At 43.5% G+C, this 72,089-nt stretch overlaps 1 pseudogene; it reads right to left on the bottom strand.

The window, feature by feature from the left end:
* Positions 1-18,615: 18,615 nt before the first annotated feature.
* LOC148542061 (intelectin-1-like) lies at positions 18,616-45,781 on the bottom strand (annotated as a pseudogene).
* Between the last annotated feature and the right edge of the window lie 26,308 nt (positions 45,782-72,089).

Here is a 72,089-nt window from a genome sequence, read left to right as displayed (position 1 = left end):
CAGTATCAGCTCCTTTTTTGGTATCAGCTCCTTTTTTTGTTAACTCCACTATGGGCACCACGATAGAGGACTTATTGAACCTCTTGTAGTAGTTGGCGAATCCAATGAACTTTTGAATGACTTTAGGAGTCGATGGACAGACCCAATTCAACACAGCCTATAATTTACTGGGATCCATAGAGAAGCCTCTGGGAGTGATGATTTATCCCAAAATGGAGACTTTGCCAACTTTGAATTCGCATTTCTCAAGCTTCTCATAGAGATGGTTTTCGCAAAGCTTTTGTAGCATCTGTTTGACATGGTGATGATGCTGATCCAGGGACTGGGAGTAGATCAGAATGTTGTCCAGGTAAACTATTGCAATCTTTCCCAGAAAGTCTCAGAGGACATAATTTATTAAGTTCTGGAAAACGGCCGGATCACTGGCAAGACCAATGCAGATATTCATAATGCCCCGACAGAGTATTAAATGCAGTTTTCCATTCAACACCTCCTTTAATGCGGATCAAGTTATATGCTCCCCGGAGACCAATCTTTGAAATATGGTAGCTTCTATTAGCTGGTCAAACAATACTGAGATCAGCGGCAATTAATAGGTATTCTTAATAGTGTCCTTGTGTAACCCCCTATAAACAACAGAAGGCTGCAGTGGGCCTGATTCAGAGCCGCTCGTAAGCGGACGCTATGTTCACACATCTGCGCATGCGTATGGGTTTTAGTACGCATGCGCGAACCAGTCAGTGCGGTTGAAAATCGTTTGCTCGCAAACTAGCGAATGCCTGCTAATTTGAGTGATAGAATGAGGCGTTTGTGGGTGGTAACAGGGGAAGGTGCTTGAAAACGGGGAGTGGAGATCCGAACGCAGGCGTGCCAAACGGGCAAAACGGGCATTTAATGGGAGTGCATAATTAACAAAGCAGCATCATTGACCACGTCATTTGGTTGTATTTTACCTGAACTGCTCGCATGATTGCGGTAGGAAAATCCAACCTCAAGCACTGCGAGCAGTTCATACGCCTTTCGGTGTACTCGATTAATCAAATAAATAGCGGAGATGACGTAGGATGCGAGTGGCCAGGGGGCGTTTTTTCCTAAATAGTGAGCGCATGTTTTGTTCGCTCGTTCAGACATAGAGGCATCAACAGACCGCAAAGAGCGAGCGCTTAATTTAAATAGCCAGCCCCTTTTTCTGAACGAACGTCCGCAAATAGCGTCCGGCTCTGAATCAGGCCCAGTGCTCCATCCTTCTTCTCAACAAAAAAAATTCAGCTCAAACTGGGGATTTTGAAGGTTGGATAAAGCCATTAGTGAGGCTCTCTTGAATATACTCCTCCATCGCTTGGCTTTCCGGAATGCATAGAGTATAAAGTCTTCCATTTGGGAGCTTGGTGCCAGGGATTAGATCAAGGGTCATCTCAGAACCGTAGCCGAGGTCAGGAAATCTACATCCAAAGATGCAAATCCTGGCTTGGCAATACCATATTCGGGAATGCTGCCTGGCCCTGCCCACCTATCCGACCCCAAATGGCCACAGCCTGTTAATTAGGCTTCAGTTTAGGGGGCATTGTGAATGATCTTGCAGGACCTGTTCTGCACTTGTGCAGTCTCCTTGCCATCTGACATGTACAAAAATATTGGATCTCTCCTGTTATCTGCCCGCCATCCTGTTATCTGCCCGCCACTATTCACATCACTATTCACCGCCACTATTCACTGAGTAACATAGTTTTACAAACTGTGTAAGAAATACATGAAAAATAAATGTATACAGTATCAGAGAAACAAATACCTACAAATTAAGGTAGCACTGTCACTTTGGGGCCAATACGCTACAATCTCTTCAAGAATTTTTAGAAATGGGTCGTCATCACTGTTCAACATTTTCCGTCACATAAAGTCACATGGGTAGCACATGTAAAACTCCTTTTCATTACAGAGATGGGTTATAGGGAAAATAATACTACTCTCTGTAGTGTGATTGAGGAATTATCTCCCCAGCAGCGCAGGTTCCACTCTGGCTCTCAGGTACTGTACCTCAGAGACTCTGCCCTGACCAACAACTGCCAGTCACTTCAACTGTCACTGGCCGCAACCCCAGGCACTGCTTATGTGACCTACTCAGGACTAGTCTCAGGCTGATAACAGGAAAGATCCCACATATTGTTGGACTGGGACATGAAGGGCCCACAGGGGGAATGCAATGGTAGGGGCCCACTGAAGGGAGGCGGTGTAAAGCTAAAGGGGTATGGCCAGCCAGGGGTGTGGCTAGCTAGCAGAGGAGCATAAGTAAAATGTAAAACAATGTACAGGTCCAGAGCCAAGGGAAAAACCCATTGTTAGTCCTGTTACATTAAGGTGCCAGCGCTTGCTGCACTTTGTGTCGCATGCAGAAAGTTGTCACATTGCTCATTATATACAGTAATGCAGAGATTGGTGCAGTGTCCGCCATATTCATAATATAGAGTGTCTTAGTGCCCACCATATAATGCAGAGTGCCGCAGTGCCCATCACATACTTCAAAGAGTGTTGAAGTGCCCACCATATAATTAATGCATAGTGTCACAGTGCTCAACATGTAATGCAGTGTTGCAATGCTCACCATATAATGCAGAGTGCCACAGTGCTCAACATATAATGCAGAGGGTGCTGCAGTGCTCACCATATACTTAATGCAGAGTGTCACAGTGCCTACCATAAAATGCAGAGTGTCACAGTGCCCACCATATTATGCAAGGAGTGCCGCAGTGCCCACCATATAATGCAGGGAGTGCCACAGTGCCCACCATATAATGCAGAGTGCCGCAGTGCCTACCATATACTTAATGCAGCGTGTCACAGTGCCCACCATATAATGCAGAGTGTCACAGTGCCCACCATATAATGCAGAGTATCACAGTACCCACCATATAATGCAGAGTGCTGCAGTACCCACCATATAATGCAGAGAGTGCCACAGTGCTCAACATATAATGCAGAGAGTGCCACAGTGCCCACCATATAATGCAGAGCGTGCTGCAATGCCCACCATATACTTAATGCAGAGTGTCACAGTGCCCACCATATAATGCAGGGAGTGCCTCAGTGCCCACCATATACTTAATACAGCATGTCACAGTGCCCACCATATACTGCAGAGTACCACAGTGCCCACTATATAATGCAGAGAGTGCCACAGTGCCCACCATATAATGCAGAGCGTGCTGCAGTGCCCACCAAATACTTAATGCAAAGTGTCACAGTGCCCACCATATAATGCAGAGAGTGCCTCAGTGCCCACCATATAATGCATAGTGCCACAGTGCCCGACATATATTTACAGAGTGCCGCAGTGACCGCCATATAATACAGAGTGCCGCAGTAACCGCCATATATTTATAGAGTGCCACAGTGACTGTCATATAATACAGAGAGTGCCGCAGTTATCGCCATACTAGTAGAGAGTGCCGCAGTACCTACTATATAATGTAGGTAGTGTTGCAGTGCTCACTATATAATAGCAGTGGATGTGATATAATACAGAGAGCAGTGTGTGTGTGTGTGTGTGTGTGTGTGTGTGTGTGTGTGTGTGTGTGTGTGTGTGTGTGTAACACCCTTTACACATACACACACAATATTAATACACCCCACCCCGACACACACATGCAACATTAATACACCACCATAGACAATATTAAAAAACAGCATCCTCCAGACAAAAAAAAAATCCATCCCTCTCCCCCCCATTTACCAACCCCCTTAGATAACACTAAAACATTTTTCATATGACCAGTTACACTTACCTGCCCAGAAGGAGGATATGACTCTCAGAGATGGATGGACCTGGCTCCTCTGCTCTGTGTTGTGTAGTGGCTAGTGATTGCCTGCAGCAGCCTGTGCTCCTCCCTCTGCTGGCTGCGCGTGACATCACAGGGTAAATGGTCGGAACCTACTTTACCCTGGAAGTGGGTGGAGCTTTGGTCGCCCTCAGGTGGGCGGAGCTTATTTGGCAGTGGGCAGGGCTTCCGACGGGCAGGAGTCTGGAACTTCACTTGCCCATTGTTATGGCCCGTACACACAGGTCGATCAGACAACGATCAGATATCATTGTCTGATCGTCTTGCATGTGCTGGATATTCGATATCGAACATCCAGCAACATGCATCAACCTCCTAATGACTTAACGATCCCACGATCGACGATCGCGGGTCCCTAGAACAAACAGGCTAACCTGGTCGATATCAACCAGGTTGGCCTGCATGCACGGGCGATGGTTGATAAGGACCATCCATGCCCGCGCATCGACCATCGTTTGGTCGTTAGAGGGGTTGAAAAAAAGGATATAAATGATCAAACGATAACGATATCGTTAGCGTTTATATCGTTCTTTAAATTGGACCGTGTGTACAGGGCCGGATTAAGGTCTGTGGGGCCCCCTGGGCAACAAACATGTGGGGGCCCCTATTACATGCCCTTTATGCATTGCGCCCAGTAGTAATGCCCCTAGGAGTGTTGCCCCTTATGCAGAGCCCCCTATGCAATGCCCCCTGTAGTTATACCTCCAGTAGTAGTGTTCCCAATAGTAATGCCCCCTGTATAAATACACCCAGTAGTAATACCCCTGTAGTTGTGCCCCCAGTAGTCATGCCCCCTGTGTGTGCCCTATAGTAATGCCCTCAGTAATAATACCCCTGTAGTTGTGCCCCCTGTGGTAGTGGCACCAGTAGTAATGCCCCCTGTGGTAGTGGCACCACTAGTAATGCCCCCCGAGTAATGTCCCCTGTAGTAATGTCCTCCCCGAGTAATGCCCCCAGTAATAATGCCCCCCCGAGTAATGCCCCCAGTAGTAATGCCCCCCCGAGTAATGCCCCCAGTAGTAATGTCCCCCCCCCGAGTAATGCCCCCAGTAGTAATGTCCCCCCCGAGTAATGTCCCCCCCAGCAGTGGAAAAGCTGCTTGCGCTAAAGAGAAATAAAAAATTATACTTACCTTAAGCCCCGCTCCCGCTGCCTTCTGATCCGCTCGGCTGGCGCTGCTCCTCTGCACTATGGGAGAGACGCATGACGTCTCTCCCATAGTTCACTGCCTGAGCCGGAAGCCGGAGCTCACGAGTGAGCTCTAGTCTCCGGCTCTGGCTGCCGCTGCGGAGAGGGAGCCAGGCGCTCGCTGGTTACAATCTCAGTGGGCGCCTGGTGTCTCCGTGCGGCACCGGGGTTAGGTGTCCGGAGGAGGCGGAACTGGTTGCGTCTCCTCCGGTTCACTTTAACCCCGATGGCTGGGTGTGGGGGGCCTTCAGGTGTGGGGGCCCAGGGACGATCGCCCCTGTCACCCCCCCTTTAATCCGGCCCTGCGTGTGTATGCACCATTAGTCCCTGATGGCAGCGTACCCCCGTTCGTGGCCCTCTAAGCCCCGACCCCTCACTGAAAGGGGCATAGCCACAATGCACTGAGGCCCAGTGTGGAATTACCCGGCAGCCCAGTCCAACCCTGATTCCATATATCTTTAATACATAAATATGACCCTTAATTTATTAAAAAGGAAGGATAGGGCTGACTAGCTCTGTAATGTGGATAGTGCCATAGGATGCCATTATCTGTTCTGGAGGCACCAAATGTTTTAACAATTTTGAAAAGTACTGTAGGAAATAACTGACCACAAGATATAACTGGCCTATTTTTCTTTAATATATTCTACATATTTTACTTGTTTAACAAAAATTTTATTGTGATACCATCAAATGTGTATGTCCAAAAGCAACTATTTTGTTAAACCTGCATCAGCTTTTTGGGTGTATTATTCCCTAATTGGGCAGCGCAGATGATGTAATGGTTAGCATTACTGCCTTAGAGCACTGAGGTTGTGGGTTCGATTCCAACTACAGCCCTAACGGAGTGGAGTTTGTATATTCTTCCTGTGCTTGCATGGGTTTCCTCCCGGTGCTCAGGATACTGCATACTCCAAAAATATACTGGTAAGTTATACCCCTTTTCCACCTAAATTCCGGGTCTGACCCGGAGTTGGAACAAAGTTCCTATCCGGATCAGACCCGGAATTTTGCCGGCGCCGACTCTGGATATTCCCGAGTCGGCGCCGCTCACACCGGAGTCGGTTCTGCATAGACCCGGATTTCCGGAGTGAAAGTGGTCGCTTGGAGATGACCTCATCCCAAGCGCCACTGAAGCCGGACCAATTGGCCGGCTAGCAGCGCACTCAAGGTCATCGTGACCTGGAGTGTGCTGTACTCACAGCACGGTTTCACGGGCTACGCCCGTGTTAAACCCTGCTAGTTGCCTGGGTTGGATTGCCGGGTCACACGACCCGGCGATCCAACCCTCTCCCCTTTTACACCAGGGAACTGCCCGGGCTAACACTTCAAAAACCCGGGTTTTAGCTCCGGTGTAAAAGGGGTAGAAATTGGCTCCCAATAAAGAATAAATGTAGGTGTGTGAGCATGTGGTAGGGAACATAGATTGTAAGCTCCAACAGGGCAGGGACTGATGTGAATGGCCAAATAGTCTCTGTAAAGCACTGTGGAATATGTGTGCGCTATATAAATAACTGGCAATAAATAATTCAATTTGTATTTAAATTTGCACTAATTAAATTGCTTTCCTTGTGTTAAATAGTGAATAAAGAGACTGATATTTTTATTCAAAACACATTATTATAATAACAGAAATTATATGGTATTACATAAGCAATAAATAAGCATAATTGCAGTATATCATCATTTAAAAATGTCACCCGCTTTACTTAAGGTTCATGTAGTACTTCCCTTCCACCACAGGATGGTGATAATGATCAAGAAAATAATCCACCAAATGACTAAATACAAACAAATTACATTTATAGTTAAATTACTGTAGCTATAAACATTAACCATTTGAAAAAAATAGTTTTTGTGCATTTAAAGATCTCATTTAAAATAATTTATTGTTAATGTACTAATGTACTATACTATCTGCATTGTAGTGTATTATGGCAGAACATACTTGTTTAATGCTTTTATAAGGTACTAAAGACCTCATTTACAAAGTATGAGTCAAACTTCTTATTGGTGATGTGGTGTCGAAATTTCCACCTGACCATGGGAGGATGTAAGTGGGGCGACAATGTTATTTACAAAGGATGTAAGCATTTGCATTGCATGGCAGTGCACAAATAAGAAATAAGAATTCATTTGGCATAGTTACTAAAACAAGGGGCTGGGTACGGGATTCCGTTGGTCGGGATCCCGGTTGTCAATATCCCGACAGGGTCAGAATACCGACACATATTGGTCAGTATCCTTACCTTACCCCTAACCCTACTCCTAACCCTCCCTCACAACAACCTAAACCTAACCTCCCCTTTAGCTCCTAACCCTCCCCCCTAGTGCCTAACCCTCCCCCCCTAGTGCCTACTCCTAACCCTCCCCCCCTAGTGCCTATTCCTAACCCCCCCTAATACCTAAACCTAACTCCTAACCCTCCTTCTAACCAGTGGCAAACGCAGGATTTCTAGAAGGGGATTTCCAAATGCTTGATTTTAGAGCGAGTGTGGCCAGTCCATATATTATCCAGCTTTAATATATTGTGTTGCATAATTCCAGCATATACAGGACCAGCTATCACAGTAAGCCATTAGATGCGGCAGTAGAGCCATCCTGTCTGAGATAAATGTTTTTTTCAGATGTGGGCACCATTCCAGAGCATTGGAGCAAGTCTGGGAGTCTGGGGGAGCAGCAGAAGAACCTAGCACTTCCCTGGACATATATGTACATATTGGTCTCCTTATGTACTGGATAGTGTATTATTATACAGTATTAATAATTAATCCTATTGATGGTCTATACAGTGCACCTCTAACAGTGCATGTTTTCCACATCTCCTAGTTGGTGCAGAGGTGTATTTATTACTGGCTGGCACATTTTAAAAGATCCACGGGTGGTGCTAATCATTTCATTTGTGATACTGAGAAGAACATGCAGCACTAGTAACATTCTATTATATTACTATTTCTATTGTGGTCATGGTGTGTGCTGGAGAGGGGGGTTTCCAGGCAGACGGAAACCCCCCCTGCATTTGCCTATGCTAAATCCACTACTTACCATCGCAATGCCAGCAGTCAGGATACCGGCGCCAGGATTCTTTCTGAGCGCCGGCATCCCAACAGTTGGGATGTCAATTACCCCCCAAAACAAGATAGGGTGAGCAGTTTGAACTGGATTTTGGAGGGAATAGGAGACCAGTGAAGGGATTTGCAATGTGGTGCAGAGGATTAGGAGTGACAGGAGAGGAAAATTTGTTCCATTTAGGTTGGATAATAGAGGGAAAGGCAAGAAGAGCTACTAATGATGAGTTTGCAATAGTTTAGGCAGAATATGATGAGAAAATAAAACCATGATTTCGGGTTCCATGCAGTAAGAGAAGGACAGCATAAGGCAGGTGCAATCTGACTGATACCCCTTTCAGACATACTGAGATTCCCGGGATTTTGGCCTGCCTCGGCCAAAATTCCCGGGTCTCATGTCTGTGTGAAAGGTACCTACCCGGGAACGTCGCCCCTTGCAATCGACCAGGGTTTTTCCCGGGACTTAAGTCCCGGGAAATTACCCTGCTTCTGTCTGAATGGTGCTACCCGGGAATTTACTACTCCCGGACAGCACCAAGCAGCTTTTGCATGTTGCTGACAGCGCTGCTGCTTTGAGCTGACAGCGCAGAGGGTCCTATAGGACGCTCAGCGCTGCTGCTTTGAGCTGACAGCACAGAGCGTCCTATAGGACGCTCAGCGCTGCTGCTTTGAGCTGACAGCGCAAAGGGTCCTATAGGACGCTCAGCGCTGCTGCTTTGAGCTGACAGAGCAGAGCGTCCTATAGGACGCTCAGCGCTGCTGCTCACCACCCCCAGCACCGGGCGGCCCTGCCACAGCGGGCCGCCCGCACACCCGCAGGACCACCAGGGAATTAAAATAAATGTTAAAAAAATTATAATTAAAAAAAAAAAACTGCATTACGATTGGCCGGCTTTTGGCTGCTGAATGATGACATCATCATCAGCCAGAGAGGGGATAGGCTAGGAGGAGCAGACGGCAGAGAAGAGGCAGGTAAGCAGAAAAACCCTGCTCTTGTCTGACAGGGGTCTACCTGGGAATTTCCCGGGTAGACACTGTAGTGTGAAATGGGGGTCTCGACCAAATACCCGGGAATTTGCACAGGAGAAATTCCCGGGTCTGAGCATGAAATTTCCCGGGTTGTATATCTGAAAGGGGTATGAGCCATTTTAAACCCCGTAGTTGTGGTAGCAATATACCTTTACGACTTTTGATGTTAGTGTCAGTCATTAGCGTTAGCCTATAGGGATCCTTGGGGGTTTGGCCTTGCTGGTATATTAGGTCTATTAGGCAAAGGCTCAGCCTCTTTGTTTCTGGAAATTTCCAGCAGAAGAGTTGGGAAGTGGTCTGTGTATTTGATTTTATCAGTGCATAGTGTTTGTCTTCTCCTACTCTTTATTTCCCACACTTTAATTTCTTCTTACCACCCTCGCCATTTATCTCTTTCTTTTGTCTCCCGAACTTTGCTTTTATTCTCCTTCTTCTGACTTGTACTTGCTGTTTCTTACTCTCTCCCCCCTCCCCCCCATTTTCTGTACCCTCATTCCTTTTCATTACCTAATGGAGCATACACACGGTCAGATTTGTCAGACTTGTCAGATTTGTCAGATGAACGATTGAACGATTAAACGATTTGAACGATTTGAACGATTGAACGATTTTTGACTGCATTAAAGTGAATGGAATCGTCCAAGTCTGACTGCAAACACATCAGATGTCAGAAATCGTTATCTGACCATCGGGAACGCGCATCGTTGATCGTCCATCGTTCAGGCATGTCAGATATGAACGATTTTCCTTCAGATATGAACGACTGAACGATTTTTAAATCGTTATCGTTCATATCTGAAGGAAAAATCTGATCGTGTGTATGCACCATTAATTGTGTTGCCATGTCCCGCCGCTCGATGAAACGTGCTGCCCGCTCGGCGCCTGCTGCCGGAGCGGGGCCAGACGGGAACCGCGCGGCTGCCGGTCACGTTCTCCATCATAACCCCGGGTCGCGGCGTGGGCCACTGCCGGTGATAGTAGCGCCGGGGTCGGAGGCTGCTACACCAGCTCCGTCACCCAGCGGCGTTTTTAACAGTAGTCGGGCCCTATCGCGGCGCATAATTATGAGAGATGCTGCGGCCGCGTCTCTGGAGGCTTTATTGGACACAGCGGGGTCAGCGGTACCTCCGCTGCCCCCGCTTCTGGTGTGGGGATGTTGGATGGGCCCCTAGGCGCTGCTGGCTCCGGACGGGTGGTGGGGCTTTCACGCGCTTCCGCTCCAGCTACCAGGGGCACTAGGGGGGGTCAGGGGTGGCTCCGGGTCTTCCCCAATGCAGGGTGCTGCTGCGCAGGTAGCCATTAAGAAGACCCACAGCTGGCTGTCTAACCATGCACCGCTATTACAGTCAGGTGGTGGCTGCGGGGAGGGCGGTTTTTGGTCCATTTGCACGGGGACCCTCATACACCCCGCCATTGTCGCAACGCCTGAAGCGGGCACGCCTACGTAATTTGCGGGTTTTTCCTTGGCAGCTTTCGCTGGGTGATTCTGCACCTGTAGTGCAGCAGGTCACGTTAGCTTTCCCTACACCAGTAAACCCAATTACTGCTCATGCGTTGGCTCTTCCTGTAATCTCGCCCCCCCCATGTCTGCATTAGCCACAGATGCATTGGTGGCTTTGGCGGGCGCTTTAGCACCTTTGCTGACAGAGCAATCGGCGACGTCCCATTCTGCACCAGCGCAGTCGCCAGCACAATTGCAGGCGGCTTTGGCCCCTCTTGACAGGGCAACTTTTGTGTGCTTTGGGTTTGCAGGGGGGTCCATGCTCGGGTGCTATGCCTTTACCTTCTCCGTCCTCATCTGAGACTGTTGCAATGGATGTGGTGCCTGTTGTTCCTTTTTCTTCCTCTGCAGGTGCAGCAGTGGCTATGTCTTCTGATGGCCGGATTGCTGACGCAGTGACGCAGGCAGGCTGTGATCGGCCTGGATCCTCAAGTGAGTTGGTAGCGGGGGTTACTGCAGCACAAGCTAACAGTTCCTCCTCTTCCTCATCCTCTGACGATGATTCCTCTTCATCAGAGGTGGCCCCTAAACGGACCAAACGAGCGAGATGCAAGTCTCGGCGCAGGTCTCAGCGTAGGTCTCGTCAGTCCAACTCCGACAGGTCCAGCGAGTCCGGTATTCTTGGCGCATGCATATTTGCGCCAGATCCGGAGTGTGAGGAAGCGTTGTTGGTGCATCAGGATGGGGTTCCAGTTATTACATACCAGTTTTGTCAGTTTTCGCAGCGGTGTATTGCAGCTCTTGGTCTCCCTTCGCACGAATATAGCACTCATTCGTTCCGAATTGGGGCTGCCACTTCCTGTTTTTTACAGTCAGAGATTCGTGCTCTGGGTAGGTGAAAACCCAGAACATTCCGTCGTTATGTGCGACCGGGCAGGGTGTTTGTTAGTGGTTATTTGGCATGCTAACCAGGGGTTTAGACTACTCGCTTTCAGGGGTTTGGAGGGATTTTTATTTTTGCTATGGAGGCAACAAATAGTTTCCCCATATAAGTAGAAAATATCCTAGTAGGTTTTGTTTTTACCTCCAGCCTGGTTAGCATGCTTGTGTTTGTCACTAACATTAGTGTTCCCTCTAGCTCCGGCGGCAGGCAGGGCGCCGGAGCTAGAGAGGGCAATCTTGTGCGCGCGCCCGAAAAGGGGGCGTGGTTATGAAAAGGGGGCGTGTCTATAAGACGCGTCCCCTTTTCATCATACTTGGGGGCGTGCCCGGCGCTTACGGACATGCCGGGCAGCCCCCAAGCGCTGCAGAAAGGGAGAATAGATGCCGGGCGCATGCGCCCGGCGTCTATTCTCCGGCGGTGACCGGATCACCGCATGTTTGTCCACCCGCGGGACACTGCGTCCCGCGGGTGAGAACGGCTCCCGCAGGCTGTTAGGGCAGGGTGCTTTTTGCCCTCCAGAAGGAGGGCAGGGCGCCGTGCCCCGCTAAAACAGCCTAGCGGGAACGCTAAACATCATTATTGTTGTTTTGTGTTGTCTTGTCTGTGGATGGGTAGAGGAATGCTGTGGCGTGAATTGAAGGGGCATCTGGTGTCTACGGTGCGAATGTTTGGTTGGCCTAAAGGTGTTGATTGTGCACTTGGATGGAAATGATGTCGGAGTTGTAGGTTTATCATGCACTCACCTTTTTTGTCAGGGGCAGTTTTGCTTCTGTTTTGTGGAGGCATTGTTTAAGGTGCTGGTGGAGTTGGGTTTAGTTTGTTTGGTGGCGGGCTGCGGCTTTGAGTTGCCTCACTTTGGCGGAAAGAACGGTACCGTGCTTTTAGTTATACAAATTAGATGGGTGCGCTCTCCTGGTTCAATGATAGGCCAAAACCGTCCCTTCTGGGAAATGACACAGCTCGTCCGGGCGTGCTTTTTGTGGAGAGTTGAACACCGAGTGATGGTTTGGTCTGCATGTGTCTGTGGGAGTGCCCGTTCTTTGTTGTCCGCCACCATACTAACTTTAAGCTCACAATCAATTTCAATTGGCAACATCTAATTATCTAATTCGATAACCAAAATTCAATATGATTAATAATTAATTATTAATAATCTGATGTCAAATAAATTTGACCTTTAAGTTTAAATCCAACCCCTGTTGTCCGTGTGTTTATATTTAGATAAGTTTTTAGCTGTGTTAAGTCGGTAAGGTATAGTGAGCAATGCATATCAACCATAGGGAGTTTAAAGGGACTATTCTGACTATGATGCAAATGAGGAAGCAACAACTGAATGTGTGGAATGAAGCTGAGTGCTGGGTCCATGGTGAGGAATATGGAAGAGTGTAATGTTGTTACCCGTGAAGGAGACTCTGTGCCACCTATCTAGAATCAGACTTGCCCTTCTTGTCTGTGTTGAATTACACCAGCAGGACCCTCCTTCTACCTGTCTCCTTGTTTGTTCCTGCCTTGTCCACTTGTGCGACACTGTATTTTGCCTCCTGCATTTTCTTTATAACACCTGCTAACTTGTTTTATTAAAAACTATTTTGCATCAATGATTATAAACATCCCAAAAGCAGGTTCTATCAGAATACACAAATTTGTGCATAAAACAATAATCAGTATATATAGTATATGTTAAGTTTGTAAATACCTTTTAATATATTCCTTCCTATAAACCTCTAAGATTCACCTGCCTAGAACCTCTAAGACAAAACCCTGCCTAAAAACCTCTAAGACAACGCTAATTGCGTACGCAGTTTAACCGCAAATAAAGACAGGAGTGGAATCTGTGTTTCCAACGCACAAGTATTATTCAGGTAAAAGTACAGTCAGTTACACGCAATCTATACATACACAAGTTAGGCGTAAAAGGAAATAATACAGACCAGGTACGGTTATACATACACTGCGCCTCTGGATCCAGAGATAGACTTCTGACTAGATATCCTCAGCTCACCCAAAATTCAGCATGAACTCCCAAACCAGTGTTTGGACACATGTATTTATTCCCCCCCCAGACTAAAACAGGACAAAGGGGAAACTTCCTGCTGATCTCATTGGTTCCCAGAGGAGGAGCATATGTAACGACACATTTAACAGGTTGTTTCAAATAGACTTTTCCTGCCTCTAACAGCCGGGGTCTTTCTGGTAACGCCTCCTGTAACATTCCATCAACTAAAACATTTTGTTGCTTATAAGTTCTGCGATCCATAACTTGAGTTTGCATGATGCGATCTCTCCACCGATAACACCGGGATTCTGTAAAAAGCGTAGGCATCAGAACGAGATCAAACATACCTTGCTTATCATATATAATACCTTAGATATCAAAAACCTCTATTTCTTAGCATTTAAACTAACTTAACCAACTTGAATCATACATTTTGATGCTTATGGAACCTTATGTGCGAATATGTAGTGTGTGGGTATTTGGGGTTTGATATAAGGACGCTAGTTATTAATGGGTGAGATTTAAGTGCATAATCTCTCATACATGAAGTGAACCTCCAGCAGTGTGGATGGTTGAGGGTTGTAATTCGACATGCCCTCTGTCAGCAGGCCCCCACCTGCTGTGTTCAAAGGAAAACAAAACCTCTTTTGTTCTCACAGACACTTGTGTGAAGTGCAAATGTATTATCACCTCAAACTATGGGATTAGGAGACATCTTGTCTAGTATTCAGGCAAATGCAATTGTGTAGATATTATATTACAATTGCCACAACTATACTTTATCTGCATCCCGGGATTCCCAATTTGTATGTAAAAATACCCATTGTCTCTCCTTATCTACTTAGAAAGCTGGTTTTTCCCGTTGCCCTTGGTGTTAACAAAAACATTGCCATCTGTTCTTAGTTAATGAGTTATAACTTGAATTAATGCTGACCACACAAAATGGTGTCTTGTGATCTAATTTCCAAAATGGCGTCGCTGCGATTAAATTTTAAACTGAACTTGTCTCACTCAATTATTCAGCTTTGACATATACAGCACTGTATATGCTGGTTTCTACAGATTTCAGTCTTACTGGGCATCATATCCTGGTTATGATTAGCTAAGAACAATAGATATCTAAGTAATCAGACAATGCGCAGGACAGTTTAATATAGCTTGGTTACTCATTGCCACAACACATATGCTTAGCAAAGATTAATAAGGGAGAAAGCAAATTGTCTTTAAAGTATAAATAACAGCAATTCAAATAATCCAACAGTGTGCATGACAAATTTATAGAGCGAAATTGCTAATTAGTGTCACACAATGGCTATAAGATTTAAGATATACCGCCATTAAAGGAGAAGGTAGAGTTGACAAAGGCACACTTTAGAAAATATTTATCTTCTAGGAGTCCAGCATAACCACCACAATATGTATTCTATGTCCCTTAGATCAAAAGGTGGTGGGATTTGTTGAGGTTTTAGGAATAAAAGCATAGGTCTTAGCAAGGCCACATGAAACAATGGATGTATTTTTTAGATGGAGATTGGAAAGTGAATTCAAAAGTACGGACTGGCCCACAGGGGTACAGGGGAAATCCCTGGTGGGCTCCACCTCCTCTTCTAATTTCAGGTTTCAGACAGTGCACTTGTATTATACATTGTTACTCTATAACAGAGTCGGTCACCTGATAAATCAGTAACATGGCTGAACAGACCATGCACTGTAGTATACATGTTGTCCTCATAATGATTGGCCAAGCTCTGCGGTGGCTGTCTACAATCTTTAAGCATGGACCCTTACTACAGCCTTCCCCCGGTGGGCCCTTCATGCCCCAGTCCCACACTGGTTCTACCGTGTTCTTGTTTGTGGCTAAAAAATGCAGACTTAGAACTAGATAAATAATTCTGGCAGCCAATCTTTATTCCTCAATAAACATAATCATCCCTATTTCCTTTCAGAGGGGCCTACATAGAGTTTGGTGTATGTCAAGTTTAAATAGATAATATGGGCGCTGATTATGAGAAAATACTATAATAAAAGTATACCAGACTGTATCGGCTGCCCCCCCACAAGGTATAACTGGAACCCACCCTAGGAACAATACACAATGAAAAACAAAACATGGGAGCATCAAAGAATTATAGCTGTATACAGTAGCTGCTGGTTTGAAAACTTGGCAAAATTTAATAAACATAAAAAATGCAATGAAATAAATAATAAATTAATTTGTAATAACAGCCAAATAGAATAAAAACAATGTAATTAATAGATTATGACCAAAGATGGTATTGCACAGATGCGGATAATGATTACATAAGAATATTTCATAAGAAATTTTCAAAGCCACAAGTCCACTAAGGCGGATATTAATGCCAACAATATACAAGTGCCAGTCCCTTAGTAACCAGTGTAAATGGTAAGAAAGCAGTGGTAACCAGGTTAGTAAGCTGCAAGTTCATAGGCACATTTTTATGTAGTGCTTAGCCTGTATGGCACAGTCGCATATCATCAGCCTCTGAACAAGCCAGTACTGATAATATCTGCAATGGCCCGCATGGTTACCCGACCCACGTGGCTGGTGGGTAAAATAGAATGTGGATGTGGAGACGATTCCCGGGTGGGTGATGCCACATACCAAATAATCATTATCCGGATCTGTGCAATACCACCTGTGGTCACAATATATGAATTAGATTGTATAGTTCTATGTGGTTGTTATTACAAAAGTATTTGTTATTTATTTCATTGCATTTTTTATATGTTTATTAAATATTGTCAAATTTTCAAGCCAGCAGCTACTGTATATAGCTATAATTCTTTGAGCGCTCCCATTTTTTGTTTTTTATAGTGTTGGTGAAGTTGTGTGGCATAACTATACGCATTTGCCATCTGTAAATCTGCACCAAAATGTGTCCATAACTTAAGGTGCGTACAGACGTTTTTTGATTTTTGAAATCAACGATTTTCATTGAGATTGTCCCTTGAAAAATATAACGATTTTTTTTAAGTGTAATGAGCGATTTTATCAACGATTTTAACAACGAACAAAGAACTCCTTTCCTTAATGAAAATCATCATGTTGGACAGTCAGAAGGGATGTTGAACGAAAACTAATTTTCGTTCGTAGTTATAACTCTGAAACTGAACGATTTTTTGAACGACTTAACGATCTCGTTAACGACAAACTGTTCAAAAAATCGTTACATGTGTATGCACCTTTAGACTTGCCGGCCCTTCTGTATGGAGCAGCAAATCAGTGACTAGCGTTAGCTGAGTACAGTGTTGGCATTTTCACGTGGGTGTAGAACACCTGCTGGAAATGTGACAACTGTATGTGTAAACATCCTCACATCTCTTAGTGGGCTTTTCCTTTGCAGACATTAGAGGGCTGATGTGAAGATGCGAAATGAAGAACATCAGCAGCACTATTTAGCCTAGATACAGTAGCTGCTCGCCCAGTGACCGCTCCAGCTGATAGTACTATATTTATTAGAGAGTGGCAAAATTATATCAAGTCACCAGTGCCGTAACTAGACTTTTTGATGCCCTGTGCCAGAGAGAGCATTGGTGACCCCCCCCCCATTTTTTAAGGACATTAGATAGGGCACCTGAAAAAAGAGGAATGGCCTCATGGAGAAGGGCCAGGGAAGAGATAGGGGAGGCCAGGAGATGCTGGGGATATAAGAAGAGGAAGCTACAAGTGAGAATGATAATAAACAGGAAAATTGAGAGGCCCAAACAGCGTCCCCTGCCCTGTGGTGTCCTGTGCCACGGCACTGGTCGCACTACCCTAGTTGCAAGTCACTACTGTCTGTTTATATTATTAGTTTCCATTTGGACTATACAGCAAAGAAGATTTTAAAGCGATAAACAATGGAGGTTTATATTTAATAACATTTTATATGTAATAGTGTGATCCACCAAGCCTGCCGCAGCCTCTTTGGTTTTGTGAAGGAGCTCCATGCTGTTTCTCCCCTTGCAATAGTGGTAAAAGCCCATTCTGGTGCTTAGATCACATTGTGGTGGCACGTCATTTGTTTTTGTTTATTTTATATCTATGTTTAAATGACTGATATCAAGTTGATGATGAAAGCCTAATTATATGCTTAAAGTGTATCATAAAAAGTTTCAACCGTATCTTAGGGTACTTGTTACTAAGCATTTCATGTCCACGTTTTGGATGTAAGTAATGCACCCAATCCTACATTAGGCCGTTAAGATGGATTTGCTCCTATCTCTTAATGAGGTCCCTAATGTCACAGACCAGCGTAAGAGTGCACCACTTCTAGCAGTTTATTCCAAAAGTGTGGTGAATGACTCTTCTACCCAAACATAAACAGAGGAGAACACTATTAATGGCCAATGGGAAGGGGAATCATTAGTGAATATGGAGATACTGTAAAATTTATGAAGATTGAACAGAGTGGCAGATTTTGTAATTTATATCTAGATAGTGAGGACAATGTGTGGTTAGGTTCCCTAGCACAAATAACTGGTCTATTGCACATAAGCAGATCTCTGGGAAAATGTAGAATGTATGTACAGATTTCTGGAAACATGACAAAGAGGTAAGTATTATGATTTGGTGCAGGGTGTGCGGAGTTGGGAACACCCTGCACCCATTTTAGATGTGCCCATGTCTATAGTATCACAACATCCCTTCACATGATTACATTAATGACTACAAAGGAAAGCACATGCATCAGCTCACCATGAGAAGTTAGTATTATTCTCCTGCAAAATAATTGAAGTCAGGTGGGAATGGCAGTTCGGTGTTATACTGATTAGTACGTTCTGTCATAGTCAGTCTGTTCTTATTATCACCAACAAATGGCAGGTACAATAACTGTTGTCTGTTAAGGCTGCTGAGACTGGTTTGTGAAAAATAGACCAGATGGAATCCCGAATTATAACTCAAAAACCATCCCTACAAACAAGACATATATGGACATTTTCTTTATTTCAGAGAAGTAATGAGAATTTGGTTTTCTAACTTGAATTTGTTCTTTTCTCAAAATATTGTTGAAGTATCAATGTTTTTGCCCTTATTCGTGCATCACACACATATATAAAAGCTGGGTAACACATAATTTCATGCATACAAAATGTTATAGTCAGATAGCAGCAAATTAACGATAGAAGAGGAGTACGGCTGCCTCAGTTATCTCTTTGGATGAACTCCATCCTACATGTTTTCCGTACCCATCCCAGTCAAATGCTGCAAAGTCTCCACACTGCCTGGGGTTTCCCTCTGGGATGTAGCCACCTCCACCGACGCAATGCTACAAAAAATGGAAAGTAAATATACAGACAAGTAATTACTCGAATTTTGATAATCAGCCCCTTAGACATTCTATAGCCTTGTATCCCTGCCTTCTCTCCCTGATAGTAGAGCATCTCCCAATTTTCGCTGAGTTCTTCCAGACAAATAGATTGTAGACTAGGCTCCAACAGATGTGACCTCATACACTGAGTGTCTATATAATGTGAGACACCCTGAGCGGCTGAGCCACTGCAAGAGGTTTAGCTTGTTATTTTCTTTCAATTTTGTATCTTTCTTGCATCACAGATGCAGCAAAACACCATTTAAAGTGTCCTAGAGATGTTGGGCTGCAAATTTAACCACACAAGAATTAGTTTTAAACTAGGGGTGAGCGGATTCGGTTCTACTCGGTTCCGTTCGGATTAAAAAAACGAATCTTATTGGCTATCCAAAACTCGTGACAGCTGATACCCAATAAGATTCGGTTTTTTAATCCGAACGGAACCGAGTAGAACCGAATCCACTCACCCCTAGTTTAAACACGTACAAAGTTGCAGATAAAGCACAATGGAACGTGGTGTGAGATAAAGATGCAGCTATTGCATCGTAGCGCTTCGTATACTGATTCAGACTCAATCACACACAAATGTACAAATGTCCTACATCAAATTGATCAGTGCAAGCTAGCAAAGTAGTTTTGTCTCATTCAGTTGTTTTATATATGTGATTAAGATGCACAGTTTGAGTGAGAAAGACGTACGGCATGGCTCATTCGGAACTGGCACGCCGAGAGGGGGCTATTTGGCATGACTGAAGCCACAGTGTATGAGGACACATCTGTAGGTCCCACTCCCAATTCGCCAGTGTAGTGGGCGATACGGTGGCTCAATGACACAACCATAGTAACACACTACCTACCCGTCCCCCCTTGCACCATCAGGAGTATAAATTCAAATAGTCTTCAAGTATGGGTATATTCCTACTGCAAGTGTATTGATTTGTACCTATACTACTTACTGGAGTACTGATACTTACATGTTCTACATTGCAGCCCGTCACCTTCACACCTGGGCACAGAGCCAGAGCTGCTCTTTCTGCGTTTATAGCTCGGAATTGGACAGCCAGGAGAGAACTCTTCTACATAGAAAGAAAGATGTATTATGGTGCGTACACTCGGGACGATTTTTGGAATGATTTGTCATTAACGGCAAATCGTTCACAAAATCGTTCAGTTTCTGAGGCATAGCGATGAACGAAAACTACAAATGCGCGCTCCGGTTTGTAGTTTTCGTTCAATGGCCGAACTTCCTGTCCAACCTGACGATATTGTCAGGTTGGACATGTTCGGCTATGAGGGAGGGAGCCCGGCACTGAACAAAATCGTTCTTGATTTCGTTCAGTGTTATGTGCTCAGTGTCGATAATGACACTGAGCACAAACTGCCGGGGACACACAGGACGATGTTCGTTCAGGGCGCATCGTCCCGTGTGTACACACATTTAGTATGCAGGTCACCTTAATATGGCTATCATTCCCAGCTTACTGTACAATTAAAATGATCATACTTGATCCCTGTGGTGAGTAGTACGATGCTGTCTTCTCAGCGCTTCCAAAGTCATACACAACAGGAACAGCTGGTCCATTGTGTGCCAGACAGGGTCCAACATTGTACACCACAGGATATTTCTGTGGGAGAATCAACAATCACGTGTTCATGAGGTACAAACACCATGTAGTATATACAGATTCTCTGGTAGGTAACTACAAACTGATACCAGATGTCAGTACTAATTATGTAAAAAAATAATTAAATGGTGCTAAACTTGTATAGATTCAATCACATGTACCAGGGGTTTTGCCCAAAAAACTTTACTTTGTTCAAAACATATGCAGCTTGATCACAGCTTGTATCATTATGTAATATCGGGAAGTAGTTGAAATCCCAGATGTTGAGATACCGGTGCTCAGAATACCGAAACCAGTCAGAATCCCAGCGCTGGCATCCTGACTGTCGGAATTCTGATGGTATATACAGGGGTTAGGGAGATCGTTAGGGGTTAGGGTTACGGCACTAGGGGGAGGGTATGGGTAGGGTTAGGATACTTACTGATAGGTGTCATATCCTAACACTGTCCCGTACCCAACGCTGTACTATCCTATACTATTGCTTGCTGCTGTTTACATTATACAACATATCAGGATATAAGAACCCAGACATAACATTTATTAGAGCACTTACTTTTTACAACTTGAAAAGATTACCACCCTCATGAGAAAAGAAGCCGTTACTTGTGCGGTATCTCAGGAGAGATGAATTCCTCCACTGGGACAAGGGTGTCTTGTTGGGAACATGCCATATGCCCAAATCTTTGGTAACAATATCATAATACCCAGGATTCTAGATGCATTTAGGAAATAACAGATCATTGTATAAACTACATTATTCAGAGATTTTAGCTTGTCATCTGTTTTGTGACACACAAATGTACTGTAGACTGCAATAATTTGAAAATAGAAAGTGAAAGCTTAGAATTCATTATCTTCAGGAAATGGAATTATTATTATGGAATTTAGAGAAGATCTAATGAATGTTTTTATGGCTATGATAATAGTCTGCAATACTTTGCCTTGTAGAGTCTAAAATCAGTTATAATGGTAGGTTGTCTTTAGTTACATAACTAGCTTCCATAAAATGTCAAACTTATAAAGTCCATGCTCGGAATGGAACCCTTTAACAACATAAGACTGATTTATATTTATCATAATATAATCAACTCATTACATAAGACTTGCGGTGAATGACGTGGCATCACAATTTTTCATACATTTCATAATTTCATCAAACCTAATAGCAAATATGTATTGGTGTAAATGCATCTGATGTACGCCTGACATAAACATGGCACATCTACTAGTGGATTTACTCCTGCACTTTGCAAAAGCATGAGCCCCTGTTTTTTTTTTTAATTCCCTATTGTGCATTTTGTGAAATTTATTATCTATTAGTAAATTCTCAGCAGCTTGTCTGCACATTGAGCTAAAACATTATATACACTTATACTTGATGAAAAGGTTACTATGTAACAATATTGCAGTATAAAAATTAGAGGTATACAGGCTCGGTTTTCAGAAAACTGAGCTCACCCGTACTTCCCAGATCCAAGTGAATCCAAGCGGTGTTCCTGCCTTGCTCGGATTCCAAATCGAGGCAAAACGTCATCGGAGTCGGATTCTCATTCATTTTGGATTCTATATAAATCCCTCCTGCGGTGATTCGGGCACCATTTCACAGTAAATCCAGTCTAGGCTGACGTGTCCAGTGTCTTCTGTGCTGCTGTGTTCATTCTCTCCACCTCCAGTGGCTGCTGTTGTGTCTACTCCAGTCCCTGTGTCCAGTGGCTGCTGCTATATTCATCCACTCCCTATGTCCAGTATCTGCTGTGCTGCTGTGTCCATCCTCTCCTCCTCCAGTGGCTGATGCTGTGCTGTGTCCATTCCTGTCCCTGTGTCCAGAGGCTGCTGCTGTGTCCAATGGCTGCTGCGTCCAGCCTCTACACCTCCAGTGGCTGCTCCTGTGCTGGATCCAATCCAGTCCCCTTAGTGTTAAACACGGGCTGTAGTGATAATATTTTCCAAAATAATCGCTTATTATTTTTATAGTGCAGGAATTATTATTATAAAAACCAATGAATAAGTAAAAAAAAAAATTATTTATACAACCTGTGTGCGCTGTCCACAGTGCGTTTTTATTCATGTGTATATATAAGCGCTGTGAATGTATGCAGTGTCAACTGAGCTGCGCATTTAAAAAAGTGGAAAAAAATATATAATTTCTATTGTTTGCACTACGTCTGTGCTGTCCCGTAGCGTATTTTGTTCACGTACATATAATTTCTGTGATTGCACGCAGTGTCAACTGAGCATAAAACAAATTGAAAATAATTAATTTATTCTATTTGTACTACGTCTGTGCACTGTCCCCCAGATGCATTTTGTTCATGTACATATAAGCATTGTGAATGCACACAGTGTCAACTGAGATGCGCATTTAAAACATTTTTAAATAAGTAATTTCTTCTATTATTGTTTGTACTAAGTCTGTTTGCTATCCTCCAGTGTGTTTTTTTCACGTACCTATAACCGACTGCACACAGTGTCAGCTGAGTTGCGCATTTAAAAAAGTGGTAAAAAAATTATATCTACCGTTGTTTGTACTACGTCTGTGCGCTGTCCCCAGTGCCTTTTCTTCACGTATATATAATTGATGTGACTGCACGCAGTATCAACTGAGCTGTCCATTTAACAAAGTAGAAAATAAATATTTTTATCTATTTTTGTTTGTAGATGTACTACTTCTGTGTATTCTTTGATAACTCAATAATATGGTTAATGATAATTTGTGAGAATGGCAAAAGCAGCAAACAAATGCTAGCGCTGCACCTGCTGCCACCAGTCATCATGATGAACCTAATACTAGATCCAAGCACCTGCAATCTCCACCACCAACACCTTCATCATCAATATCCTCAATCATGATTGGAACTAGTCCTGTGTCCAAATTTATAAGGCTCAGTGAATCCTCCCCTATCTAGGATTTCTTAGAAGAATCCTTGAGCGCTAGGCCAGCTGCTGCTGCTAGAGGTGGATCTTCATTCCAGAAAGAGACCAAGAAGACTACTACTAGTAGTAGTTTAATAAAAAATATCTGTAAAACAATCCTTTGATAGAGGAAGTATGACAGCTGTCACTCAGTTGCACAGTGGATCACAGACGCCAAAACAGCTATGGTGATATTAGATCTGTGTCCAATATCCACCATTAATGCAGTGGGTTTTAGACAGTTAATTGAGGTCCTGTGACCCCACTACCAAATCTCATCTAGATTCCACTTCAGTAGAAAAGCAATTCCATGTCTGTACATGGACGTTAACAAAAATTAATTAGTGCCCTCCAAAATGACATTGTACCCACTGTACACTTAATCACAGATATGTGGAAAAGGGCAAACTTAAGATTACATGACTGTGACAGCCGACTGGGTGGGTGTATTGCCTCCTTCAGCAGCACCAATAGCAGCAGCAGTAGCTAACAAATGCCAGCTCATTCAGAGGCAGGCTAATCTGTGTATCTCTGGCTTCACTAAGGGGCATACCAGTGTTAACCTCTTAGAAAAACTCAGGGAAGTCATTGCAAAATGGCTTAACCCACTTTGGACTCTCCATGGGATTTGTGATTTCTGACAATGCCATGAATATTGTGAAAGCCTTACAGCTGGGTGATTTCGAACACATATAAGCGCTGTTCCTTTACGCATTATGGCCCTCATTCAGAGCCGTACGCTCTGAGCAGAGCGCACGCTCTGAATGAGGGCCGCCCTCCATGAAAATGGAGCGTCCTCCTGAACGCTCGTATAGCTGTGGGTCACCACCCACAGGCTATACGAGCGTGCAGTTTGATGGGCGCGATGGTCTTGACCATCGCGACCATCGAAACTGCGAGCCGGAGCCTGCGGTTGAGGTTTTCAACCACAAGCTCCGGAGTGATTTTGGCTCTATCAGAGCCAAAATCACTCCCACTGACATCACTAGTGATGTCAGTGGGCCGGCTTCTGACGGGAGGCGTTCCCGTGGGAACACTCCCGTCAGGGAGGCACGCCTACCAAAGGGGGCGTGCTGTCAATCAACATCGACAGCACGCCCCCTTTGATCAGACACAACGAGCGAAGGACTTCGCTCGTCGCGTCTGGCGCATGCGCACGACGGAGCTCCCTCCGTCGTGCGCATGCTCAGTCCAGAACATCGACCCACTTGCGAGCGGACAGCCGCTCGCGAGTGGGTCTGAATCAGGCCCAATGAGCTGAGTCTGTTGCAGTTGGTGGTCATTTTTGTTTGTCTTTTATCAAAATCAAATTTTGATTGTGTGTATTATCCCTCATACTCAGAATCTCTGGTGCTCATAAATGTAAGCACTGTGGGCCTCATTCAGAGGCGGTCGGAGGATGCAAGCGGTCGCTCAGAAACTTGGCGGCCACTTGCATCCTGACCGCCCGCCTCTGTTGCGGTCGTTAGGCTGTGGGTTAACACCCACAGCTCTAACGACCGCTCCGGCGATGGTCAGAGACCATCGCGACCATCGGGGCTTACGACGAGACCCTAGGGTAGGGTCTCCCTTGTCGTAAGCCCCGGAGAGCTTCTGGCTCTGTCAGAGCCGGAAGCTCTCCACTGACATCACTAGTGATGTCAGTGGGGCCGCCCCCAAACGGTAGGCGTTCCCATGGCGCCGTCGTGCGCATGCTCTGTGGGGGGCCATCGATCCAGTCTGAGCGCATCGGCGCTAACGACCGCGTCTGAATGACCCCCTGTGTCTCCACACTCCACACAGTGTGAGCTGAGTGTGCTGCAGTCAGTGGCCATTTTGTTTTGTCTTTTATCAAAATCTAAATTTTATTGTGTGTATTATCCCCCATACTCAGACTCTCTGGTGCTCATAAATGTAAGTGCTGTTTCTTCACACTCCGCACAGTGGGCCTGATTCAGAATTGGGAATAGAGAGAGAGAGATAGCACAAACCATGTTGCAATGCAAGGGGTGTAAATACATCATTTTTAATTTTTCTTGTACTGTAAATACTGGCTGCTTTTACATGTAGCCCACAAATACTGCACATGTCAGTTTGGACACGTCCCTCCCAAATCTAAATCTCTCTTCACATTTTAAATCTGCCCCACCTGCAGTGCAGCATGGTCTCACCAAGATGATCAGTTGAGAGAGAGATCTCTATTCCCAACTCTGAATCAGGCCCTATGTGAGCTGAGCGTGCTGCAGTCTGTCTTTTATCAGAAACAAACTGTTATATGTTTTACCCAATTGGGTGGGGGGTGGGGTAGTATGGCCAGCAGGTCAATCTCCTCTTTTTTTCTATACGATAGGCTGATTTGGAGTTAGCTGCTCTGCAGTGCAACTATTAAGATTCTTGGCTTCTCTCTCAACCCTTGTAAAGAAATCCTTGGCTACTGACAATATAATCTTTCATGGCCTTAAATCTTACTTTCTTAATCAATCATTAATTAATCAATAATCAATCGATTACTTTATACAAGGACGCCTGTTGTCAGTTGCAATATACCCTCAGCTGGACGTTGATGTGGGGTTGACCGGTGATGACCATGATTTCCTATATTAGTGGTGACATAGTGCGCACACACAGTGCAGGGAGGCACGTGTGATCGGCACTGACAAGCCGCTCCTAAGTGCACTTTCAGATGAACTCCTATGTGGTATTGATCGGTAACTGTTGCTAAATCCTACACTTAGAGCCATACAGCTCTTACATACTGTGCAGGAATGCACATATATGATTAGCGCTCACACAACAGTATAAATGAGATGTATATAAATCAGTGCACTCTATGAAGCTGTCCATTGCTGCCAGTACTTAATAATTTCAAAAGGGCCCCTGGAACAGAAAGCATTTTGGACTGCATCTGAGCCATTGTTAGAACCCTTGGAAGTAACTTGCAACCAGTATTAATCTTTGGTTAAACAATTGCAATTTATTATTGAATACATTGTAAATCCAGGTCTGTTATTAGCTTCTATTTTAACAGTAGAGCTAGCTGCAGGAGTTGATACAATATATTATACAGCTGCATTTTTATACTACAATATTGTTACAGAGTAACTTTTCAACAAGTATAAGTGTTTTATATTGTTTTAGTTTAAGATCAACTAAACATTTATTTGTGTTAATTTCCGTGGTATTGATTTGTGCATGCTAATAAATTAGATTTTTTTAAAATTTATGAATATATCAAGTCTATTACACAAGCGCAGAATTGTGAATTTATTATCTATACTTAGATCTGGAGTGACAATGGTGTAAATTTATTCTGCTCTGTGGTATAATAGGAGGAAAGTCCCAAAAGAACAAAAAATGACAAGGGGAATTATGCACAGAATGCTTAAAACTAGATTCTGCCAGAGAAATGTGCAAATTATCACAAACAAAGAATGAGGAAACAGTCAATGGAACAGTTCCAAATACATGTATGTTGTCGTTCTCTATGTCCGACATTATTAGAGTTTGCTACTGGCATATACTTTGTCCAATGTTATTGTCATTATTGTTATATGCTTAATTTGATTTGCATGTGATTATCCTGGAAGTCATACACCAGTGTTGGCTAACCTTGACACTCCAGCTGTTGTGGAACTATATATCCCAGCATGCCCTGCCACAGTTTTAGCATGCCCTAATAGCAAAACTGTAGCAGTGCATGCTGGGTTATGTAGTTCCATAACAGCTGGAGTGTCAAGGTTAGCCAACACTATCATACACCGTCCTTCACTGTCTGTTTGTCAGGCTGATTAGTAATACAATTGTGATGTGTTGTGTGCTGTATACCTTGTAATCATCACTGGTAGCTCCATCAGATAGCCCAAATGTGGCGTAGTTTGCCCAATTCCCATCACCTTCTGGATAGTTAATGTTACTTCCCTGCTGGGAGGACCAGCGATCTCCCACTGTACATTTGCCATTCATATTGTTCTCATGGACACTGGCCACTAAGGTCCAACCTCCGCCATTGGTTGTCATGTCACAGAAGGTCTGATAGGCTACTCCATCTTCAGTGTTCAGCATGTATATTCCATCTAAACAGGAGTGCAACTGGGTCATATATACTCACATGAATGTCACAGTGCATATGCATGTGTACTGTACTGCAGTGGCGGCTCCTACCCTCTTAGATGAGGGGGCTGCCACCGCTGAAAGCAAGAAGGTGCAATCACACACCCACTTCTCCTGGCCGGGTCCCGGCAACTGCACAATCGTTCTGTCAGGTGCCGGGACCGGCGCAGGGAGCCACGCATGTGCATATCAACGTCTTCCAAAGGGCTGCATTGTCTGCAGCCCCTAGGAACCGAATAGGGCTGGTGGAAAGGCAGAGTAGCGGCTTCCTCCTGAAAGCTGCTCTCTGCTAATAGCAACTTGGACTGGCAGTCCCAGGGGGAGCAGACACCTCCCCCTAAGACTGCCTGTTGTATATGTGACTGGCAGGTAGCACTTCCAATAGGAAGTCACAGACTGCACTGACTACACTGAGGTGGTGGATTTTACTGGGGGGCTGCAGCCCCTAGGCAAAATCTGCCACTGCTGTACTGTAGATGTATATTTAAAATTTAAGAATAAAATTAGGCATTCACCATTAAGACCACGGCCTCTGGTGCCAGTGTCATGCTGATAATCAATGACAAAAATCAGACTGCACTCTGGGAATGTATTCAGCTTAATAGCAGCACTTTGAGACCTATTAAATCTTTAAGCTTTGAAAAAGAGAAAACAAACATTTGAAACATTGCTTCTGAATACAATACCTTAGATCTAGATATAGGTATATGCCATGCCACAACACAGCTGACTTACATTTGCATTTATTGAAAATGCATGTGCTTACTTTATTGAAACTTTTATACATATCACTACTATTGATGATATAGCTATATCTCACCCTGTGCATTCTTATGTGATCTCTTGATTTCCTTACAAGTCCTGTACCTATAGTCCGAATCTCCGCCATTGGGGTACTCAGGATTTGATGGGTAGCTGTCTTTATTGTCCTCATTCCAGCATGCCAGAAGATTCAGAATGTTTTGCTTCTTTTCTGATATAGACTCTATAGGATGAAAATCTGAATTATAGTGAAATCGGTTTTACAGGGTATAGAGAATAAACAATTTTCAATCCAGTGGCCGACTCTGCTGGATCCTCTACTTTCAAGTTTGAAAATATATGAGACAACAGTAAACAATAATAATTGGACATTTATGATGCTGTATGGCAGGGTGGGGAACCTCCTGCCCGGGGGCCTTATAAGGCCCTTGGAATCATTTGGTCTGGCCATGTAAGCTTTTTTCTGCTAGCCTAATTTGGCTAGCAGGGTGCCTAGAATGTCACACTGCAACCAGAATCTATGCAGCAGTGCCACCTGGAGCATCCTTAGGACGCTTCAGACGGTCACACCACTGCCCTTACAGCTCCGCGGAGCATCCTGAGGATGCTCCGGGCATTGCTGTAATCACCGATGATTGTGACCATGCCCCATGTGACGTCACGCGGAGGGGGCATGGCCTGAACCAGGACCGCAAATAATGTTATATATATCAAAATGACCCTTAGCAGAAAAAAGGTTCCCCTGATGTACGGCTAGAGTAAAATGCATTTTGTATTAAATAGGGATGTGTGCCGACTCCCATGTTTTGGTTTTGGATCTGTATCTCCTTCAAGGTTTTGGATTTGGTTTTACAAAACCACCCTTGCGTGTTTTGGTTTTGGATCTGTATTTTTTTTTTACATTCTAAAAACAGCTAAAACCACATAATTTGGGCCTGTTTTTGTTCCTATAGTAGTATTATTATAATAATTATTATTAGTATTATTAATCATTTCAGGCATTTTTAACAACCTCACAGCTCAAAATATTGTTTTCACTATTTTTCACCAATATAGGCCAAAGGCTGCAGCAAACAGCGGCACAAGCACACAGAAATAAAGGACATCTGTGAAACATAGCCACACAGCAGTGGCAGATAGGATGGCAGTTTAATAAACTATAAAAATGTCAGTCGGCAATGCCCCAAATGGTGCAAAATGTAAAGAAAAGAGGTGCAAGATTGAGTTGTCCTTGGGCCCACCCACACACTCTTATGTGGGATATTAAAAAGGACATGCACAGTTTAACAAACCAAGCACTTTAGCGACAAGGACTTCAGCGACTGACATTTTTGTGGCTGAAGTCCTTGGTTTCTTTGGGCCCCCACAAAACATTTTTTGGAAGAACTACCTCCAATTATTAAGGAGAAGGTCGATGATGAGGGTGTTGGTGGTGGAGATTTCATGTGCTGGTCCAAACTGCTGGTAGCTGATACTGGACTGCTTGTTTTTAATTTACAAATTATCATTTTGTTAAATAAATTGCATGAACTTGCTGCAAATGACGTAACAGAGAGGAGGTGCCTAGATGGTTAAAGTCCCTACCTCTACTAACTTTGGATTCACAAAACGTACAGATGCCTTTACAACTGTTGTCAGGATTTGGGTTAAAATAATTTCACACCCAAGATGTGGCATTTCTGGTCTTATGCCCAGGCATGACAATGGCTTTTTTATTATCATGAACAAGAACTGCTGCCACTGGTGGCTGATTTACTCAAATAACATCCTCATTAGCATCAGATAGAACACAAATTTCCCCCTCATCCTCCTTTTGCACTTCCTCCACACTATCATTCTCAACTAATACTAGCACAACCATCATGGCATCAGTGATCCACTGTGCAACCAGGTGATAGCTGTTATAATTACTTCCTCTATCAAAGGATTGTTTAATAGTTGATAGTTAAAATTACTACTAGTAGAAGGCTTCTTGGTCCCTTTCTGGGATGAAGATCCACCCCAGCAACAGCAGTGGGCCTAGCACTTAAGGATTCATCTGAGGAATACAGGATAAGGGAGGAGTCACCCAGCCTTATTGTCATGACCAGGGTTTCTCAGCATGGTGGTTGACGAGTAATACCTGTGAGGTCACTGTGGAGGGGGGTGTCTGGCGGTGGTGCTGGTGCTTGGCGAGGGGCATTGGCTGCACATGGTTCTGTGCGGGCACATTGTCACTCTGCCTGGAGAGGCCTGGCGGTGCTTCCGTTCCACTCAGCATGGGCTCCGCCATCTTGCCTCCGGCCATGTGATTCAGTTGTCCAATCCTGGTGGGTCATGTGCTCTCTCCAGCCAGTCATGGCGCGGCACTTGGTATTTAGGAAGGTCCAGAGCCTTCCTTCTTTGCCAGTGCAACGTGTTTCTCAGCACCAGCTGAGAGAGTTCCTGAGCTCGTTACCTGCCTCCTTGGAAAGGATACCTAGCCTGTTATCCTGCCTGCTCCAACTGCTGGACTTTCCCTGCACCCTCCATTTACCTTCCCCCTGCCTGAGTACCCGAGTCTGCTGTCACCCTGCACCTTGCCTCAACTTACACTCTGCTGGACTCACTTCAGCCTGCAAATTCACTTCAGCCTGCATTTCATTTCAGCCTCACCACACCTGCATACTGGACTGTTCCTGCCTGTCACTATCTGGACATTCTCCCATTTGCTTCACTACAGTTCTCAAGTGCACTTCAGTGCTATACCTGGACTATTTATTTTGCCATATCCATGTCTACTAAGTCACTCATTAAAAGTTCCACATTTTCATTTAAATCTGCTTCTGTGTCTGCTCCTGTCACCACCCTGGGTCCACAACAAAACCAGAACCTCACAGTTTGCACTGGCCCCATGGATCTGGCCAAGGACCAGAAGTCAGGAGTGGATTTATTCTGGTGTATTGCTGGCCGCTTAGAAAACCTGGAAGCTATGCAGCACCAAATGGCTCAGTTTCTACAGGAGATGTCTAAAAGACAAGATAATCTGCAAACCTCGTTATCCACCCCCAAGTTATCAGCAACTACACTTATTCCTGTTCCTGGTAATACAGGGAACAGGGTATCTCCCCATTTACATCTTCCTAGCAAATTTGGCGGTGATCCTAAGCTCTATCGTGGCTTCCTGAATCAGTGTGATATACACTTCACTCTACAGTCTGATAACTTTCCCACTGCAAGAACTAAAGTGGCATACATTGTGTCTTTGTTGTGCGGCTCTGCTTTGGATTGGACCTCCCCATTCTGGCAGCATTCAGATACACTGCTGGATAGCTATGCAGGCTTTGTGTCATTATTCAGGAGGATTTTTGATGAACCTGGATGCACTGTGTCAGCATTGTCCAGTATCATGACCCTGAGACAAGGAATCCGTCCTGTCAGCCAATATGCCGTACAGTTTAAAATTTTGGCATCAGAGCTCAAGTGGAATGAGGAAGCCCTTACCTCAGACTTTTGGCATGGAGGACCAACTAAAGGATGACTTGGTCACCCATGAGCTTCCCACTAATTTAAACAACATGGTCTCACTCTGTAACAAGATTGACCTGCGCTTCAAGGAGCGTCAGGCTGAAAAGCACAGAACTGACTGGCAAAGGACATTTACTCCTCCCTTACCTATCCATCCACCCCCTACCCCTATGGAAGAAGAGCCTATGCAGGTGAACCAAACCAATCTCTCTAAAGAGGAACGTCAGAAAAGGATACTAAAAAACCTCTGCCTATACTGTGGAGATTTGGGTCACCTGGTGGCCTCCTGTTCCCATAAATCGGGAAACGCCCATTCCTAACTGACCCTGGGGACATCAAGTTAAGAGTTATGAGCCCGTCCCCAAATACTAAAGATTTCAAAATTACCTTAGCTATAGATCTCAAGCCTAAACCTGTCTTCGCTACTGCTCTAGATTCTGAGCGGCTGGAAATTTCATGACTTCCAGCTTAGTTGATAAGCTACAGATCCCTTGTTCATCTCTCAATCACGCAATTTCCCTGACCTCTGTAGATGGATGGCCTTTAGCTAATGGAGTGGTCACCAAAGAAACTCAACCAGTATTAGTCCGTATTGGAGCCTTAACTCTGAGTCTTTAAAGTTCTTTGTGATACCTGAGGCTTCTCAAAAAATTATTTTAGGATTACCCTGGTTATGCCAGCATAATCCTAGGATAGACTGGTGTTCAATGCAAATTCTTTCATAGAGGTGTTCGACAGGGTTAAGGGGTCCATCATATTCTCAAAGTAAGATCTGAGAGGGGCCTATAATCTCATCTGTATTCGCGCTGGTGATGAATGGAAGACCGCCTTTAATACCAGAGTAATACCAGAGATGGACATTTTGAATACCTTTTGATGCCCTTTGGATTATGCAATGCCCCTGCTGTATTTCAGGGCTTTGTTAATGAAATTTTCCGGGACTTATATGTCTCGGTTGTTGTCTATCTGGACAATATACTGATTTTTTTCCGTCTTCTGTAGTGGAACATCATGAACATGTGAAGGAAGTATTATGCCGTCTGAGGAGGAATCACCTTTACTGCAAATTGGAGAAATGTGTCTTTGGTGTGCCCAGTGTGCCATTCCTTGGTTACGTCATCTCTGGCTCCAGTCTAGAAATAGACCCCAAGAAGGTATAGGCGATTTTGGATTGGTCATGACCTCAAACATTGAAAGCCATCCAGACACTGCTTGGGTTCACCAACTACTAGATGCTTTATCAAGGGATTTTCATCATTATTGGCTCCCATTACAGCCCTGACCAGCAAAGGCGCTAATCCTGCCCTATGGTCACCTGAGGCAGAAACAGCCTTCCAGCTCCTAAAACAAGCCTTTATTTTGGCTCCAGTCCTGCGACAACCAGATCTGGATAGGCCTTTTCTTTTGGAAGTGGATGCATCATCAGAAGCTGTGGGAGCAGTCCTATCCCAGCATTATGGGAACAATTGAGTTCATCCCTGTGTGTTTTTCTCCAAAAAGTTTTCTCCTGCCGAAAAAAATTATGTTATAGGTGAACAAGATCTCTTGGCAGTGAAATTGGCATTAAAAGAATGGAGATACCTGCTGGAAAGAGCGAAGTTTCCCTTCACTGTCTTCACTGACCATAGGAACCTCCTCTTCCTCAAGAATATCCAGTGTGTGAGCCCTCGTCTGGCCCAATGGGCATTTTTCACTCGGTTCCAGTTCACTGACCTTCCGGTCAGGAGCCCTTAATCAAAAAAGCAGATGCTCTGTCCAGATCCCTCCTCTGTGATGACAATTCAGAGACCCAACGTAATGCCCCTGTCTTGGAGTCAAGAGTTTTCACAAAGGAAAAGAGAGAGAGGGAATGAAATGTCCAAAATTGGTGCACTAACTCAAAAATATTATTATTAAAACATAACTTTTATTGATATATATCAAATAAAATATATACCTGAATTACATCAGGAAAAGCAGCGAAAATTATTTAAAATACAAGTAAGTAGTGTCAAAAGATAAGAAATAAGTGATTAATAAATTGTTCCAATAGGAACATAAATAACGGCGCCTCTACACTGTCATATAATTTCGCTACAGAGCTTTTTCAAGGTCAAGGTTTGACCTTGAAAAAGCTCTATAGCGAAACGCTGCGTCGGTTTCACGGCGTCTCTACTACTCATTTACATGTTGTTATAATCATTTTCTGAGCAAATCCATGATAATCTATGTACATACCAGTGTGAATTAGAGTGCTGAACTACACAGTAGTTAGAGACTATATTGCTTGAACAGCATAAGTCTGCTGACTTTCATTACTATAGATGAATCATTTAATTTGCATATTTCCCAGGAAGCACTTTCATGAATGAATGAGGATTATGTGATTAAATACATCTGAAATAAAGATTTAATATAATTTCACTACCTGAATCACACTTACCAATGTATGGGGATATCTCAAGGAGGAACTAAATGTCATATGAAGTGAATTATATTAGTGACCTTAATTACACTAGCATTGTCTGAGAGTCACCCCCTCATGGTTAAATAACAACTGGTTGTACATAAAATCAGAAACCTATGGTTTTATCTGTATTAGAAAATACACTGTCAGCCAATCTTAGGATGATGTTGATCATGCATTAGATGAATGTGCTGATGAGGATATTTATATTGCTTGTTGGTGTGCAACACACTGAATGATATTAGAACTCAGTGGTGATCCAGCTGTAGTCAATATTGCTCAGCTGTAACCAGGATTTTTGACTGAAGTGATACTATATAGAAATGTGGGGACACTATATATACATATAGATTAATCACTATCAGTGTATACACGAAATTATATGACAGTGTAGAGGCGCCGTTATTTATGTTCCTATTGGAACAATTTATTAATCACTTATTTCTTATCTTTTGACACTACTTACTTGTATTTTAAATAATTTTCGCTGCTTTTCCTGTTGTAATTCAGGTATATATTTTATTTGATATATAACAATAAAAGTTATGTTTTAATAATATTTTTGAGTTAGTGCACCAATTTTGGACATTTCATTCCCTCTCTCTCTTTTCCTTTGTGGCTATTGAATCTGTATGTCCATGGTAGCACCCCCTTGATCATACGATTATTTAAAGGGGTTATTATTGTCTTAGAACTGAGAAGGCATATCTTGTGCGACTAACAAACCATAAGTCAAGAGTTTTCACCACCATACAGTTACAGCCTCCTACTGGGAAGACTTTTGTGGCCCCGGAGTTAAGGAAGCAGCTCCTCACCTGGGCTCATTCCTCTCGCTTTGCAGGCCACTCAGGTACTCGAAAGACTCAAATTTTTAAAGAGAGGCTATTGATGGCCATCCATGAAGGCGGACATATTGGAGTTAATTTCTTCATGTAACTCTTGTGCTCAGCATAAATCTTCACATCAAGCTCCAGCTGGCGAGTTGTTGCCATTACCTATTCCATCATGGACGCATCTCTCCATGGACTTTGTAATGGATCTACTGAACTCTCAGGGTTACACTACCGTCTGGGTCGTAGTAGACCGATTTTCTAAAATGGTCCATTATATACCACTAAAAAACTGCCTACGGCTCCTGACTTGGCTCACCTGTTCATTCAACACATATTCTGTCTCCATGGTCTTCCTGCTGAAATAGTCTCTGACCATGGTGTTCAATTTTCAGCCAGATTTTGGAGAGCCTTATGTTCTGTTCTTCAAGTAAAATAAAATTTTTCCACAGCTTATCACCCACAAAGCAATGGATCTACTGAGAGGGTTAATCAAGACCTTGAGACCTTCCTGAGGATTTTTATGTCATCTTCCCAAGACAATTGGTCTGAATTGCTGCCATGGGCTGAATTTGCACATAACGGCTCCTACCACTCTTCTACAAACCAAACTCCATTCCAAGTTGTCTAAGGTCTTCATCCTCGGGTTCCTGAATTTCAAAGCCAGTCTGTGTTTGATGTACCAGCCGTAGAGGACACTGTACGGAAATTTGCTTCTATTTGGACTCAAGTATGTGCTGACTTGGAGAAAGTGTCCTCACCACTACAAACATCAGGCAGATTTAAGGCGTAGGAAGGTGTCATGCATGCAAGTTGGACCAATGCCCGAGACATCCATGCTCCCTCACTCATCAAGAAGTTCCATGCTGCCCATCCGGAGAAGCCTGGTGAGTGTCCTGAGGTCACCCATAAGGGGGGTACTGTCACGACCAGGGTTTCTCGGCATGGTGGTCGATGGGTAATACCTGTGAAGTCACTGTGGCGGAGGGTGTCTGGCGTTGGTGCCGGTGCTTGGCAAGGGGCATTGGCTGCACGTGGTTCTGTGCGGGCACATTGTCACTCTGCCTGGTGAGGCCTGGGGGTGCTTCTGTTCTGCTTGGTACGGGTGCCGCCATCTTTCCTCCAGCCATGTGATTCAGTTGTCCAATCCTGGCGGGTCATGTGCTCTCTCCAGCCGGTCATGGTGTGGCACTTGGTATTCAGGAAGGTCCAGAGTCTGCCTTCTTTGCCAGTGCAATGTATTTCTCAGCAGCAGCTGAGAGAGAGTTCCTGAGCTCATTACCTGCCTCCTTGGAAATGCTACATAGCCTGTTACCTTGACTGCTCCAACCGCTGGACTTTCCCTGCACCCTCAATTTACCTTCCCCCTGCCTGAGTACCCGAGTCTGCTGTCCCCCTGCACCTTGCCTCCACTTACACTCTGCTGGACTCACTTCAGCCTGCAAATTCACTTCTGCCTGCATTTCATTTCAGCCTCACAACACCTGCATACTGGAGTGTTCCTGCCTGTCACTATCTGGACATTCTCCCATTTGCTTCACTACAGTTCTCAAGTACACTTAAGTGCTATACCTGGACTATTTCTTTTGCCATATCCATGTCTACTAAGTCACTCATTAAAAGTTCCACATTTTCATTTAAATCTGCTTCTGTGTCTGCTCCTGTCACCACCCAAGGTCCACAACAAAACCAGAACTTCACACTTATCCAGTTATCCTGGATGCAGAACTACCTCCGATCATTAGTGAGGATATTGATGATAAAGGTGTTGGCGGTGAAGATTGCAGGTGCAGGGATCTAGCTGAGGAAAGGGAACTAACTGATGCTGGACTGCCAGTTGTTATAATTTTAGCACCAGTTTCTGATTTTCCCAATAATATTCCATGAACTTGCTGCAAATAACATAACAGGGAGGAGGTTTCTAGATGGTTATGGTCCCTACCTCTACTTACTCTGGCTTTACAATGGGTACAGATGGTTTGACAATTGTTGTCTGGTTTTAGGTAGAAATAATTCCACACATAAGTGGATTTTTTTGTCTTATGCCCAGGCATGACAATGGGCTTTTCCTTATCATGGGCAACAACTGTTTCTTCCACTGGTGCCTGATTTACACAAATAACATAGTCATCAACATCCTTATTAGCATCAGCTACACAAATATCCTCTTCATCCTGGTGTACTTCCACAGAAGCATCCTCGATTTCTATATCAGCATGTTCACTTGTGCTGCTCATCCCCAAATTTGCAGAGGACGCACAAGTGGTGGAAGGAGGCTCCTCTTTGAATACAGGTTTGAAAAGGTCAGGCCCACACATGGCACCCATCGACACACTTAGACTTTCCTCAGGGATTTGTGACATTTCTGAGCACACCGTTGGTTCCTGTGCCTTAATTTTTTTAATTTTTTTTAAACTTCTACAGGGAGAAGGGCTTACATCATCATAAGAGGCAGAACCACTCATAAATAAAGGCCAAGGCCTTAGCCTCTCCTTGCCACTTCGTGTGGTGAAAGGCATATTGCCAATTTTATGTCTTTCTGCAGCCAACATTCCTTTTGATGTTTTTTTCTTTACCACTGTAAAAGATTGCTACTTTGATTTTAGATGCCCTGACTTAAGCCCTGTATGCCCTTGGACATTGGCTTTAGTAGATGATGTAGATGAACTATTATCATCATTACTGGTAGCACTGGCAGCAGCTCCAGCACTAGTATGTGGTTCCTGCTCTCCACTCAACTGATTGCTTTCCATATCAACAAACACAAACAAAGTTGGGTACAGCACACATGTCAATTTGTACCAATTTTAATTATGACACTGCGGTATCAATGACCTACAGTGTCACAATATTTTTTATGAATAATACACTGCAGTTCCACTTACAATGTCACAATATTTTTTATGAATAATACACTGCAGTTCCACTTACAGTGTCACAATATTTTTTATGAATAATACACTGCAGTTCCACTTACAGTGTCACAATATTTTTTATGAATAATACACTGCTCTACCACTTACAGTGTCAAAATATGTTTTATGAATAATACACTGCCATTCCACTTACAGTGTCTCAATATTTTTTATGAATAAAACATTGCACTACCACTTAGTGTCACAATATTTTTATTAATAATACACTATGCTTCTACTTACAGTGTCACAATATTTTTATGAATACACTGTGCTACCACTTACCCTGTCACAATATTTTTTTATATATAATATGTGCTACCATTTACAGTGTCACAATATTTTTTATGAATAATCGACTGCGCTGCCACTTACAGTGTCACAATATTTTTTCATTAATATACACTGCGCTAGCACTTACAGTGTCACTATATTTTGTAGGAATACACTGCGCTACCACTTACAGTGTCACAATATTTTTTATTAATACACTGCGCTACCACTTACAGTGTCATCATATTTTTTCTGAATAATACACTGTTGTTCCACTTAGTGTCACAATATTTTTTATGAATATTACACTGCTTTTCCACTTACAGTGTCATAATACTTGTTGAATATTATGCTGCTCTACCACTTAGTGTCACAATATTTTTATGAATATTACACTGCGGTTCCACCTACAGTGTCACAATATTTTTTATGAATATTACACTGCGCTACCACTTACAGTGTCACAATACTTGATTGGTATTACTGACCAACAGTGTCACAATACTTGTATGAATAATATTACACTGTGGTATAACTCACAATACTTTACAAATTATACACTGCAGTATGATGAACCTACAGCGTCACTCACAATATGGCCAGCAGCATCACAGTACTTTGGATACACGGGGGTATGGCATACAGTGTCACAGTGAGGGGTACAGCACAAAAAATATTTGTAACTTTTTTATTTTAGTTACTTTTTTTTTTACATCCCTTGGATGGACAGCATACTGGATGGACAGCACAAACGTGGACAGCACACCCCTTGATGGATAGCACAGCACACACCTGATTTAACAATGCTAAATAGCACAGCATACCCCATGCCTGGATTGGACAACAGCCCAGCACAGCACACCCCTGTATTGGACAACACAGCTCCCCTTGGATGGAGCACAGCCTGACAGCCCAGAACTCAGCAAGCAAATGGTGCCGATCACTGCTGGGAGGGACTTGTATACAATCCAAAGCCCGCGAGAATCTGACAGCGGGATGATGACATTTTGCCTCGTTTTGGGATGGGAGTCAGACAGGAAAACCTGAGCCAGACTCAGATCGTGAAGTTCAGGTGGGTCCGGTTATCTGAGAACCAGACTCGCTCATCACTATTAAAAAGCAAGGATTGATAGCTCCGTATTGTGCAATACAAGCTGTACAAGAACTTGCTCAAAATTCAACCCCAATCTTAGCAGTTCTACACTATTGTATGTAAGATTATGAATCCAGGATCAGAAACAATAGGGCAGAGGATACATTTCTTGTCAGTAATATTTAGTCACATGCAGTTTTAATGTAATAGTTGGGGTAAGCATGACGATACATCTCTCTCTCCAGCTTGTAATTTAATTTGTTTTGTGCCCAATATATAAATGCTGCTCTTACTTGCGGAGTATATGACTTATAAAGCTGCGTCTATTTAAGACAATACATTTCTAATAATGCATAGTAATGATTATGTTGAATTTTGAAATGTACCCATTTTACATTGCGTGTAGAGAATGGGCAAATGGGGAATACTATGGGGCATACTTGCCTACTTTTGGTTTTTAACAGGGCTGCACGGGAAACCCGGGAGTACTACTAGGGTGTGCGGGGCAGCGGCAGTCTCATTTCAAAATAGGGAGACTCCCTCTGAAATCGGGAGAGTAGGTAACTCTGCTATGGGGCTAGCTAGTCAGTTTAATTAGTATTTCAGTACTTGGAACTAAGGGCCTGATTCTGAGTTGAACGCTATTCCGATGTTCACGCATTTCAGCGATTATCAGTGGTTTGCGCATGTGTCATAGCAGCATTGCGCAAGCACTACAAATTAATTGCTATCACCATAGCTGTAGGGATTCACTTGGAATTGACAGGAAGAGACCATTTTGTGGGTGGTTACAGGGAATTCTGGCCAAACGCGGGTGTGTTGGGCCATTTCCTGGGCATGTACTAGCCAGCGTCTGCAATCGCGCACGCAGAGACCAAAGCTCCAGTGTCTCAATTACCGCAGCCATTCTGAGTGACCATCGACTCACTGGAGGAGTCGATGTTTTGAGTATCTGCGTAAAATGCTGCATTTGTGTACGCAGTTGCGGGCAGCTACGTGGACTCCGGTGGGTGTCTGAATACAAAATCTGCTGGCTGATGCATTAGGATCCCTTGAAAAAGTCCCATTGGATGAAATGCGTTGGAAAAGCTGCACTCTTGCCTTGAATGAGCCATTAAGATAAGCAATTTCTAACTTCTGGTCATTTTATAGCAAAAAAAATTATTTTATTTTTTTGTGCCTATTCTTCATTTCAATATTTTATTAATATCAACTTTTTTAATTAATATCAACTTAGCAAAAATAACCCCATCAAGCTGAGGATGAATGGGAATCATTTAAAGATAATACTGTGTATTAGGAAACAGCAGAAAGTTCATTCTATCCTAAAAACTTATAAATGTTTTCCTTCTTTAATTGTCAAACACAATAATCAGTACATTATTATTATTATTATTATTATTAATAATAATATTCATTCTTTTTCAGAAAAAGCAAATAATAGCAATGTTCATATGTGTATTCTCTGCTAAGATAGCTGTATTTTGAAATACTGAACAATTTTTCCTGTATTCATTTGGTAGAGTAAGTATTATTTGGGCACAGTTCATTTGGGTACAGTTGGTTTGGGCTATTTGCTCCATACACCAATTTGTTACCCTAAATTTTAGCATAGGTCCCTAAATTTTATCTCTAGTACCTGATGCCTTTTACATTAAATTATTGTCCAAATGAATGTAGCCTCAACAAATTATCCATTGTCAAAGTGAAGGAAACACATCTCTCCAAATGAACTAAAGCCCTGACTAATCTGGGCTTAAAATTACCTCAAATATCTTAGTCCAAATTGAGTATTCAGGTAGTAATAGAGATCCGAATGAGAGATACATCTTACCAGTTTAGACGTCCTTGCAGCACTGGAGGAATCTGATCAGAATGGTGAGATGTCCTCTTTTATATGCTCTAGCTCAAAACCCTAAATCTGTCCAGTGACATTTTTGCGTAAACATTTATTGTTTTATAGATTACTGAGTAAGCAAAACAATTATTTTATAAAAAACTCATCCTATCTTACAAGTTATATTTGTCCAGGAACTATAAATAAAATATATATTTGCCTAAATATTAATGATGCAACAAATATACTGTATAAAATCTCCCGAATGCCTTAGTGATACATCAAACTTTTTTTTTTTTTTTTAAATGTACTTGTCCATAGACCTCTGGCAAACAGTACAGTATGTTTGCTGTACAAGTACACTCCTTAAAAACAAGTTTAATAAAGTAACATTTTATAGTAAGGCTTAATTGCTTTTTATTGTAGGTGTAATATTTTATTGAACTTTGCATTGTAGGACAGACAGGTCTGATATCTCACTGTGCTAACTTACTAAGGAATTTGGATAGATTTAGGCTAGAGGGGTCATCATGAGGTTCAATAGGATAATTCTGAACCACAAATATATAATATATTGTAATTTCATTTTGATTAATCATTTAAACACTCAATGCAGAGATAAAGCAGAAATTAGTAACATTGGCCCTCATTCAGAGGCGCTTGCAAGAAGCGAGCGCTCGTTCTGAATGAGGGCGGCCGCTTGTAATTTTAAGTGCGGCCTCCCGGTCGCTAGCTAGGCTGTTGGTTACCACCCACAGCTTAGCAACCGACCAGGTTGATGGTCGCGATGGTCAAGACCATCGCGACCATTGGGGCTTACGACGAGACCCTAAGGTTGGGTCTCGGCAACCGCAAGCTCCAGGGAGCTTCCTGCTCTGATCGAGCAGGAATCTCCCCACTGCCATCACTGCTGATGTCAGTGCGGCCGCCCACAAAATGGCGTTTGTGAAACCACCCCCGAACAACATCGACAGCCGCCCCTTTTGTAGAGAGCTCCAGAGCAAGAGAATTTCTCTCGCTTCGGGGCTTGCGCACACACAGTGTGGCCGCTGTGCATGCGCAGGGCATAAACATCGACCCAGTTGCAAGCACTCAGCGCTTGCGACCGGGTCTGAATGAGGACCAACAATTTTAATGAACAAACTTGAACCCAGGCTTATCTGCAGGAAATCCGTTACTTATGAGAATGCCATCTTTTAAAATAAATGAAGCAGGAGGGGCATGGCTTAGCGGCCATAGTGGACTACAGCACAGCTTTAGTGCTCCATCCTTCCTTGAGGAACACAGCTTTTTGTGCAGCCTGGGGGCTCTCATCTGCTGCGGGCAGGCATCAGAAGACTCCATCTACCCGTCAGTAGCTCTAACAACCATGACGGAGTAATGTGCTTCTCTCTGGCACCCCGCACCGCAGAGGCCTTACCAGGATTCTGAAGCCATGGCCTAGATTTTCGGGAATGCCAACAACCTTTCTGCCCATCTTGAGAAATGGCATCCTACTGGGGAACACTCTCTTGGCTTCTTCCATCCTAGGCCTGCATGCATTCTGCTGCTCTGTGCCTCTGGACAGTGACACTGACAGAAGAGTGTGGTGGCCATCTTGAGCTCGCTGTGTGATTCCTGCCTAATTGTTTGTGCTGCCTAACCTATACTGCTCTGCTTCGCACACTGAGCTAACAGACAGGAGCTCACCTGCAGTACTACCTACTCTCTGTGGAGCTTAAAGACACCTCTAGTGCACTTGGAATGACAGACACCACCTTCTATTGCTTGTGGACATCTGGGTCTCTGACCTGTGAGAAAGCTTTCTTTCTCCTGTTGGCAGTATCCTAGGAAGAAGGGCATCATAGTGTGTCCCCTCCCCTGGCTATGCACACCATCATGCTGCCATTACAGATGCCACTTGATTCGCTCAAATATTATCTGTCTTCACCACGGTTTTAGAGGCATTTTTCTACACTCTGTCTGTGGTAGACATGTACCCTGAGATTATATTACGGTATTACTACCTCTGGTGCCCTGGTACACTAAATAATACCCAGCTGCCTTAAACTACATGTGGTGAATCACTCCATGCTGACGCCTCCTGTGTGATGTTCTCTACACTACCCATGTGACAGTCTCTTTTGTAAAGCTACCTACATTGTCAGTTACTCTATCTGATCTGCACCTCCTCCGTTTTTGGGAATATGGCCAGTGGTTGCTAATGATTATGGCTCCCAAAAGCAATCCATATTAACTTCATTGGTCCCACCCATTTGTTTTCAACTACAAAGTTCCTCAGACACAGGCAAGTCTCCTTCTGCTCCTCCTGCATGCTCATCAGAGGTCTTCCCTGCCACATCTTCTCTGACTCAGGACCTCATTCAGAGCCGGTCGCACAGAGCATGCGGTCGGTCTGAATGAGGGGAGGACGTCTTGAATTTTCAAGACGTCCTCCTTTGCGGTGGTAAAGCTGTGGGTTAACACCCACAGCCTTACGACCCCCTAAGGTGATGGTCGCGATGGTCAAGACCATCATGACCATCGGGGCTTATGACGAGACCCTAGGGTAGGGTCTCCCTTGTCGTAAGCCCCGGAGAGCTTTCGGCTCTGTCTGAGCCGGAAGCTCTCCACTGACATCACTAGTGATGTCAGTGGGGCCGCCCCCAAACGGTAGGCGTTCCCATGGGAACGCCCCCATTTGGCCTGCCACCCCCCTGGCCCACCTTCCAAACGGGGCGAGCTGTCATTCAACATCAACAGCTCGCCCCCTTTGGATCGAGACCCGCTATGACCGGCGCTGTCGGTCGTAGTGGGTCTCATGCATGCGCACGCTGGCACCGGCGCCGTCATGCGCATGCTCTGTGGGGTCCATAGACCCAGTCCGAGTGCATCGGCACTAATGACCGGGTCTGAATGACCCCCTCAGTCTCTTCCCCACCATCACTTGGTTCCATAGTTATAGATGCCCCTCTTATTGCTTGGATGATGCAACAAATGTTTCAATCATTCTGGACGGAACTCATAGCTGATCTGCATTCTGCACTGCAGGATATTAAGCGAGATCTGAACAGCCTGGGGGACATTACCTACCACCTTAAAACCAAAATGCAGGAACTTGCAGCTTCCCATAATGACCTTATCACAGCACGAGTCTACTTACTTCGGGATAAATTTGCTGATCTGGAGGATAACTCAAGTTGCAACAACGTCTAAATTAGGAGGATCCCTAAACAGTGTCTAATTCTGAACTTCAAGAGTTTGTATTGTGTATATTTAGAAAGCTTCTGTCATCTTTTGATAAAAAAAGACCTCCTAATAGATCGGATCCACCACTTCCCCAAGCCCCACAATTCACCAACTTCAGTGCATAGAAACACCCTTCTTCGAATCCATGTAAGAGAAGTGATCCTCCAGGCTGACTGGGCTGGATCAGAGTCTAACATTCTTGGAAATTTGCATGCGTTGCCAGATTTTTCGATGGCCACTGTCACTAAGAAGCGCTCCTATCATCCTGTAACAACATCCTTGTGAGCAAATTATATCCTTTATCGCTGGGGATTCCCTATTACACTCCTCATATGAAAAGATGCTCCACCTACGATGTACTCTCTTGAAGCAGGTTCCAAACTTCTGGAGGAATGGAACATTCAGGTGAATTTGAATATCAACATGTTTCGGCCTCTAATTGTGTTGATATATGGAGTCCCCTAGTGTACTACCTCCATAATGCTCCATAACTGAAGCATCTGTACTTTTACCAAGATGGCCACTGCTAGGCAATCTCCGCATGCACAACACATCTTGAATCACTGTGTTTGAGCGCCACAGTACTACATAAACATGTAGTACTTAACTACAGTAAGTGGCGAACCTGTTGTATCTCACTGCACCACCTTCAAACATGACCAGATGGTCCACTGTATGCTCCACTCCATCTCCGCTGCATGTGTATACATAACTGTGAGTCCGGCTGTACAACACTGGTTCACTGCAATAAGCCTAAGCTCCTGGTTAAGTTTATACTGCTGGTGTGTCTACTACAATAATACTTTCCATTGGTAATGCCTACTATTTAACAGCTGTATATACCGCAAAATAGTACACACATATCAACAAACTGTCCCAGGTTGGGTGAGCTCATGACATTGTTGCCGTTTCTAGAGAAACGTACATTACTATTAATCCCTTTTCAGTTTTGACTAATTTCATTGGGCCCTGGTTGGCCCCATTCGAACTGTAGGTTTTTGGGATAATTTGTCACTAATATTATTATAGCAAGTAAATAATGGTTATTTTTCTATGTCTAATGTTATTTTTTTACTATTATCTCTTTTACAGCTGCAATATTGTGTTATACCTTTCAGACTCTTACAGTTAGTCCTGTTATTCATGCATGTAACACCTCTATATTTGCTTTGATAGGTTTACAATAGTTTTCTTTTTTACATTTATATGTTGCATTTGTGTCGCATAGGTAAGGATGGCTCTAACCCACCAACATGTTATCTATTTTACTACATTCTGTTCCCTGTGGCAAATACTTCTGCTTGATATACGAGGCCAGTTTGGTTTCTTTACCCTGATACTTTAATTTTTCCCTTAATGCCCTTTTTTATTTTTCCTCCGTTCAAGCCCTGATACTACCTTTTTCATTTAGCTTGCAACTGTTGACATATGGGGTCTGACACCTCATCCCTGCCTGAGTTGTGGTGGGGGACATGGTGACTCGGGTAGAGGCTCCACTCTTGCCACTGCCAATCCTGCAGCAGCAGAAACAGCTGTGGACAGTGAGGTGGAGGAAAAGGCTGCACCCAGAAGGATTAAAGAAGTGCCTGCAGCAGGAAGATGAGGAAGCACTGAGGCACAGGGAGTTTGTGAAAGATCCTCCAACCAAAATGAACCCCTGGATCAAGGTGAGTGGTGGCCATGATGTCAATGGGCAGCATATGTCAGGTAAGTGCACCAACAGAGCCATTGAGTGGTTGGGGTAGAGATGGGCTGGATTGGGGTGTAATTAGGGATGTAATAGTGCAACTTGTCTGCCTCCTCTCTGTAGTGCATGATCTCTGTGCCCCTATTCCTGTCTGGGGTCCTGTGCCTGCTAGCACCAGGGGCAGATCTGGGGTATTGCTCTATGCCACTCATACTGTACTTCAGCTCCGGAGCTGGGTGTGCCTCTCATTATGGATTTGAGCATGATGTGTGTGAAGTGTGCTGCTGTTTATTTTTTAAGGGATCATTCTAGGGCTTCCCATTCCCCCCATGGCTTGGATGTATTTTAGGGGGAGCTTATAAGGTCACCTGCTAGCTGCTTGATTCCCCCTCCTCACAATACTAGGCTTCTAAAACAGAGAGAAATGGGGGGATGACAAAAGGGGGAAGGTGTTGCCTAGTACACCCTTTGATGACAATGCAGTCTGGCCCAGTGGGTGGAGGATCAGTGACTCCATGCCAGCACCCATGATGACTGCATGTGTTCCTCCTGTGATGTGGGCAGGTGGGAGAAGAGAATACAGTGTAAAACAGACAGTATGTCTGTAGCACAGTGCCCATCAGCTGAGGGGTTAATAAACCACCCAACGCTCCGATTCAAAAAGTTAAGGGTTATTGTTTACAGTGATTTCAATACAGTCTCAGATTCTCATCTCAATAGGCTGGGAGTCTCCAGACCAGGTTTCTCCTGGCAGGATCTGGGTCCCGAGGGGAGATGTATGACCTGCCGCATTTACCGAAGTGAGAGACTATAACTTTTTTTTCCAATGAACACAATATCTACTCCCATATAGACTTTCTTTTGTCTGATAAATGAGATATTCAGCTTATTCATGATGTTAAGATTCTGCATATAACTTAGTAAGATCATGCCCTATTACTCTGGGTTTGGAACCCCTTCCTTTTTGGACCCCTGAGAAGACCTTGGCAGTTTTCCGAGCACCTCCATGTCACAACCTGTTACCCCTGCTGCTGGGTCACTTACTGCTCCTGTGGCCAGCCGGCTTGCTCCCTGAACTCAGGCTGTGCCTCCACTGCCATCCCAGTGAGACGCAGGCTTCACTGTTTCCAGCCTGCTAGGCCGCAGCTCACATCCAGCCTGCCCCGGAGTACTGCTGTCCCAATCACCTGATCGATCCGGTCAATCTCTAACCAGTCTGACGCTGCTCATCCAATCCTGGCTAACCCTGGGGTATATATTCTAGCTACTGACAAACATTCATTGCCAGTACAATGTCTAGCTCAGTCCCTATTGAGTGATGCTTAACTGTGCTCCAGTTACATTTGTTTCTTATCCTGCTGGTGCAGTTCTGTTTGTATTTGCTGCACTAATTCCCCATGTCATTCCATTCATGTGTATCGGCATCTCAAGTTGCACAGGTAATCCCAACTTGTTCCAGTGCGCTGAATCTGTGTTACACCTGTGCAAAGCATCCACCTGTCTGCTTAGGTATATCAGCTGTTCCTGCTTCCCTGGTACTGTGCCAGACTATTCTACAGCTACAATCCATTCTGGTGTTCGGTCTGTATCTGGTCCTGTCATCTTTAGAGTGCTCCCAGACTACAGAGAAAACCCAGTCCAATCCTGGTAAATACTTCTGCCAAGATCTGCCACTCAAGTGTCCTGGACTACAGAACCAAGTGAGAAGAGTGCTTTTATTAATATCAAGTAACAACCCAGTTCAGCCTGGTAAATCTGCCACACTCTTCTCTGCTACATACATCATACCATCTACAACACCAACATCCCTGGTGGTCTAGTGGGTATGATCTGGCATCTCTATGCCGAGACCTCGGTTCGATTCCCAGTCAGGGAAACTCCTATTCACTTGTCAAGAGGTCTCCTCAGGCCTGCCAGCTTTGTGTACACACCTACCAATACTCACACAGACATCTACTCGACCCCGGGTCCACAAACAATACAGGCGTGACACTCTTTCAGACATCTTATTCACTGCAAGCATTATAGCCCTTCCCTGTCTCAATATACCACCACTAACTACCCTGAGTATACATCAATGTTCAATTATTGGTGTGCTGTGAAGGCTGTTTTGCATGGGATGGGTATTTAACTGGGGGCTCTTGTAAAAAAAACAACAATATCTTAAACTGCAAACAGATTTGAAATCTCAGCTCTTAACTCTCGGATCTCAGGGTCTCATTCAGGAGGGAGCTCCGTCATGCGCATGCACGAGACCGTGCGAGTGACGGGGAAGCCGTCGCTCCAGGTCTTGCACCAAAGGGGGCGTGCTGTCGATGGTGAGTGACAGCACGCCCCCTTTGGTGGGCATGCTGGGGGCGTGGCTGCCCAGACGGAGGCGTTCCCATGGGAACGCCTACCGTCTGGGTCCGGCCCCACTGACATCACTAGTGATGTCAGTGGGAGTGATTTTGGCTCTGATAGAGCCAAAATCACTCCAGGGCTTGCGGCAACGAGACCCTACCGCAAGGGTCTCGTCGCAAGCCCGATGGTCTTGACCATCGCGACATCATCATGGATGCTCGCATAAGCTGTGGGTGGTAACCCACAGCTATGCGAGCGTCCAGGAGGATGCACAAAAAAAAAACACCCTGATTCAGAGCGGGTGCTCGTTCAGAGCGTCCGGCTCTGAATCAGGCCGAATCACTCCAGGGCTTGCGGCAACGAGACCCTACCGCAAGGGTCTCTTCGCAAGCCCGATGGTCTTGACCATCGCGACATCATCATGGACGCTCGCATAAGCTGTGGGTGGTAACCCACAGCTATGCGAGCGTCCAGGAGGATGCACAAAAAAAAAAACACCCTGATTCAGAGCGGGTGCTCGTTCAGAGCGTCCGGCTCTGAATCAGGCCCACAGAACCAACAGCAGCCCTCCAGACTGTTAAATCAACAGTTGGCTTCTATTCGTTTTCAACTACTAAAACTTTTTATGGTTCAGATGCAAACAGCCCTTACTAAATGCCACCTTCAAGTTCTATACAGCTGGTAATAAAGCCGGTAGATTGCTCGCCCAGAAATTACGGGGTGAGTGGGCTCATTATAGAATTCACTGCCTTTTTGATGCCCAAAGCAGAAAAGTTAACAATCCTCATGATATTTTGAATCTCTTTGAAGAATACTATGCTAATTATTACAATTTACCATCTGTTCAATCTCTCAGCCTACTAGTGAAACTAATACTTCCTTATCTGACCTACAATTGCCAAGTGTAGGCGATTTAACTTTCCTTAATGCTCCATTGTCCTTTGAGAAAACTGAAACCATTATTAAATACCTTCCTAATGGTAAAGCTCCAAGACCTAATGGTTTTATTAATACCTTCTATGTTATTTTGTGTGATGACTTGGCCCTTTTTTCAGTTAACCTGTTTAATGAGGCTATAAAATTGGGTTACAAATTGGGTTACTTCCCTACTGAATTTATGTAAACTCAAATAGTCACAATCCCTAATCCAGGTAAGGACCTTTCTGTTTGCAGAAATGATAGAACTATATAGCTCCTTATTACTTTTTGCTAAGATTCTAACAAATTGTCTATCTCTCCTTCTCCTGCAGCTTGTTCACCGTGACCAGGTTGGGTATTGTGCTGGACCGGCAGGCCTCTTATAATACCTGTAGGGTAACAGACATAATTTAATTTGTGTCACACTCCCCGGAACAAACTGTGTTGCTTTGTTTAGATGCTGAAAAAGTCTTTGATAGGCTGAACTAAGATTATATGCATTGAGTGTTGACCCTCTTTGGCTTCCAAAGGGCTATTCTTGACTCAATATTGGCCCTTTGTTGGGAACCCTAGGCAAGGGTTTTTTTGCAATGATTTTCTCTCCAGCATACTGTATTCCCCATCCTCATTAACACCAGATGTCCTCTTTCCCCTTTAATTTTTGTGTTTGCTATGGTGCTTTTAGCCCAAAAACCTCTGCAGAGTTTTCTAGTTTCTTAATTTAAAGTGTCGCTCATAAATTATGCCTTTTCACTGATGATGTCTACTTTTTGTCACTAAACCAGAATCCTCCCTGTCTACCTTGCATACAATTTTATATGATTTTAGTGGGACTTCTTACTATAAGCTTAACACTCTCCCTACATTTTCCTTTCTCAAATGGAATTTTAAATATAATTGAAAGCAAACTTCCCCTACTTATTTAGGTATACAAATCCCAACCTCAATTAAAGATGTCTTTGTTGTTAATTTAACTCTATTGCTCTCCCACTTATCTGCTCTTCTCAATGCCTGGGGTATCTCATGGCTGGGCTTTATAGCCACCTTCTAAATTACTCTACTTCCGAAACTGATATACCTGTTTTGATCTATCCCCTACCTTTTCCCTTCCAGTTATTTAGTGCTGTTCAAAAATTTTTGAACAAAAAAAACCCCTAGGTTAGCTTCCCATAAGATAACTCTATCAAAGAGATTTAGTAGGCTCCAGCGCCGTGATTTCTCCCTGTACTAGTCGGCATGTATTCCTGCACAAGTTAAAATTGGTTCCTATTCCATGGGCTCAAACCCTGGGTAGATCTAGATGCTCTGTTGGGATGTCCTATTGCAGACTTGCTATGAATCCCTCAGAAAGCCCATCCCCTGCCTAAGCTTTGCCTCTTACAAATTTTTGATGCTCTCTGGCAATGGCGTAAGTAGGGTATTTTTAGCCCAGGGCAAATTTGAAAAGGGAGCCCCCCACCCCCCCTAACACTCTGAGATGTGCGCGCGCCGAAGGCGCATGCAGGAAAAAATGGGCGTGGTCACTTAAAAATAGGGCGTGTGAACATGACACACCCCTTTATTTTCACGCTGAACATTCTTATCCGTATGCACCTTAACCCCAGTAGTACCCCTTATACAGTACCCCCAGTATGCAGTTGTGTTCCCTCTTATGCAGGCCCATAGTAGTGCCCCTTATACAGTATCCCCAGTAGTGGTCCCCCTTATTCAGCCCCCAATTAGTTCCCCTTACTCAGTACCCCCAGTAGTGGCCCCCCCAAATGCAGTGCCCCCAGTAGCAGTCCCCACAATGCAGTGCGCCCAGTAGCGGTATCCCCTTATGCAGTGCCCTTTATATGGTGCCCCCAGTAGTAGTCCCCCCCCTATGCAGTGCCCTTTATATAGTGCCCCCAGCAGTAGTCCCCCCCATGCAGTTTTCCCAGTAGTGGTCCCCTTATGCAGGCACCCTGTAGTGATCCCCCCTATCCAGTGCCCCTGTAGTAGCCCTTCCTATTATTGCCCCCAGTAGTGCTCCCCCGAGTGCAGTGCCTCTAGTAGTAGGCCCCTTTCATAATGCCCCCAGTGGTAGTTCCCCCCCAAGTAGTAGTCCCCAGTAGAGTAGGTCCTCCCAATGGCGTCCCCAGTAGTAGCCACCCCTCCCCCAGTAGAGGTCCCCCCAGTAGTAGCCACCCCTCCCCCAGTAGAGGTCCCCCCAGTAGTAGCCACCCCTCCCCCAGTAGAGGTCCCCCCAGTAGTAGCCACCCCTCCCCCAGTAGAGGTCCCCCCAGTAGTAGCCACCCCTCCCCCAGTAGAAGTCCCCCCAGTAGTAGCCACCCCTCCCCCAGTAGAGGTCCCCCCAGTAGTAGCCACCCCTCCCCCAGTAGAGGTCCCCCCAGTAGTAGCCACCCCTCCCCCAGTAGAGGTCCCCCCAGTAGTAGCCACCCCTCCCCCAGTAGAGGTCCCCCCAGTAGTAGCCACCCCTCCCCCAGTAGAGGTCCCCCCAGTAGTAGCCACCCCTCCCCCAGTAGAGGTCCCCCCAGTAGTAGCCACCCCCCTCCCCCGTTGTGCAGATAAGTTAAAAAAAAATATATATATATATATATAAAAATATACTTACCTGAATTTCTGCTCCTGGTCCTGCTCGCGATGCCGCTCCCGCCCGGGCTGGCGCGCTCAGCATTATGGGACGTCATGACGTCAGTCCCATTACCCACTGCAGGAGCTGGACTGTGCTATTGGGCAAGCACTCAGGGGGAGGGAACGGGCTCAGGCATGCAGCACAGGACCGGCGCTGGAAGCCTAGCGCCGGTCCTGTGTAAATGTGTAGCGCTGACCGCACTCATTGCGGTCGGTGCTACACTGGCTAACTAGGGCAGGCAGGCCAGTACCGTGGCAGGCGGCGCCCCCCCCGCGCCACCGGTCCAACGGCGCCCAGGGCACGCACCCTGCCCGACACCCCCTAGTTACGCCACTGCTCTCTGGGTGTGGGATAATAATGTCCTTCCAAGGGCAGATTGAGGGAAGCTTTTTTAAAATTTATCCCTCAAGACATTTTGTTATTTAATCCATTATTTACACATCAGCTCATGGATTACAAAAGGTATGTCCACACACAATTAATGGTATCTTTTCTGGCAATACTATTGTTTTCTCAAATCCAAGCAACCTATGCTCTCACTTCTACTGACTACTATAAGTATCTCTAAATCACTCATTGGCTGTGTGATATGGGTAAATTACCTACAGTAATGCTCTTCTTTACTGCCAGCATCATTTTTGAGCAGACTAGCTTCTAGTTCCTCTAAGAGGGAAATTACTTTTTGGTACCAGTATATGCAACCTGTGATTTCTGCTTAATTTACCGTTGAAATACTTTGGGAATCTGATTTACCTCTACAATGGGAGAGCTTATATAGCAATTCCTTTCATATCTCTAAGTGTACTAAACTTTGAAACATTGAGTGTGCTACTGCGCTGCCTCCATGAATGCGTCTTACTTGAAGCATTCTACATTAGGGGGGAGGAGGCTTGGGTTGCACACCCTAAGTTTAAACAAAATACGAGGTGCTACCATACAGGAATAAAATGCAGGCGCACACTCTATGTACTAAGATAAATGATTGTCAAAAAATTAGGGTGTAACTTCGATGCTACAAGACATTTCAGTTGTAATAAAGAGCATTTCACTAGATTAGACACGTGTGATCCTATAACAATCAAAGGAATAGGAATTGAAGTGCTTACAGCTACAAAAGTTGGTAAAAAATATACAGGTTATCAACTGCACCGGAATTATAGGAGCGATTATATCAGCAAATGAAAAAAAAAATTAATGTTACCTTTACTATTCACATTATAAGTAGTGAACTAGCAAAATAAAATGGGCTGATAAGAAAAGTGCTAATAGAAAATTAGTAAGTAGTGATTAAAACTTATCTATGCATTCTGTACCTACTCCTGTATTCTCTTTGTAAATCAAAGCACCTAATTGAACTTGAAGGTGGTTTCTTGTGTATTTTTTTTAATTCAAAACTATGGATTGTTATAATTGCATCTATTTATAGCAAATAGTATCACATAATATGTATTTGGGTGCTTGGGAGTTACTTCAGTATAACCAAGGGAACAGTATAACAATACTGTATACTGTATAAGATATTCTATTACTCAAAAGGTACCTTTAGATTCTCCAACATATATTATATACCAGTCTTCTTTTTTAAGGGGTTATCTGTAAAGCATTTACATAATTAGCTACATATCCATTGTTATTAGAGACTTGTGGTACAATTTGATATACATTTTAACAAACACAAATACCAATTTTACTGTACATGTGAGTGCACATGAAATATAAGGAACTAATAAAGTACATCTCATTTCAGAAAAATGATTAAACAACATGTATGGAGAATAATAAGGATGGATATGTGGCTAATTATGTAAATGTCACACACATAACTCCTTATATAAGATGATTAGTATATTACATAATATATCTTGGAGGATATAAATATAACTTTTCATTACAGATGAGCGGTTTGGTTTTGACTCGGTTCTTTTCACCAAATTAGTGCAAATTCGGGTTTATCTTAAACATAAAACACATGAGAGCTGGATAGCCAATAAGATGCTGTTTTTGAGATCCAACAATAACCGAGTAAAACTGAACCACTCATCTTTACTGTTGATTAATAGAATATCTTCTATATGGTTATAATGTTTCCTTAGTTACACTGAAGTAACTCCCAAGCACCCAAATACATATTATGCGATACTATTTGCTGTAAATAGACACACTAATAACAATCCATAGTTGTAAATAATAAAAATAAACAGAAAACCACCTTCAAGTTTAATTACGAGCTTTGCTTCACAAAGAGAATACAAGAGTAGAATACAAGAGTAGGTGCAGAATGCAAAGCAAGTTTTAATCACAAATTTTTTTCCTATCTGTCCATTTTATTTTGCTGGTATTTAATATGTCACAACTTATAATGTGAATAATAAAGGTTACGTTTTAAAAATATTTTGTTACGTGCACCACATAAGACAATTCAGTTGCTTCCTTTTTGCTTTTAGCTACAAACGTTGGGACAGTCACTACTGGCTGGAAAATAGGGACTAAAAACCAAAGTCACAGAAATTCAAGATTTGCTTTACATTGTGTACCAGATATGGGGAAAACCTCATATCCATAAGTATCCTAGAGCAAAGAGGCTACAGAGTCCAGTTCACAAAAACAAAATGCACTGTACGGAGCAAAAGATGGACTGTAATAGCAACAGGTACCCAGTGTCATCACTTATATGTCCTCTACACACAACAGTGTTATGTGATGATGACCTCCAGCTCACAGTCTATGGAACCCGGAACATAGAACGTTAGGTCACCTTGGATATAACAGTGACCAGAAACGGAGGCACCCTTGGAGTTAATACTTATAGATGTATGTGTTCCAATGGAGATTAAGTCAATTAGTGAACATGTTCCACTTAGCTCCATAGACCCTGCACCACTACCTTCATACATCACTAGCTGGTGCTCTGTATGTTCCGTTCAAGCTCCACTCCATCCAGAATACTAATTGTATAACTGTGGGTACAGCTGTACAAGCAACTTCTACTACACTTCAATAAACCTGAAACTTGGTTAAGTAATTGGGCTGTCTCGTTTAAAAGAACTCTGCTGGTGTTGTTATTAAACTCTGCATTCGACCACCAATAGGACACACATATCAACACTAATCACATTGAGATGCATGTCAAACTGCATCATAGACTTTACCTTACTTAATTAAACGGGTGTGATACGACATGCAATGGCATCCCAATCATCAGCATGCCGACGGAGGCTCCATAAGTACACTAACCATCCTCACTTCACCCCCTAACCCTCCTTTCCTGCACCCTAACCCTCCCCGTTAGTGCCTAAAACTAACCCTACCCTTTAGTGCCTTATCCCTCCCACCCTAGGCTCTCATGGCATTTCTTTGTAACTGAGGGGGGAAGGCATTAATGCCCTCAAATGCATTCATTGTTTACTATTAATACTTACCTCAATCGTCTTAGTGGGCTGTCTGATCTTGGTCCTTTGGTCTATTTCTCTCCTATAGGGGCCTATTCATCAACACTAAAATAAAGTTTTTAAGGACATTTTCCTTAAATAACGTTATTTTGGTATTCATGTAGCCACTTAGCACAGGAGATATCACAGATATCTCCTTGCTAAGTTCCCCTGCATTAATTTCCACACTCCCCATACATTAGTATGGGGATGTGGAAATTGTGGTATTCATCAAATTCCGAAAATTATGAATTTTCAGAATTTGATGCAGTTACTATTCGCCACTGTGAGGTGGCGAATAGCAGAATCGACTTGTATCCGCATGTGCAGGTCCCCCAATGAGTCCCTCCGGTGCTCTGCTCTGTCCTCAGGCTCCGGAGGCTGGTCGGACATGTGTGCTACCCAGCAGAGCACAAGAAAGTTTAGAACAAAAAAAAAAAAGTTTTTTTTTTTTTTTACTAATCTGTCATGTGGTCTGCTGGGAAACCACATGACAGACCAGCAGGACGGAGCCAGAGGCTGCTGCGCGGACAGGTAAGTCAGGGGGGGGAGGTGAGCGGAGGGGGGTTGGGGTGTCGGGGGGGTACACAAACTTAACGCATCTGTAGGCAGTGCTGCGCAGGCGCTGGTTTTACAGATGTAACAGCGCATGCGCAGCACTGTTTCCAGATGCGATAAGGTAGTGTAGGCAGGGAAAAGTATCTATTTCCCGAAAAGCTGTCATCGCACAAATGACAGCTTTTCGGAATAGATACTTATGGAGAAGTGGAATGATGAATTCCACCTATAATTAGGTAGAACTCCATGCGAGTTCTAAACCTAATTATCTCTAGAGAATTTTTAGGGTTAATGAATAGGCCCCATAGTCTTAATTTGTGTTCTGATGGTCTGTATTTTTCCATGTATCCCATACACTTGCACCTTTTATGTTTATATAAATGTACGTATAAAGTATGTCTCCAATTGTTTGTTTTTTGTACTCCCCCCTCCTCTCACCATTTTTCTTCTTTTTGTACCCTTCTATTTGTTTGTTTTTCGTAAAAAAAAAAACCTTAATAAAAACTTTTGAAGTCATAAAATAATGAGGCATCAACAAAAATGATCCTAATAGATTGATCCACCCAAAAATCTTCATGACCCTTTTACATAGATCCACCAAGTGTCTGGGACTTTATTAGATGTCAGTATGAGACACCATTCTTCCACAAGAAAATTCATAATTTGATGTTGGAGGAAGCATCTCAACCACCGGCTTAGTTCGTAATGGGGTCTTACCTCCTCACAAGACCCCATTAGGTATGAAGCCGGCGTCTGATGTCATCATATACCGCCACAGCCACATCAACCGGGTCTCTGCCACACACCACCGGGAATTGCTCCAAGAAGAGAAACAGTATCCACAGGTAGGGTCAGTTAGGGACATTCCCATCCACACCAGGGTTAAGCGTCCTCGATCCAGACCGCATATACCGGATCTCCCATCGCTGCACCAATCAGACCAAAAAGTCTGTAAACATTACCCTCATGTATGTGGTTATTAACCACTACTTTTAATTTGTTGACTGTTGCTAAAATAAATTTGGAAATTACTTGTCTTTTTTGTTATTTTATTTATTTTATTTTACTTTATTTTCACTTTGTATAATTTTTTTCATTTTTTCCATTGTTTTCATTTTTTATTTATTTTTCTATTTCTATCTCCCTTATATTATTACTTTATTCTATTTTTCTACTTGCATACACATTATCCTATACAGCAACACCCATTTACAAGGCTTGGTTCCAGCCTATTAGGCTGTACCCATAACACACACTTTTACCTTTACCGAGCTGCTCACTACTCACAGAGCACAGCTTATTAACCCTTTTTATAAACCTAGGACTATTTGCACAGCTGGACACTCTGGCAATTATACCCGGTTTCTATATGTCAACGATCTGACTAGTGTGAACTTTTCATTCAACATTTCTACCTGAAAGGATACCATCACTCGTCTTGCGGTTTATTATGGAGACTGCATAGGGATCTCAGTATAAAATTGTCTTATTAGAAAATTGGCCATAAGAAAGCTGAATACTGTGTATCTGGATATTTTATATTGATATTTGTATATATGTTATTATTTTTAGATATCGATCTTATATATTAATCAATATAAGAAAACTATAATTGGTCGTTGACTGTGTCCTGATCACAATCTCTGCCCTACCAGGGGTATGTAAGGGATTTTTTTAATTATTATAATGATATACTGTATTAGCGCTGTTCCACAAATGTTGCTTTTCTTTTTGTAAAGTCATATAATTGGACAACTTTAAGAGTAGTACTAAACTTTATTATTCAGGAGCTTGTATCCTCATCAGATGTACAGTATAGAGATGTACTCACGCATTACATTTCAACACAGGGTCACAATTTATTGCACTTTAAAAGCTCATCATATAACAAAACTGAAAACTGTCTAATACATGGCATGTCAATATGCAAAGTGCAAAAGTGCTTAACATAATGGGGTTTATTTACGAATTGTAATACAATTATCCTATAGCTGAAGCCGTCCTGTTACGCTGACTGAGGGGTTTACTGTTTCTAGTGGAGCTAAGGTTAAAATAAAGTGCATTAGAAAAATTCCATGGGCCAAATGTAATAGGTTGCAAATTTGTAAAAAATTTGAGTTTTGCACTAAACTCGTATTTATTACTCACTCGCAATGTAATAGGGTGCGACTATAGTAAAACTCCATTTTTCGGGCTTTACTATAACTCGCAAAAAAGCATCTCACATCCAGATGTTTTCCCATTCTCTAGATAGAACTCGGGCAGCGTAACAGAGTGCGAGTGCTTCACTTGCACATATTACTGCCTGAGAAATCGCAAAAATAATAGACCAGCTTCAGGATAGCGAGTTTATACTGAGCAGGTCAGTGTAACACAGAAACATGCACATATCCATGAGGTACGTGCATGTTTCTGTGTGTACATATGAAAATATTTTTTTATAAAAAAAAAAAGACGTGCACTCTCTCTCCAGAAGCATAGCCAGCCCCAGACTCTGTACAGCCTGTGCTGATTTTTAAAATACAGGGGCCAAAATAAGTAGGGGGGCCCTGTATTTTAAGAACCAGCATGGGACTATTTAAAGCCTGTCCTGGTTCTAAAAATACAAGGGCCAAAATGCGTAGGGGGCCCCTGTATTTTAGGTACCAGCATAGGGTTTTTCTGATCTGGTTCTGGTTGTGGAAATACAAGGGACAAAACGAGTAGGGAGTCTTCTGTAACTTCCATAACCTTTCTAGCAGGGGGGTAATGGCACAGCCAGGGAATCCCTTTTATCGGATTTCCCAGTCAAAGCATTACCCCCGACCAGGGGTTAAAGTGGGCTGGTACGGGGCGGAACTGCGTTCTGTCACTTCTATTTGGAGACAGAACCAGTTCCGCCTCCTTTGACCCACTTTAGCCCGGCGCCGCAGAGAGACTCCATTTGCCCGCTGAAGTTTTGTTACCAGCAGGTGCCCGGCTCCCTCCCTGTAGTGCCAGCCAGAGGCTGGAGATCACACCTGAGCTCCAGCTTCCGGCTGCCACAGTGCACTATGTGAGAGACATCATGATGTCTCTCCCATACTTTCGAGGAGCGGCCAGACAGACAGATGCGGATGCAGGGCTTAAGGTGAGTATTTGTTTTTGTGTAAGTGGCTTCCATATTGGGGGTATAACTTCTGGGGGTACTACAACTGGGGCAGTTACTTAGGGCACTGCTACTGGGGGCATTTACTCAGGGGCATTACTATTGGGGGCACTAATACTGGGGGCATTTACTTGGGGGCACTACTACTGGGGGCATTTACTCAGGGGCACTACTACTGGAGGCATTACTACAGGGGTCATTACTATTGGCACTACTACAGGGGGCATTACTACAGGGGGCATTACTAAAGGGGGAACCACTCCTGGGGGCACTGAATAAGGGGCACCACTACTGATGTCACTGAATAAGGGACTACCACTGTGGGCACTGCATAAGGGGCACTACCACTACTGGGGCACTGCATAAGGTGCATTACCACTGTAGGCACTGCATAAGGGGCACTACCACTACTTGGGGAACTGGATAAGGGGCACCACTACTGGGGTCACTACATAAGGGACACTATCACTACTGTGGGCACTGCATAAGGGGCACTACCACTACTGGGGCACTGCATAAGAGGCAACACTACTGGGGTCACTGCATAATGGGCACCACCACTACTGTGGGCACTGAATAAGGGGCACTACCACTACTGGGGGCACTGCATAAGGGGCATTACCACTGTGGGAACTGTATAAGGGACACTACCACTACTGGGGGAACTGCATAAGGGACACCACTATTGGGGGCACTGCATAAGGGGCATTATTACTACTGAGGGAACTGCATAACGGGCACTACCACTACTGTGGGCACTGAATAAGGGTCACTACCACTACGGCATAAGGGACACCGCTACAATGGGCATTGCATAAGGGGCACTACTGCTGTGGGCATTATGTGTAAGGGGCACTACTGCTGTGCTCATTGTATAAGGGGCACTGCTACTGTGGGCATTATGTGTATTAGGGGCACTACTACTGTGGGCATTGTGAATAAGGGGCAAAAATGTTGGCATTGTGTAAAAGGGGCATTGCTGTGTGTCATACATGAAAAAGGGACACTACTATGTGGTGTAATGTGAATCAAGATTGTGCTAATGTGTGGCATAATTTGAATTAGAAATACCATAGAGTGACTCATCCCCCAGCCGAGGGGGGGTGAGTTCCACTAGGACCACTTTAAGCCCTGCCCCAGACCACTAGTCAGCCCAGGCCCCCCCTATAGTTCCACAGAAAAAAATAAATACTTAATAAACCACAGAACACACACACCGTGACAGTAAAAGTTTATTGAAAAATACTGGCACACACACATGCACACTCACTATCACACATACTCATCTAGTATCCCTGAAGCCATCAAGTCTCCTTGTCCAGTAGGAATCCATAGAGTACCTGAAAACAAAAAAACATACTCACCTCTCCTATGCCTTGTTCATGTCCTCTTCGGTACATGTAGGGATCAAGGGGGTTAAAAAAAAACGAGGGCCCACATGTCATTACATGAGCCGCCAGCCAATCAGTGGGCGTCTCCGTCGTAGCTGCCCGCTGATTGGCTGTGTGCGATCAGCCTGTCACCGCCATAGACTTCAATGGTGTGAAATCTTCATTGAAGTCTATGGTAAGAACCGCTGCATTGTATCCAATGATGTAACTATGGTCCACCTCATGTTACATGTTATATACAGTTCTCAACTACTATCGTTGGTGTACATAGGTTGGTTTTGCTGATGAAGTAGCTAGGGGCCTGTTTGCTATAATGGACGTTATGTCTCCTTTTGTTTAATAGGTAACAATAAGATCCTTATTTCAGGGGTTCATTCAAGCAATAGTCTCAAAATGCAGAAGGAATACTTTTATCCAAAGCAGACATCTAATTTCCTGCAGAGTATATGTACTAGTTACCATGGGATTTGTGTTGTGTGATAACAATTAGGTCCTTCAAAATCTTTGGTTAAGTTGCTGATATGAATCTGCACTTAATTATTGCCAGCAAGAGATACTGTATGACAACATATGCAGTTTCTGTGTGGAGAGAAGTGACAGCTGCTGTATACACTTAGATAGTTTCTGGGTGGAGTGATAGCACAGTTGCTGTATACACTTAGAAAGTTTCTGTATGGAGAAATAGGACAGCTGCTGTATACACATTGGCAGTTTTTGTGTGGAGAGATAGGACAGCAGCTACAGTCAGGTGCATAAATATTGGGACAGAGACAGAATTTTCATATTTTGGCCTCTATTCACCACCACAATGGCTTTGCAATTAAACAAACAAGATGTGCTTTAACTGCAGACTTTCAGATTTAATTTGAGGGTAATTCCATCCAAAACAGTTTCTATATGTGCCTCCCACTTATTAAGGGGCCAAAAGTAATGGGACTATCAACTCAAAAGCTATTTCATGGACAGGTGTGGGCTATTCCCTCATTATTTCATTATCAATTAAGCAGGTAAAAGGTCTGGAGTTGATTCTAGGTGTGACATTTGCATTTGGAATCAGTTGCTGTCGACTCTCAATATGAGATCCAAAGAGCTGTCACTATCAGTGAAGCAAGCCATCATTAGGCTGAAAAATCAAAACAAACCCATCAGAGAGATAGCAAAAACATTAGGTGTGGCCAAATCAACTGTCTGGAACATTCTTAAAAAGAAAGAACGCATCGGAGAGCTCAGCAACACCAAAAGACCCGGAAGACCACGGAAAACAACTGTGGTGGATGACAGAAGAATTATTTCCCTGGTGAAGAAAAACCCCTTCACAACAGTTGGCCAAATCAAGAACCCTCTCCAGGAGGTAGATGTATATGTTTCAAAGTCAACAATAAAGAGAAGACTTCACAAGAGTGAATATAGAGGGTTCACCACAAGATGTAAACCATTGGTGAGCCACAAAAACAGGAAGACCAGATTAGAGTTTGCCAAACAACATCTAAAAAAGCCATTACAGTTCTGGAATAACATCCTATGGACAGATGAGACAAAGATCAACTTGTACCAGAGTGATGGGAAGAGAAGAGTATGGAGAAGGAAAGGAACTGCTCATGATCCAAAACATACCACCTCATCAGTGAAGCATGGTGGTGGTAGTGTCATGGCGTGGGCATGTATGGCTGCCAATGGAACTGGTTCCCTTGTATTTATTGATGATGTGACTGCTGACAAAAGCAGCAGAATGAATTCTGAAGTGTTTCGGGCAATATTATATGCTCATATTGAGTCAAATGCTTCAGTACTCATTGGACGGCGCTTCACAGTGCAGATGGACAATGACCCGAAGCATACTGCAAAAGCAACCAAAGCGTTTTTTAAGGCTATAAAGTGGAATGTTATGCAATGGCCAAGTCAATCCCCTGACCTGAATCCGATTGAGCATGCATTTCACTTGATGAAGACAAAACTGAAGGGAAAATGCCCCAAGAACAAGCAGGAACTGAAAACATTTGCAGTAGAGGCCTGGCAGAGCATCACCAGGGATGAAACCCAGCGTCTGGTGATGTCTATGCATTCCAGACTTCAGGCTGTAATTGCCTGCAAAGGATTTGTAACAAAGTATTAAAAAGTGAAAGTTAGATTTAGGATTGTTTAGTTTGTCCCATTACTTTTGGCCCCTTAAAAAGTGGGAGGCACATATAGAAACCGTTGTAATTCCTACACCTTTCACCTGATTTGGATGTAATTACTCTCAAATTAAATCTGAAAGTCTGCAGTTAAAGCACATCTTGTTTGTTTCATTTCAAAGCAATTGTGGTGGTGAATAGAGGGCAAAATATGAAAATTCTGTCAATGTCCAAATATTTATGCACCTGACTGTATATACTCTTAGATAGTTTGTGTATAGAGAGATGGGACTGCAGGCTGTACAGATACTCAATTCTCTGTGTGAGGAAGGTGGATGCTGTATACTTCAATAGCAAACAGGTCTGTTAAGGTAAATGTCAGTTAAACCTTAGACCCTGTGGGTCCTCCTGCTGGTTATTATTTAGTAGCAAGGTTGTCTGCCCCACAGCAATAATTGATCTGACCTGTCTCCTGTGGTAGGGTCTACTGACAACAATCTCCCCACTGAGGCTGACAGCTGACGAGGAACTGAAATCAAGCTAGACACTACACCTGCTGTGACTGCACTCTGGACTGCCCCTCTCCTATAGGGGAGAGGGGATAAGATGAGCTAGTTTGTAAGTTGACCTACTCCCTGTATCTAGGCAACTGTAGACATTTGTTGTCAGTGTGTAACCATAAATTCAGGAAGCACCCATTATTTGTTTCTGGCTGTGATGGAGAGAAGCACAAGGTAGAATGGTGAGTACTGTATGCTTTTTTCACAAGAAACTGTTTTTTGCTTGTCAAAGCACATTTTGTATATATATATATATATATATATATATATATATATATCAGGTTTAATGACTGTTATGTCAAAGCAAATGGATCCAGGTCTAAAATTATATATCATACTGCATATGTTTGTGACTTGCCAATGTATAAAACTATATGAATCATTTAGCTAAAGATTAGCCTGAATTACTAAAATAGGCAATTTTGTTTCCAAAATGGTGGCTGTGGGGCAAATTGAGCCAGTGGTTCAACTAGCCCTGCCATGAAGCACTACTGGGAATGCAATCCCTGCCATGTTTATAATCCCAAGGGTTTGATACAAAGACCACAAATGACACGAACACCAGGATTGACTGGACCAATTAACACACCATTACCGAGTTTCTTGAACATCTGGTGCACACCATCTACTCCTCTGACTGTCCCATGCTGTTAATGCTTGATAACCATGATGTCCACATTTCACTGAGGGCAGAGGATATAGCAAAGAGAAGAAGTATAGTTCTGCTCACCATTCCACTTCACATATCCCATTGCATGCAGCCTCTGGACACGAGTGTTTAAGTTCCATTTAAGACCTATTACAAAAGAGCTCTTGATGGTTGGATAAGATCTAATCCAGGTAAAACAGCCAACATATACCAAATTCCCAGATATGTGAATGAGGGTTTCATGTCAGCAATCACAGTCAAATGCAGGGGGGGTTTCCGGATGCCGGGAAACCCCCCTCCCCAGCCCATAACCCACTGGTTCCCAAACTGTGCGCCGTGGCACCCTGGGGTGCCTCGGGACACTTGCAGGGGTGCCTCAGGTTGGTGGTCCAGCATCAAATGAAATTAATTACGGTAAATGTAATGTAAATATGTGGACAAACAGAAGTGCAAACCTGTCCACTCAGAAACCCCCCTGCATGCGCAACTGGGTTCCACTCTGGCTCTCACGTACTGTACCTCACAGACTCTGCCCTGACCAACTGCCAGTCACTTCAACTGTCAACTGGCCTCACCCCCTGACACTGCTTATGTGACCTACTCAGGAATAGTGGCAGGCTGATAACAGGAAAGATCCCACATATCTTTAATACATAAATATGACCCTTAATTTATTAAAAAGGAAGGATAGGGCTGACTAGCTCTGTAATGTGGATAATGCCATGGGATGCCATTATCTATTCTGGAGGCACCAAATGTTTCAACAATTGTGAAACTTACTGTAGGAAATAACTGACCTACAGATATAACTGCAAAAAGAGGCCTATATTTCTTTAATATATTTTACTTGTTTAACCAAATTTTATTGTGATACCATCAAATTTGTATGTCCAAAAGCAACTATTTTTCACCTCCATTTACCATCCATTGTTAAACCTGCATCAGCTTTTTCTGAGTATTTTTCCCTAATGGGCAGCACAGACGATGTAATGGTTAGCATTACTGCCTTAGAGCACTGATTTCGTGGTTTCAATTACAGCCCTAACTGAGTGGAGTTTGTATATTCTCCCTGTGCTTGCAGGGGCTTCCTCCAAGTACTCTGGTTTTCTCGCATACTCCAAAAATATACTGGTAAGTTAATTGGCTCCCAACAAAGAATAAATGTAGGTGTGTGAGCATGTGGTAAGGAATATAGATTGTAAGCTCCAACAGGGCAGGGACTGATGTGAATGGCCAAATAGTCTCTGTAAAGCACTGTGGAATATGTGTGCGCTATATAAATAAATTGCAATAAATAATTTCATTTGTATTTAAATTTGCACTAATGAAATTGCTTTCCTTGTGTTAAATAGTGAATAAAGAGACTGATATTTTTATTCAAAACACATTATTATAATAACAGAAATTATATGGTATTACATAAGCAATAAATAAGCATAATTGCAGTATATCATCATTTAAAAATGTCACCTGCTTTACTTAAGGTTCATGTAGTACTTCCCTTCCACCACAGGATGGTGATAATGATCAAGAAAAATAATCCACCAAATGACTAAATACAAACAAATTACATTTATAGTTAAATTACTGTAGTTGTAAACATTAATCATGTTAAAAAAAGTTTTTCTGCATTTAAAGATCTAATTCTAAAAATAATTTATTATGTTAATGTATTAATGTACTATACCGTCTGCATTGTAGTGTATTATGGCAGCACATACTTGTTTAATGCTTTTATAAGGTACTAAAGACCTCATTTACAAAGCATGGGTCAAACTTCTTATTGGTGATGTGGTGTAGAAATTTCCACCTGACCATGGGAGGAGGTAAGTGGGGCGACAATGTTATATACAAAGGATGTAAGCATTTGCATTGTATAGCAGTGCACAAATAAGAATTCATTTGGCATAGTTACTAAAACAAGGGGTTGGGTACGGGATTCCATCGGTCGGGATCCCGGTGGTCAATATCCCAACGCTGGCACCCGACATGGTCAGGATACCGACACATATTGGTCAGTATCCTAACCCATGCTTGCCAACTCTCCGTCATTGTCAGGGAGACTCCCTGAAATAGTAGCAATCTCCCTGTCTCCCTGAAGAGTAAATTTACTTAGAATCGGATTTAGTTCGTAATTAGTCGAGAATACACTCGCTTGTGTACGAACGGACACGCGTGAATTAATAAGAAACCAAGTTTGCAAATTTACTATGATTCGTGTTCTCCTTATTTGTGTTTTTCGATGGCGTATGGATTTCTGTTTTTATCCTTGTTTTAGTTGAGTCCAGCCAAAGACTCTCGCGATATGCTCACTACAGTTCGGTCCGAGTTTTGTAAATTCGGATGAAGATGGGAGCTTATTCCGATCGTCTTTACATAGGCAGAAACTGTCACATGTGCCAGGGTCAGGACACAGTCATTCAAAAATGCCCCAAACAAAGCTCACCACGTGACTTGTGTGGAGAGAGGAGCAGTGCAGGCGATTGGGTGGTGTTGTAAGTATATTTTGTGAAGATCAGAGTGGTGTATTGTGTTTAAATTTTCCTGTGGGTTTTTTATTATTATTTTAGATCTCTGTCATTTTGTTGTCTTTTGTAAAAAAAATTTCAGTCCTGTCAGTATTTGTGCATGTGTGTCTTGTGTGTGTGCTGTTACTGTAGTGTGTTATTTTTTTTCAACTAAGTTCTGTGTTGTTAGTTGTACAGTAGGTAGGTAAGAAGAATGTCAGGGAGAGAGGTTAGGGAGCCGGATGCTGATTTGGAGCAGGCAGCATGTGTGGTTCCCCAGGACAATTACAGCAGTGGGGACAGTGATGAGCAGGTCAGCCAGAGAGGGAAGACGAAAACTGGACGAAATGTGAAGTTTACCTTCCAGGAGAATATGGCTTTGGTAACCAAGGTTATGCGTCACCACAAGCAGATGTTTGGCCATGAAGCTGCCCATGTTCCTGCACGTAGGAAGACCCACATCTGGGAAGGAGTAGTTGCTGCAGTGAATGCATCAGGTGGTGTGAGAAGACCTGCATGAAGCGATTCAACAACATAAAGAGGCAGGTTAAACTCAAAATGGCAGATGAAGCAAAAGCTGCGTGACAAACGGGAGGAGTCTCACCTTATGAAGCCAATTACCTGGACTATGAGGTACCCATGAAAGTGCTGATTCCACCAGAATTAGAGATGTGCACTGTTTTGGTTTTGGATCTGGATCTCCCCTGGGTTTGGATCTGGATTGGTTTTACCAAAACCTCATCTCCGTGTTTTGTTTTTCGGTTTTGGTTTTGGATCCGGATTTTTTCTTAAAAAATCATAAAAACAGCTAAAATCACATAAAATGGGCCTTTTTTTGTTCCTACAGTATTAATAGCCTCAATAACATCTATTTCCACTCGTTTCCAGTCAATTTTGACCACCTCACAGCTCACAATGATTGTTTTTTTTCATCTAGTTAAAGGGCCAAAAGGTTGCATCCAGCTAGCTGGCTCAAAACTGATTGATAAAGAGAGTTGAGGACTGTGCAAAGATTATCGTTGAGGTACCCCTTGAGGATTGAAGAATTTATAGTTGATGGTTGGCGCAGACATTAGCTGAAGTAAGAAGAGTTGATACTTGATAATTGGCACACACACTGGCTGAATTGATAATTGGTGCAGCCACTGGCTGAAGAATTGATAATTGGTGCAGCCGCTGGCTGAAGAATTGATAATTGGTGCAGCCCCTGGCTGAAGAACTGATAATTGGTGCAGCCCCTGGCTGAAGAATTGATTATTGGTGCAGCCCCTGGCTGAAGAATTGATAATTGGTGCAGCCCCTGGCTGAAGAATTGATAATTGGTGCAGCCACTTGCTGAAGAATTGATAATTGGTGCAACCCCTGGCTGAAGAATTGATAATTGGTGCAGCCCCTGGCTGAAGAATTATTATTATTATTATTATTATTATTATTATCCTTTATTTATATGGCGCCACAAGTGTTCCGCAGCGCCTTACATAGTACATAGAACTAATAGGTGAACAAGAAACAAGAAACTTACAGTACATTACAGTGCAGGACAAGGACACGACTTATATACATTGCTGAAATAGTGATTAAAGCACTCACAATAAGCTGCCGGGAGTTGGCGGTCCCGTGTTGAGCTAGCTGGTTCAAAACTGATTGATAAAGAGAGTTGAGGACTGTGCAAAGATTATCGTTGGGGTACCCCTTGAGGATTGAGGAATTGATAGTTGATGGTTGGCGCAGACATTAGCTGAAGTAAGAAGAGTTGATACTTGATAATTGGCGCACACACTGGCTGAATTGATAATTGGTGCAGCCACTGGCTGAAGAATTGATAATTGGTGCAGCCCCTGGCTGAAGAACTCATAATTGGTGCAGCCTCTGACAGAAGAATTGATAATTGGTGCAGCCCCTGGCTGAAGAATTGATAATTGGTGCAGCAACTGGCTGAAGAATTGATAATTGGTGCAGCCCCTGGCTGAAGAATTGATAATTGGTGCAGCCCCTGGCTTAAGAATTATTATTATTATTATTATTATTATTATTATTATTATTATCCTTTATTTATATGGCGCCACAAGTGTTCCGCAGCGCCTTACATAGTACATAGAACTAATAGGTGAACAAGAAACAAGTAACTTACAGTACATTACAGTGCAGGACAAGGACACGACTTATATACATTGCTGAAATAGTGATTAAAGCACTCACAATAAGCTGCCGGGAGTTGGCAGTCCTGTGTTAGGTGCCCTAATGGGGAGTAGAGAGTAGAAGAAAATGTAAAGAGAAGCACATGAGGGAAGAGGTCCCTGCTCATGAGAGCTTACATTCTAAGGGGAGGGGCAGACAGACAGGCATGACACAGGGGAAGATAGGAAGGAAAGAGCATGAGGTGGGTTAGGATGAGTGCTGAAAGGCCTTGATGAAGTAGTGGGTCTTGAGAGCCCGTTTGAAGATTTGTAGAGAGGTGGAGAGTCTGATAGGGACAATTGATGCAACCCCTGGCTGAAGAATTGATAATTGGTGCAGCCACTGGCTGAAGAATTGATAATTGGTGCAGACACTGGCTGGCTAAAGAATTGATAATTGGTGCAGCCCCTGTCTGAAAAATTGATAGTTTATAGTTAATTGTTGATGCACCCTCCGGGCTGAGTAGTAGTGGATCACAGAGCTATGATTAGTCCTGCAATAGCCTTGGCAAGAACTCTTGGAAAGTTGCAGCCATTACATCCTTGAGGGCGAGTGAGGAGTGACTACAGGTAGCCTTTGGGCCGTGAAGCAGGATGCGACCTTTGGGCCGTTTAGCAGCTTTAAGGGCTGAGAACCCTTGCCTGAATGTCACTGTTGTGCGACTTATGTCAACCCGACGGCACAACAAGCAGCAATTGGTTCAGAGTTTTCTTTAAAAAAAATGAAAGGGGCATGCAGGAGATGCTGTCTGTGAGCTGTGGCCATTACAATTTCTGGATGTTCATAAACCATAACATTAAAAATGTCAGGCAGCAATGCCCCAACCAGCACACAATGGAATGGAAAAAGGTGCAAGATGGAATTGTGCTTGGGCCCTCCAACCCAGACTTATGTTGTATATACAGTATGAGACAGGACATTCACAGTTTAATAAACCAATCACTTCAGCAACAGGGACTGCCACTTGTTGTGGCTGAAATGATTGGTTTGTTTGGAACTCCACAAAACAAGCTGCCAATGAGCAGTGGACATTGGTGGCAATGATCCCATACACAAACTGGCTTTACAATATATATTAGATGTCGTCATCGTCATCATCATCCCCATCAGTGTGTGCATCCTACTCTTCTTCACACAATATGAATTCATCCCCGCTGGAATCCACCATTACAGAGTCAGACGCTAATGTATTTTTTGGAGTTAAGTGCTGGTAAAGGTCTTCCTTGTGGAATTTGTAATTCATTTTGATGAACATCATCTTTTCCACATTTTGGGGAAGTAACCTCCTACGACGATCACTGACAAGGTTCCCGGCTGCGCTGAAAACTCTTTCAGAGTACACACTGGAAGGTGGGCAACTTAAGTACAGCAAAGCTGTACAGCAAAGCCAGTTTGTGTAAGGGACTCCAAATTGCCTCTTTTTCCTGCCAGTAGTGAAACGGACTGTCTGACATGTATATTTGGATGCTATCCCTAAAATAGTCATCCACCATTCTCTGAATGGTGACTGTATCAGACAAAGTCATGGTAGGCATGTCACTCATTGTAGGCAGTTCTTTCAGACCCAACCAGATGTCATTAGATTTTGCTGACTGATCTGCATCACCACCAGCAGTGGGTCTCTTAGGAAAATGTAGTTTTTTTCCTGGAAGCTGTAGAAACTGAAGGACGAGATGCTGCCCTGTCATGTTCTGGTTGAGCTGACAATTTTTTCACCACCAGCTCTTTGCATCTTTTCAGATTTATGTCCGTTGGAAAGAAAGACACAAGGTATGACTTAAACCTAGGATCAAGTATGGTTGCCAAAATATAGTGAACTGATTTCAAGAGATTGATGACCCTTGGATCCTTTTGAAGTGAATGAAGGGCTTGATCTACAAGTCCCACATACTTAGCAGAATCACTCCATTTCAGGTCCTTCTTCAGTTTCTCCAGCTGCTTTTGCAAAAGTCTGATTAGGAGAATGACCTGACACAAGCTGGCAGTGTCTATACTAACTTCACGTGTGGCAAGTTCAAAGGGTTTGAGAACCTTGCACAGCATGGAAATTATTCTCCACTGCGCTTGACTAAGGTGCATTCCCGCCCCTCTCCCTATGTCATAGGCCGTAGTGTAGCCTTGGATGGCCTTTTTCTGCTCCTCCATCCGCTGAAGCATATAGAGGGTAGAATTCTACCTAGTTACTACCTCTTGCTTCAGCTGATGGCAGGGCAAATTGAACAGTTCTTGCTGGTGCTGCAATCTTCTGGGCTGTGATCGAATTCACCCACATGTAATGCTGTAATGATTTCTGACAATGCCAGCAATATTGTAATTACAAGAAGAGAGAAAGCAAAGATTAGTCTTCTTATATGATAGAAATTTATAAAAAAATATGATTCTTTATTAGATATGCATTAAAAGGTTCCAATCGGAACAAGTTCCAGTGAAATGAGGTTTAAAAATGAAATAAAGTGTGATTGTGTGACTATTTGTAATAAAGATGTGAAAATAAAATCAAAGAAAAAACCCTGCCGTATAAATTTATTTCTTATTAATTATATTCTAGATATCCATGCTTTTTTTAGACAAATGTTATTATTGCAGAGCTCTGCGTTTATTAATTAAGAGAAGGAGATATTTACGATGGGGGAATATCAGGTAAATTAGATCATCCCCACTACCTCATAAACATATAGATCATAGAAAACCGTTTATCTTGCTGTGATTATATCTATCACAGATCTCTTAATATAAAGATATTACTAATTATGTTATGTTATGTGGAAAATTGTCTCAGTGCAGTTCTATTTGAGCTACAGTATAAATGTTGCCAAGGCAATTTTGTGTGACTGTTGAAATATTATACAACAATGTTGCCAGTTACAATTAGCTCAATAGACACAAATGTCCTGTGACTAGACAGATACTCCAGTGAGAGTTTGGACCTCATTCAGAGGCGGTCGGAGGATGCAAGCGGTCGCCCAGAAACTGGGCGGCCGCTTGCATCCTGACCACCCGCCTCTGTTTCGGTCGTTAGGCTGTGGGTTTACACACATTCAGAGATCATCTCGACCATCGGGGCTTATGACAAGACCCTAGGGTAGGGTCTCACTTGTCGTAAGCCCCGGAGAGCTTCTGGCTCTGTCAGAGCCGGAATCTCTCCACTGAGATCACTTGTGATGTCAGTGGGGCCTCCCCCAAATGGTAGGCGTTCCCATGGGAACGCCTCCGTTTGGGCTGCCACCCCCCCAGCCCGCCTTCCAAACGGGGTGAGCTGTCAATCAACATCGACAGCTCGCCCCCTTTGGAAAGAGATCCGCTACGACCGGCGCTGTCGGTCGTAGCGGGTCTCATGCATGCGCACGAGGGAGCTGGCTCCCTCGTGCGCATGCGCACTGGCCAAACACCGAGGCGGCCGTGCGGTTGTAGACCTTACGGCCGCCTCTGAAGAAGGTCCTTTGTGCCTATTTTTAATGATATTAAGAATGGAATACACGCAATGAGCGTGCCGCTATTGAAGCGAATATTATTCTGGCAGTGCTCTGCATTTACTGCATCCTTGTGTCTGGCTCATTGATAAGAATATACATGTAATATTTGGTGTATTTAACTCCATTCAATTAAGATACAGTCAGGTGCATAAATATTGGGACATTGACAGATTTTTCATATTTTGGCCTCTAGTCACCACCACAATGGCTTTGAAATGAAACAAACAAGATG

Source organism: Taudactylus pleione, unplaced genomic scaffold (assembly GCF_031769625.1).
Source record: "Taudactylus pleione unplaced genomic scaffold, aTauple2 ptg000016l, whole genome shotgun sequence".
Taxonomy (NCBI): Eukaryota; Metazoa; Chordata; class Amphibia; order Anura; family Myobatrachidae; genus Taudactylus; species Taudactylus pleione.
This window is presented reverse-complemented; position numbering and strand designations above follow the sequence as displayed.